At 47.5% G+C, this 60948-nt stretch overlaps 2 protein-coding genes across 2 annotated transcripts in view; one reads left to right on the forward strand and one right to left on the reverse strand.

The window, feature by feature from the left end:
* Nucleotides 1–6745, forward strand: part of LOC144130254 (scoloptoxin SSD43-like) — a 17418-nt gene extending 10673 nt beyond the window's left edge. Inside the window, exons 5-6 of the mRNA XM_077664218.1 lie at nucleotides 706–796; nucleotides 6017–6745. Coding sequence (XP_077520344.1) covers nucleotides 706–796; nucleotides 6017–6310 — 385 coding nt within the window. The 3' untranslated portion in view covers nucleotides 6311–6745. The remainder of the gene's footprint in view (nucleotides 1–705; nucleotides 797–6016) is intronic.
* A 12290-nt stretch (nucleotides 6746–19035) lies between these two features.
* LOC144129674 (scoloptoxin SSD43-like) lies at nucleotides 19036–59036 on the reverse strand. The gene is made up of 6 exons (XM_077663779.1): nucleotides 58767–59036; nucleotides 55262–55355; nucleotides 45850–46031; nucleotides 43192–43301; nucleotides 29933–30026; nucleotides 19036–19305 (listed from the first exon to the last, which is right to left on the reverse strand). Exons 1-6 carry the CDS (start codon nucleotides 59028–59030, stop codon nucleotides 19036–19038), a joined length of 1014 nt encoding a protein of 337 aa, XP_077519905.1. The 5' UTR covers nucleotides 59031–59036.
* Nucleotides 59037–60948: the final 1912 nt, after the last annotated feature.

Genomic DNA, 60948 nt, shown 5'->3' on the forward strand with positions numbered 1-60948 from the left:
AGACCAATCAAACAGCAGGATTAGATCATGAGAGATTAATGTACCGCACTAGAATAAGCGAATGCATTACGCCGTCAATCCTGGTTGTTAACAGCGACTTACCCATATCCCTGAAAAGGGTGGTACCTTACTAAGTCGTTCTGCCGGTACTTTACTATTGGGTCGATAGCACGGCTAAACAAGGTTGCAGCCAATCACCGCACTACAAACGTTAGATAGTGATGGGTGCAACTTAACCAAGTGCATAAAAGCAGCATGATCTAGGGAACAAACGTGAGAAGAGGATGTTACGTACTGCTGAACTTGAGAAGAAGAAATGAATACGGAATTGATATGTACTCTTCAGAGAAGACCATCGGCAGTATGTTGAGTATGCAACAAGCGGATTTTGAGAAGAGAAATCTAGTCTGGTACGGCATGAGCTCGGAAACAGTCGTGGGAAATAAAAAGGTAGAAAGTCCGGCCGTATCTTGCATACGGCAAGGCTAATTCGAGGTTAATATGTCGGGCCTTAGTGGTCTCTAAATACAGGTTTGATACTGAAATTTTTTAATCCTCTGCTGATGCAGAGAATGTGGGCGGAGTTTTGAACACTGCTTTTCTGTGAGCTAGCACGAATGATGTCGGCGCTACCCATCCCCGTCAGTGGTAGTGAAAGCTGCATGCGCACTCATACACGTACTCAATGGTCTGTGACCTCTGCAGGGGACGCGTGGAAGGCCAGCCGGTTTACGAGAAGGGCGAGCCCTGCACAAAGTGCGAAGATAGACTGTGCAACGAGGCGACCCAACTGTGCGTAAGTTTGAACTACTTATTGACTGATTTTACTCTGGACACATTCGTTGCAGATCCTTTTTTTGCCACACCTTGTGGATTCCTCGAAATAGTTTTGGGGACCAATGCAATAGATGTAATGTACCTTCTTTGCCAAAAGCAACCAGGCTGTCCGGTTTGCTTCTTATTTGTATAGTGGAAGACTTATCGCATCCATTAAGCTGTAAATCACTTTGAGGTAAGGAGCACCCCTTTCCTCACCTTGCAATACCGATTGGCTTTTAGGAAAGCAGTAGGGGCTCCACTAGATGAGGGTGAAGCAACCATGCAGCCTGGTTACTTTTGGCAAAGACTGTACATAATAATAAATTCCAGGCGTAGCAAAAAAAGTGGTAGGGTTTTAACGTAGATAAACAGAGTGTTATATTGATCTCATTCACTGCAATAGACGCACCACAGAAATGAAAGGAACACACAAGACGAAACAAAGGCGCTATTCACCGCTGACTTATTGAAGTAAATATCAAAGCATATATATGTTCGCTGACCTGCGCAGGCGCCGCATTACAAGGCATCTTGAAAACGATCCCCACGGAAGTTAACAGATGGGCTGGGGAAAAAAAAAAAACTTCTCTATCGTAGAGAGGAAGAGAAATGTCACTGGCACAATCTTGTCCTGCTCTTCTGATAAAAGAAGCCTCCGATGTTTCGCGAGCACTTTTTTCTACTACTATTTACATTTCGTATGCAACAGAAACGCGGTGTACAATCGGTGCAAGCAATGCAATGATCTATAAGGTGTGTTCGTTTATTATTCGCAGGATGTTTTGCGTGCTCTCTGAGTCAGTCATTAACACACCGACCCGTCGGTCCGATATACGATTTACAACAGGACAGGGGGACCTCGGGGCACAATTGATAAAATGCTTTCAAGCTTCCTACGCCATTCTTTCCTATTATCGCAAGATGCGACGGTTCCGCTGAGCAAGTTTCTGGGGGGCTGAAAAATACAGTCGGAATGGTAATTAGAGTAGCCACCTCCTTCAAGTTGCGGAAGAACTTGTGCGTGTATGGCAGCACTTCCGGCCTATGCTATGTTTTTACAAGGGATCCTTTGATATAGAGCTGCACACAACCTAGGAGAGCCGGTTAGACCTCGTGAAGCATTGCTTTCGCACTAATCATTTACTACCGGGCACAAATTTCTCGAGGACACTTGAGCGGCGACCGAAGCTAGCAGCTCTGTTTTTAGCGGGTTGTTCGAGGCCGCACCTTTGGAGGTCCAAGCCGAACATACTTGCTTTTATCGTGTGATAACGAAATGGAGGGTTATCGTGTTATAACCTCCTTCCTCCTGTCCCTCACGGCGTTGTTGAGGTGTGCGCCGATATGTGAGACAGATACTGCGCCATTTCCTTACCTCAAAGCCGATTTTCGTTGTACAGGGACGCTTATAAAGCTTAGAACTCTTGGAACGACCGCTGCAGCCGTGATGGAATCGTGACGGCGACGGGCGCCATTCTCTGGAGGCTAAGTGCAATATAGTGTTACGTTTCGGTATCCTGCTTTAGGGCACTAGTTGTCGATTTTGGCAAAGCGGCTTTCCGGTGCACATCTTTCGAGAAGTACGATAAATCAAAACTTGGGCTACATTTTAAGCGCATGGGTGGAGAGGGCGGTTAACACTACAACGGCTACGTGAGGCACCGAATAATTTTTGTTCCTAGCCTTGAACTTTTGTTTTACGATTCAATTGAGAGAAATTTAGTCCATCTGCAATGCCAATTGCGATGAGCATACCACGTTGGACTCTGCGTCCTCCACCCACTCTTGTTTGTGTTTATTCATGTTGCCGTTTTTTTAATGCGCAAGCATTGTATGGTTATGTTTGCGGTTTCGGGTCATCACGACGACGTTCGAACGAATTGAGTTATAAGAGAAAGAATGGTTGCATTAGTGTGAGCACGAAAAAAATCTCGCAGGGGAAATCATAAGGTGCATGCGTGAAAATTAGTGAACTAATTAGATCCAAAAATCTCTAAAAATAGGGGCGGGGGGCGGAGCAAAAGCGCGCCAATTTTGAAAACACCGGAAGTGGGCAGAGCTAAAGCGTGGTGCCAAGTTTGAAAACTCAAAATGGGAAATGTTGGAACTAGATTAAATTAGGCAAAGAAGAGCAAAGAGGGGCAAAGAAGGGCAAAGAGGGGCAAGAAAGCGTCAATGCTTACGCATTCCTCCAATGCGAATGCCGCCGTGATCTCATATTTTTTTAAGTATCCAACATCTAGCAGTGATTTCATTGTTTCATGTCAATTTAGCTTCTGCCCTGTCCGAACGGCATGCTTTCTTTTATTCTATCTGGCGAACGCAGTAAATAATATTTCACAAAAAGGAAAGCTTGTTAGCAGATTCTGCATCATTTTCATGCAGATAAATTTGTCACCCGCAATAATGTCATTTCTTTCTGAATTCATAGCGTCATTTAAGCCTTCCAAACAGATCTTATGCTATGACCCTACTGTCACTTATTTTCAGTGCTACGGTTATGAAACTTTGACGCATAACGGCAAAAATTTATCCGCTGGCATTGATCTTTGGAATACTAACCAGTTCGCTTTCTCGATGCCGGAATATACTATTAAGGTTGCAAGATTCCTGCTTTGAATGCCGAGAACGAGCGGAGCAAAGAATGGTTAAGCACCACCACCGAGATTCAAATAGCAAAAGTAGTATTTAAACGTATACCAGGGCGCGCAATTAAAAGCACGCAATCTCATTAGTTTTGGGGTGCCATAGATTAGCACTGCGTGTTCGAACATGGAAGGGAGATGTTAGAATATCTCGAAATAAACTGTTTCTGTGCTCTTATTATACACATAGAAAAAGCAGCACTAAGGTCGTTAACGAGGTACTGCGGGTTATGTTACATTTTGGACTACAGTCTTGGATGTTTTTGAACCAAAATCAGCGTTTAAAAACTGCGGTACTAGCTGGGAAGTGAAGCTGGAATTTGGGATACTGGACCGTTGGAGAACAGAATTTTGTTTTGCGGTTACATCTTGCCATGAGCCAAGTTGAAGGAAGGTTTTTCACTCGCGGGAATCCGAAAGCCGCAACATCCGGGCTTTGAAGATGACACAAATGGCTGCAGAAATGGCGTTTCATCAGCGTGCCTGTGGTCTTCCGGCAATAGTAGGGTTTAGATGCGCATCAACTCTTGAGATTTTCGTCTATAGGGTCTTCAAGAAGCTGTCTCATTTGACAGTTGCAATACAATTTATGAATTTCATGGTTATTCCGATAATTTCGTAATTCTCACCAGGATTTCTTCTGCCAAAATTGTTAGTAGGAAACGCGGACGGTCTTAGCTACACTGCGCGGGATGTCCAGTGCGCTTTAAACATTGCAAGTCCTTGTATTTTATTTTGTGACTCGTCTGAGAAAACACAAGAGAGTCGCATATAGCTGCAGTACAGGACTGCTTGTGTCTTCTCGAAATTATTCACTATAAGTCACACAGTCAATGCTAGAAATTACCGGCTTTGTTACTTAGTTTTCTTGCTCTGCAAGCGTTCCAATGCGCAATTTAAAAGGACATGTTAAAGTCGCAGAGTGCAGTGTGCACGCTTCTGCGCGATAACATTCACACAGCCTTTGACAAAGCGAACAGACCCATGCAAACAACTGCAACAGGCTGTCGACGTTCGTTAGGTTTGCATTCCTTCGTTCAGAAAAGTTCCCGCACGCCAAAATCGCGCATGCTCAGTGTGCCAGCCTCCAAACGCGCTACTGCTGACAACACTCAACCTTTTTTCTCGCTTGTATTGTTTCGCCTGCCCCTCTTGATAACCTATGTAGAAAGATAACGCATTTATTGTTTGCAGTCATATTAACGCGCAATTTTAGAGTGCCTGAGATAAAACTATGAAAGACACCTTTCTGAGCAACGGCAACTGTCTCACTGACGATTGACTACTGTGTCTTGGATATCGAGGAGTGAGGGGTGTTTTTATGTGCACCTGTACTTAAGGCACTGTTATATGGTCGCTGGCTCGTGATGATGATCACATCACTCATTTCCATTGAAGACACGGCGACGAACGTTATCTGCCCGTGTCTATTATGGAGACAAGGGCTGCTGGCGCCTGCTCAGTAGGGTTTCATTTTTGTTCTTTTTTTGCTGGAGAGGGACGTAATTAGTAGACAGTTTTGTGAACCCAAGTTCGCTGTTATCGTACTCTTGTGAACGATATCCCCAAAATGTATTGGCGAGCGAGCGCCTCAAGCACGATTCCTGCAAATCCGGTCAGCAATCGCCGATAGAACTAAAGCGAATGCAGAAGCTGGAAGAGCACGCATAGTGGATCCTTTCCTTCCGAATGGACGTGAATGGGCTGCCCGCGCAAAGTGTGCATTCCGGCTCAAAATCCTGACTGCGCATACGTCGGCGCAGCCTTTCCATTGAACGCTACACGCAGGACAGTGGACATAACTATATGTGAAAATACTTGCTTAGTCTGAAAATCGATCATGATACCCTGCTTTAATTTGTTTTCATGAAACCTACCATGTTTACGCTGCTGTTTCGAAGTCGGTGGTGCCGTCTCCCCAACTAAAATTAACATTAAAAGAAATGACTTTCAGAGCAACATGTGTGAAATGCACGAATCGAATTGTTAAAACTTTTTCAACTCTTCAACTCAGCAGGCCACACTTCATGGGTAGTCAACTCGTTCTCTGCGCCACGGCAATGATCATGTGCAGCGCGAGAAAAGTACGTGTACATGAATCCTTGATTGTAAATCCTATCCCCGAATGTACACTACTTTAGACTCCATCTTCGCGTAAAGAACACCAGAAGTTTCCGATTAAAAAGTGCATTATTCTCATTTTCTGGAACGTGCCTCTTCTGGGCGTCTTGAAAGATTGACGAGTTTTTAAATGTGGTGTGCCCTCTATGCTGTTCTATCTCGCCAATGTCCCTTGGCGAAATGTGTTCCGAATAAGACGTCTGGCGTCGGCCAGTGTGCTACGTTAGAGTCCCTATAGGATAAGCGTTGTTAGACGTACGGGTCTGCCGAGATTGCTTTTCATAAGGGAACAAAGATACTGACGGAGTAAAACTCCTGCGATAATTCTATTCTTTGCGGCGATGTCTCTTCGTTGTCCCCAGAGAACAACGAGGAATTACGAAGAGACATGGAATATATATGCCAACCTTTCCTCCGCCTCGACATTGCAGAGAAACAAGTTCGACGAGACTAAGGAGCGGAAATTGGGTGGTGGCGAGAGCAGCGGGCTGCTGGGCATTGTGGGCATCGCTGCCGCCGTCATCGCCGTCTTAGTGGCCATGGCGGGCGTGTGTTGTATGCGGAGTGCACGCCGGGGCGCCTCCGAAGCAGCCGAAGGAGCCCCATTTGCCGGAGGCGCCGGAGACGAAGGAGCCGCCGCCCAGGTTGGCTCCAAGGAGATGCAAAAGATGGAAGGCAACGAAGGAATTGGGAGCCAGGAGGGGATCACCAAGAGCACCGGATGATGCGCTGCTGTGCCCCGCTGTGGGGCTGGTCTTGCACGCTGCGGGCGCTTCTCTACTCGTGGTGGCAGCGCGCGAGTGAATTCGCGCTGATGACGATATAGATATATAAAAAATGGTTGAATGCGCCCTATTTCCTGTGATATTTAAACCCATCCCTTGAACTACAGAAAATGCAGTGGTCCAGGGGACCCTGAAGTGTACTGTAAAGGCATGGCACTGTAGCGCGTGTAGATGCAAACTGCAAAGCACTTGCGTGGAGTGTTTGTCGGTAACTGTTTAGTTGGCACGTCATTAGGGGCAGATCGCAGCGTGCAGTGTAGCGTTTGGTTGAAGACTGAAATATGCGATTGCAGCGACATCCTTCAAATTTATATCTAGTACAAATTTTCAGTCATAGCGGAGCAACAGCTTGGCAGTGAGATGTTGGACGTAGTAAGTGAGCACGACCGTTATTCAATACCAAACATATTGATATAGAAGCGAAGTAAGTGTGCGAAAGCCGCTACCGTTCCCGGAGTCATATCGCTCACGCAGCTATGCTTTAACGCTGTTCTTTGTAATTACATGAATTGCTGCATGTTGTAAAACATGGCGGATGGTTCTTTTCTTTGCCCTGAGATGTTCAAGTTCCTACTTCCTGAGTTTAGGCATTTGATGAAAGCGTCTTTGCTGAGCAGTTTTACCTTGTGTGTAGAGAGTGCTGCCGGCCGTCACTAATTCAATAAGTTATGTGCCATGGCTCTGTTTTTGTTTTCAAAGAAGACACGCACACCAGCTATTTCTAATCTTGAGATTTTCTAGTGCGGGGTTCTGTTAACTAGAGGACACGAGAGCAGGTGATTGCATCGGTTGGTACGAAGCAACTTGTGACGTGCATAAAAGGAGTTTTCTTGTAGAATTAACAGATAGATGCTACGGTTATGGCCCCTCTCTCAGCGCATGTGATGGACATGTTGAAAATGCAAAGCTGCAAATAAGCCAGCCTTTGAGGAGAGATTATTCAAGCGACCTAAATCAACGCTCAGTGAGATTTCAATTACCGCTGTGTCTTAATTTAGTTTAAAGAATTCTCGTTTTTACTCTCACTTAGTTTCTCTTTGTTGTATGCGCAATTTGTGCACTTTGCGGCCGTATTTTTTGTAGTTTTCTCGTGTTTTCTAGGTAATTTTTTATTCATGTTTATTTGAAAACTTTGCATGTATAAGAGTGGCGATCCGAATAAACCGTTCCCAGCGCCATGTTGCATCATCTCCATTCTTTCTATGTCGCCGTCACGCAGTTTCGCTGTCAAAAATGCTCTCACAAAGGGGCGATCAGGATAATTCACCCAGCAAAATGACGCACAGCAGTGGTGGCCTGGAATTCTCTGCAGCCGCTCAGACACTCCGTCCCGTTTTTGGTTGCCGGAACACGATCATCATCTTCATTAGGCTGACCACCTGTAAACAGGCGGTAAATAGCGTTGGCGAGATCCTGTCTCTTTGCCTCACGCCCTTTCTTATCGAAATTTTATTGCTGCCTTTATGGAGGACTATGGTAGCTTTGCAGTTCCTATATATATTTTCCAGTATTTTTACATAAGGTGGTTCTACAGCCCTGATTCCGCAATGCCTGTATGACTGCTGAGGTTTCCACCGAGTCGAATGCTTTCTCGCATTTCTCTATCACCTGATTGATATTGTGAATATGATGTATTGTGGAATATCCTTTATGAAAGTCTGTCTGATCATTTGGCTGATTAAAGTACCTTGTAGGCAACGAACAGTAAGCTGATCGGTCTTTAATTTTTCAAGTTCTTGGCATCTTATTTCTTATGAATTAGGATAGCGTTTTCGTTCTTCCAAGCTTCTGTTACGGCCGCGGTCATAAGGAATTGCGTATACAGGGTGGCTAGTTTTTCTAGCACAATTTCACCTCCGTCGTTCAATAGATCGGCTGTTACCTGATCCTCACCAGCTGCTTTTCCCCTTTTGCATTGCTCAGGATCCTAAAACTATCCTAGGCACTAAAGTGACTGGAATGCTGGAAACACCATGGGGAAAAAAATCATTTGGGAGCTGGCATTAAGGAAGAGATGCCGACCAAGCGGAAAACCCCTGGCCGGGAGAAGAAGTTGACATTAAGCCTTCGTCCCGCGCCAAATCACTGTAGAACAGAAGCAAGCAGGCACAGACAAGGAGGAGAAATTGAGCAATATAGCGCAACACCGCCAGGTGCTTAGCCTATACCCCACAGCCCTCCGTCGTCTCGAGATGGCTAAAAGTGAACACTTCACTTTCTCCCCATCGCAGTCATGGTCCTCTTCCTTTAACACCATATGCCTGTGCCCGTAGTGTCTTCTTTCCTGTGTGTGTTGTCTTGGCGCAAAATTCTTTATATTATGTAAGATCACCAACTAGCCCAGATGTTAACTCTTCTAAAGCTATAAAGCACCGTAGCCCAGAAAGTTAACCACAACGGCGTTACAGTTGAAATATTCGGAACGCAGTTCCAGTAATAATATGAAGGGCACTGTTCCAGCTAAAATATTGAAAATGCTGTTACACTTACTCTAGGAATATGCGGATCACAGTGCCAGCTATACAGGTGGAAGCTGTTGCAAAAAACGTTCCAGCTACTAATTGGAACCGTAGGTGGAACCAGACTAATAGTCTTCGGACACGTGGTATCACAGTAGCAGCACCACTCTTGTGACCAGCGTTGCGATCGTTTTGATAGCTGAGTTTGCCACAAAGTCTATAGGCCTTAGACTTCATTACTGGTGGTTAGTCGAGGGCAGGCACCAGCTCCGCGACTTTATTGTCAGTTGTTTTTTTTAAGCGAAATTTATTGCCCCAGGGCATCGATGATGGGTGAAGGTGTGATGAATGATGTAGTAAGGATTAAATGAATGGAAAAAGGTAAGCTGATTTGATGAAGTCCAGTAGAGAACGATGGTACGGTTCCTGAGTCCAGGCAATGTATGAAGCCGGGTTGCTTGTTGAAGTACCTGCTATCATCAGGTGCCGGATCCTTGTAGGCTTGAGAGCTGGACAGTCCCACAGTAAGTGATGAATGTCGGCCTCAATGTCCTCGTGTTTACATATCGGACACCCTGGCCGAGGAAACAATTCTCGGTACTGCGGCCACTTCCGAGTGATGGCTGGTGTGAGGGCAACCCCGACCCGGATCCTCCTAAGCGCAACCTCCTCTGCACGGGTAAGACCGCGGAGGAGGGTTACCGCACACGGAGGGATGAGAGCACGTGTGCGGCACTGGAGGAGTTCCTTTCTTGATGAAAGGAGGGTAAAATTTTCCAAATGAAGGAGCCGAGGCGATGATGAGTTTGTATTCGCAAGGCGGGTCGCTAAATCTGCCTGGCTTTGATAGGTCAGCAGATCCTGTGGGACCCACTCAATACGTACTGGCTGCGGGATGCGAGCCGCGAGCCGGTGGATGTCCTGACATATTTTTGGACAGCGGCTAACACGTCGTAGCGACCGGACAACTTGAAGGGCGTCAGTGAGGATGACAATGCGGGCCGCAGGGAGCATAGTTATGTCGTCCACGGAGCAGAGTGCTTCTTGAACTGCAACGAGCTCAGCACAAAAGGACGAAGGGGGTTCCGTAAGCTGAAACCAAGAGGTTTGATTCAGGGCAGGTCTGCAGGTGCAGTAGATAGCTGTTGTTGCTTTGCAGTCTTGTATGCTTGCGTCTACGTAGACAACAATGGATCCTTCAGGCAGGGAAGCATCTTGTTCCTGAAATTTCTGGCGAAGCAACGATGCCGAATGAGCAGACGTTGGCCGGCGATTATCTGTTGGCTTGTCGCTGAGCTGTACAAACTTCCATGGGGGAAGAACTGGCGTTGGCGGCTGAAGAATGGAGTGTGACGTTGCATAAGTCCTCAGTGCATGCGTGGAGTGCGATAGACTGGCCTTAAGGCTGCGCGCTTCACAGCGCTGCTGCACGGACCCCAACACCTCTCTCTATAATTAATAAATGTTTTTACCACCACCACCACCAGCTCCTCAATGGTATTGAGCTGTGCATTCTCTTGTAAAGCTATGACCGGTGTGATGCGTGTAAGGCACGTAATGGTCCTCATAGCCTCTCGGTTCACGGCTTCAAGGCGATCCCATTGAGCTCTTGTAAGATGTTGAAACTGGGCTTGATAAACAATACGTGGCTGCAGAACTGCCCTCACCAAATGCCTTGCAACGAACGAGCCTGCGCCATCAGTTTTAGGGGCAATTCTTCTAATCAAACCCATAATCTGAATAGCTTGCCTTTTTGCCTTAGAAAGCCATGCAGTCGCTGATTCTGATTGGTGAATCATTAAGCCAAGAATTTTTACACTCCGACTTTCCTGTAGTGGGATGCCTGATAGACAATGACAGTTGTCAGTTGTTAGCCGATTGAAAGTAGCAGCTCAGCGACAGCTTCCGCCGAGTTAAGCAAGCTACGAAATATTGCGCCAGCAGTTCGCAATATTTTTTTTTGTGTGTGCAGATTAGTGGTTGATTTGGCAGGAACAATGTGGTTTACAGGAGGGTGTTAGCCCGCCGCACTAGTTTGTGTTAGTACCTTTTTGGCGAAGTAGTACAGCGCGCAAAGGTTGTACAGCAGCTTATTTCAACGCCTACCACGGAACATAACGCATTTAACCTGATGGCAAGAGGGGCGAGTTGGGGATACATACTTAAAGGAAAATAGCGCAAAAGACGAGGACAAGTGAAGAAAACAACAGGAGTAACGCTAGCTCACAACTGAAGGTTTACTCACAGGAAATAAGGAATATAAACAGCGCAGCCGAACATGATAACAAAGCAAACAAACGTGTAGCTATGTCGAATCGAGGAAACGAACTTCACTGTCATGCAGGCAAACCGACGGGCTGCTAGCTAACGCATAATCTAGTTTCTTTCTTTATATAGAAAGCCTCCATAATCAACCTAGTTAATTGCGTTGGGTGATTGTACAAAGCATCACTGTGATGAAAAGTAGGGATGCAAGATTTGCAGTCTCTAACATGGTCAACTAGATTCGTAGGTTTATTAGCCTCCAATGTATTATCATGCTCAGTTAGGCGCGTGTTAATACAACGACCCGTCTGGCCAATGTAAACTTGTCCGCAAGAAAAAGGAATTTTATAAACAACTCCTTCAGAGCATGAAACATACTTAGTTTTATGTTTAATTCCACAGGTACTTTGGGATTCATTTTGTTTTTAAGCCTGTCTTCCCCCCTTAGCACATAACCTTTTAAGTCTTTTAGGAGCTGAAAAGACAACCCCTATTTTATACCTGTTCGCCACTTTTTTCAGGTTATGCGAAAGGCGGTGTACATACGGGAGAACTGCAACCTTAATCCTTTCCTTCTCTCTGTCTGACCCAGGCACAGCAGCCGAAGTCTTAAGTTTTTTGGCTATCTTCCTGCAGCCCAACAAGATGGCATCATTCGGGTAACCTGCTTCTCCTAATCTATTGGCCTGTTCGTTGAAGCTCTGATTAATCAAATGGTCACAAGATTTGGACAACGCAGAAAACAACGATGAGACAACAATTCCTGTGTTTTAGAATGATGTGAGTTGTAGTTCAACAACGGCTTGCCGGCATTCGGCAAGTATTCCCAGAAGGCGGAACATATATATATATATATATATATATATATATATATATATATATATATATATATATATATATATATATATATATATATATATATATATATATATAATATATATATATATATATATATATATATATATATATATATATATATATATATATATATATATATATATATATATATATATATATATATATATATATAGGCTCGAAGACACTAAGGTACAGCAATGAAAAGCTAAACAAGGCTTGCTCAATCGCAGGTTCAGAGAGTGAGTGCTCACTGCGAACACTTTAACTCCGAAGAAAAGGGAAAAAAGGAACGCAAAAAGAGAAAACCCAAGTGACAAACATGCGTTGTACTAATGTGCAAGATAAGAAAACTTAAGTGAGCGATTATTCATAATTACTTCTTATTGTTTTTTTCTATTTTTCAGTCTCTCGATCTTGTCACCTATAAGTGTGTTAACATTTTTGAAATGTTTAGCTGAATGGGAAGGATGTGTGTCGCTGCCATGACCGCAGGTTGTGAAGTTATGCTATAGCGCATTATTCCAGTAATTGTTGTCTCGCAACGCAGTCTATTATATGGCCTAAGAATAAGCCTTGGTCTCTGCTAAGGATTAGGAGCGCTAGGAGTAAAACGGGCAGCCGGTGTTCCGAGACTTGTAATTTTCCTAAAGGTTCCATACGGCCAATGCGTTGCACTTCAAGGTGCGGAAGAAGTTGCACGCCCCAAGAGGCCTTAAAGGATCATCTGAAAAACGTTGTTTTTCCATGCTGCTGCTGCTACATTGACACGCAATGAAAAGGGCAGGGAAATAACTGCAGCCATGCATATCAAGCCAAAAAAGTGTGCTGGTTACCAAGTGTACGGTGGTGTAGGACAACACACCACACCACCACTTTGTAACCAGCACAAATTCTTGGCATATATATGGCTGCTGTTATTTTCCTGCCCTTTTCATTGCGTCTAAATGTAGCAGCAGCCTTGTACGCGTGAATTGGTTTGTAAATGACGTGCTGAAGTCTGCAATAAGGAAAAAAAAAGGTGGTGTGGTGTAGTGGTTAGCGCAGCGAGTTAGGAATCATAGGGGTGGCTTGTTCGAATCCGCATTTTAGTAAAATGCTGTGCTTTTATTATTTTGGCTCTTATTTTGCAGTACTCGTCCCAGTATTTGCTCCAGGATTTGTAACGTCGGCAGTTTCCTTAAGTGTACACTTACCTCCTGAGAAACCTCTTTATCCATGATCAGTGCTAGTAGTCCCCATGGCTTCAGAAACAAAATAAACTGAAAATTGGTTGTGAGGTTGGCCCGTGGTCTTACCAGTGCAGAGGATGTTGTGCTTCGGAGGATCCGGGTCGGGGTTGCCCTAACAACTTCCGCCACTCAGACGTGGCCTAAGTTTCGGCACTTATATCCCCGCCCAGGGTGTCCTGTATGCAGCTCGCAAGATACTGCGGCTGATATTTACCACTTGTTGTGGGTTTGCCCAGCGCTGAAACCAACCAGAATTTGCCACCTGGCAGCACCGGATTTCTAGCCATACAACCCGTCCTCATATATTGCTTGGACGCAGGGTCCACGTCACCGCTACCTCGTTGGCTTCATTAAATCAACCCACCTCTCCTCCTTCATTTAACACCCAAGCACTTTTGTTTCTCTTGGTACCTTCCCAACGCCCCTTGTGACCTTAGGCAATGAATAATGTTATAAAAAAAGGAAAAAGGTACCGTAGTGGTTCCTGCAATAATTTCGATCAACCGAGATCTTTAACGTGCAGTGACATCGCAGAGCATAACGGCTCCTTTGCGTTACGTTTCCACAGAATCGCGGCCTCCTCGGCCGCGTTCGAACCCGGCAACTCCGGTTCAGTAGCCGAGCTCGCTAACCACTACGACGCATATTTTCTGAAATGCATAGATGGCAGAAATAATTAAAATCAAAAATACAAAACTGCGGTGATGAAATACGGGAAATTTAGGAACTACTTTGAAACTCTTTGGCCGCTGGATGCAGGCAGGTAATGCTCAGAAAGCAAAACATTTTACTTTAGGATCAAAGCACCTTTATGGTTTTACATCTCTTGTAAAAATTTGAACGCGGGAGCCCAGTGAGGACTTCCTGACTGTTCATTTCACTTCGGCCGCAGAATTGATGCAATAAAGAAAGTTGGCGGTGGTTTAGCTCAGGCTAAACCGGGAGTGACGCGATAGCTACAGCTGGGCGAGTCGAACTTGCTCAGTCGAATTGCACAGTCAGTATTTCGCCGCTCCGTTTCGCTGGGCGTTCCTTCATCTTCGTCCCACTTGACAAGGCGCATGCGCACAGCTGTGGCAGCTTGGTTTCGCCGGCGCGCCGCGCCGCGCTAGCTGTAGCTGCTCCGCACCACGTGGCTGGTCACGTGACGAACCACGTGATCAGCCACGGCGCCGCGCCGCCGGCAGCTGCTCCGTACCACGTGACCATCCACGTGACAGCGTGGTGGCGCAGCCACAGGCACAGGGTGGCGGCGCCGACGCGCTGAAGGCTCGAAAGGCTACCGTAATGTAGCTATCGCTACAAAAACGCCGTTTTTAAAGCAACGCACATCATTAACACGTTGGCTCAGACGAGCTTATACGAAGCATAATGCATGAGATCGCTGAACGCCAAATTAACTTTTCGTAGTCGTAAAACGCTTCACTACGGTCGCTTAGTTTCCCCTTTCCTTCCAAGTGACTGGACTTCTGGGCCGTGTTCAGCAAGCTGTCCATTTTAAAATGGCGATTTCTCGTGCGTCTGGTCCTCTGTCATTGGCCACTCAGATGTGCCCGCGGCTTTCAAGCGACCCGGCCATTCAGTCGTTTGCGACCGGACCTCACCAGTGGATGGCATTGACTGAGGTATGCAGCCACTGTTGAGGTCCATCGCAACGCTGTGTCAGCAGCAGGTGACTAGACCTGCTTACTGGCTGCCAGCCGATATGCAGCCAACGGTGAGGTCCGTATGCTTTCTAACAAATGACCGAGTCGCTTTCCACAGACGCCTCAAAGCCGCGCGTATATCTGAGTGGCCAATGACAGAGGACTAGACGGTCGAAAAATGGCCTTTTTAAAATGCACAGCTTGTAGAATATGGCGCCTGGTCTGGTCTGCACTTCGCTTTAACCAGACTTAATACAAACTGCAAGAGGCACTACATGCAGAAAAATACGTAGTCACACGTCGTCTGCGTATTCTACTGTGAGTGAGCGTGGAGAGATGGACGTCCCCCTCGAACAGCGTGTAAACATAAAATTCTTTGTGAATCTTGGCAAGACAGCCACACAGACGTATGAGCTCCTTCGTGAGGCTTCCGGGAACGAGACATTTTTCGAGTGGCACAAGAGGTTCGTTTCGGGGAGAACGTCGGTGGAAGAAGCCACAAGGCAGGGGCGCCCTTAAACTCACGGAATGAAAACAACGTGGCTTGGATCCAAAAAATCGTAAAGCAAGAACGCACCATTACAGCCCGCATGCTATCAGATGCTCTCGACATTAGTACGAAAACATGCCATTTAATTTTCCGTGAGAAATTGGGGAAACGAAAGCTGAATGCCAGACTTGTGCAGCACTCCCTCACACAGGACCAGAAGGACACGCGGGCATCAGTGAGCGCTGATTTGGTCTCCGAGGAAGAGAAGGATGCTGCATTCGTCGACAGCATTGTTGCTGAAGACGAAACATGGCGTTTTCATTACGATTCTGAAACAAAGAGGCAGAGCGTCGAATGGCGGTCCACAAGCTCTCCGGCGTCGAGAAAAGGTCGGTGACAGAAGACCAAAACAAAGACGATGCTGACAGTTTTTTTCGATGCCAGCGGTGTCATACACAACGAGTTCGTCCCAAAAGGGCAGATGGTGGATCAGGAGTTTTATATCCGCGTGCTCCAACACATGCGTGATGCACTGCGACGCTGTCGCCCTGAATTTCGGGCATCTGAACTGTGGGGCCTTCTACACGATAATGCAAGGCCGCACACTGCTCTCAGAGTGAAAAAATTTCTCGCCAAGCACAGCATTAATGTACTTCCCCATCCGCCATACTAGCCTGCAGGCTAGTATGGCGGATGGGGAAGTACATTAATGCTGTGCTTGGCGAGAAATTTTTTCACTCTGCAGGCTAGTATGGCGGATGGGGAAGTACATTAATGCTGTGCTTGGCGAGAAATTTTTTCACTCTGAGAGCAGTGTGCGGCCTTGCATTATCGGGTAGAAGACCCCGTGTAGATGACCTCTCCCCATGTGATTTTTTTTCTATTTCCCCGTGTGAAGAGAGCCCTAAAAGATCGCCGGATATGGGGAGCGTGGAGGCCATTCAAAGCGCCACAACAAAGGAGCTGACAGTCCTGCCAAAAGAAGCGTTTTCCAACTGTTTCCGAGACCTCAACAAGCATTGGAAGCTGTGTATAGACTGCAAGGGAGACTATTTCGAAGGGGAGCGGCAAAAATGGTTTCAATGTTAAACGCATTTTTTTAATGGACTCAAGTCTCGGAACTTTACGGACAAAGGTTGTAGTTAGTGCATTCTGCAGGACGTGTCACCTGCAAAGGTTGCACAAATGCCACGAGCACAAGATAGGGTACGAGTCATGCGTTCACACTTTCTGCTCCAATATATTTCTTCTACTGCGGGCCATTATTCATGGTGCACTCATCCCGCGCCCTTCCTAAAAACGTTGCTAGTATTAGCACAAGATATTGCCACCCGTCGATGGCGCTCACCACTGCGGGAATGCTCATCTTGTCATGCAAACATTAGTTGCCGCAACGCCGCCCTTCATTATTGCTGTCATAAAGACGCGAAACGAGGAAAATCGGAAAAGATGTGTCTGCGTGACCAATTTTAATTGCTCTTGAGGGTAACTATATGCTTTTGGGAGCCATAAATGGAAAAGTTGTACAACATATCACAAGAAGAGGATTAAAAGCGCCATGAGAGGGGTGATGCCAGTGCACATTAAAGATTCCCAGGTAATCGAAATTATTCCAAAGCTGCCTAGTACGGCGCCTCTTTCCCTTCTCTCGCTTCCTATTTTATCCGTTTCCTTACGGCGGTACTCAGGTGTCCACCGAGATGAAAGGCAGATACTGCGCAGTTTACTTTTCCCTAACGTCAATTTTCAATTTAGAATTTCCCTTCCTTACCGCACAGCTTTTTTCCTTCGTCTTGCTATTCGCCTTGCTTACGCCGACTACGACGACAACGCGCAAGTCAGAAACGGGAGCCTAAGAGTCTGTTTTCGGTTGTAGAGATATAGCGCCAATCGCATAAAGGCACTATGTCGCCATAATCGCCCAGCATGCTTTATAGATTGCGCCCATTCAAATTTCTTACCCCAGTCTGATTTTCCAGCACCGCTGACGAGCACAGTTGTGTCCTCATGAAGCTGTCACTGCTGTTAGGTTAGTCTTCAAATATAGGCATATATGACAACAATTAGTAAAGTTTTTATTTTGGCATTCCGTTCAGCATCGCTCAGTCCAATAGAAACATTGCATTTGTATAAGCATTTCGGTCAAGTCTGCATTGCGTATAGCTCGAATGCGCTTCTCTACAAAGAAGTACACGGAATGCGCAATCTTTCTGGCGCGAAACGGAAGCATAATTGTGACTACAATGAAAAACTGGATATGAACCCATGTAAAAAATTAGCCACGAAGAATGTGCGCCCCGCGAAATGATTCTGCGCTGCTTTACGTCATAATAAATGTAAAGGCTTGAGCACTAAGAATATGAGAGCAGGGATTGACCATTGAGGACAACTTTCTTCTTTCAGCAGGATTTGTATGTTCGCGATAGTGAACTGCAGGAAATGGGCAGGCAATTACAAGCTACGAATCTGGAAATATTTAATACGATGACATCAGGTCCGACGGAGTACTTAGTGGCCGCTCTTTACCTGGGCGTAAACGCAGGGGAAGAACAGAGTGACACTACACCGTGCCTACAAGCAAGATACCGACAATCAGACTATCTGCAACGCCATATTTGAGATTAACGTCTTTGAAGACTGCAAATAATCAAGCCGCTAAGGTTTATGGTTTCCTAAAGGCCATTGGGTGTGAAAGGGGATCTACACAATGCGGTAAAGTGAGGAACTATACGGCTACTGAATAGCGTATTATGCACCTTTAATCTCAATATTGAATTTCTATGCGTTTTGATTAAATATGTTATACACGTTGGTTAGTGTACGGCAAACAGCGTGTATGATGTCTAAGCTATGGTTACCAGCCATGAAATTAGTCTTCTTTCCTCCATTTTTGGCAAGACAACATTCTGCTCCCCATCAGACGAAGACGGGATGCGCCGGCTACAGAACAGCATCGCTGGCCTCGTTGGGGGCTGCAAGGAGCATGCGACAAATTGTCGAAGATCTTTTCCCGGTGCTCCAGGCTTTATATAGACAGTCGTTCATAGACGTACAAGAGTACAATTCTTTGCAAGTGTTCTTTCGACTGTGCAGTTTTCTTTCCAACCACTGCACTTGCCAGCCCTGTCTACCTTAAAAGCTTTATATTTAACGTTTCGCGTCGTACACATTCCGTAGCTTTGCAAACTATATCGTCACCTGTAAAGGAATCCTAAAATCGCGGAGAAATCAAACGTCGACTGTGCCAAACGCTGCTCGTCAACGGCATAGAACGTGGGCATGGGTTCAAGAACGAAACATAACCACTTGAGCCCAGTCTAGCAACTCTAGTCTTAAACAATGAAGAGTGAGAACACAGTTTGCCCCTAGAAGATAAGTTCAGTTTTCTCCATCACAGGAATTCACAATCTAGTGATGAATAGAGTTATACGGACAGATGGGAGAGATAGATAGTCCACTGGTATTTTCGATTTCTCACTACTTATCGGTTATTCTCCCTAACTGCACTCAGTGCTTGCGCTTTGCTGCTTACCCCATGCATTAACAGCGCGTAATGCTGCGAAGCATGTATGGGCTTAAGTTGTTGCACCAACAAATCTGCGCACGGCCGTTAGTACTCATCTCTATTTTCCTTTGTACACATCACTCTCGTGGTCAGCGCGAAGCTCGTCGCATGCTGCCACCACGAGCAGAGGGAGCAGCGAGGCTCAGCACATCATCATTCGGCCTTAACAATCCCCTCCTGACTTCCCGCCCCCTCGGCGCCTTCCGGCTTGGGGCCGTCATGGCCGGCTCCTTCGTCTCCGGCGCCTCCACCCGGCGCGACGGCTCCGGCTCCTGGGGCACCACCGGCGCCCCGCCCACGGCACATGCAGAACACGCCCACCAAAGCCACAAGGACGGCGACAACTGCAGCGCCGATGCCTAAGGCGGCCATCCCGGAGCCGCCTTCCGCTTGCGTTTCCGCAGTGTCATCGCCCTCGCCTTTCTGCAATGTGGAGGCGGAGGAAGCGTTAGTACACCATTGGAAGTTCATGTGTCTACCACGCGTGACGAATATCCGAAGAGGTTATAAACCTTCTGTCACCTAACTCGGAATATCATGCCTATTAAGACACAAGTTACAGGGTAGTTCTACTGTGGTTATGTCTTTCTTTTTCAGTAAAAAGAATCAACCTGGAATAACTCGCCCTGTCCACGCTTAACCTATACGGACTCGTCGGATGCTTTTGGTTAGCGAAACACAGTGGCCGACACCCGGCGGTTCGCTCGTACTGGATTATACAAGGGAGATTTGCAGAGGAAAGTACCATGCGAGAGGGTACCGCTTTGAACTCTTTACAAGGAGTTAGGCGAGGCCTGTTGGAATAATTCAGCATCGAGTGTGGTAGAGACGCATTATTGCAGCCTCCGTCACGCAAAAGTTTCTGGAGTTAAAAGAGACGCTAACAATAAGGAGCTGAAGTTGACCTGTATTGATGGCTGCCATGTTCGCATACTACTCTATCCGAGAGCGGAGCTTTGATAAGGTAAAAAGCAAAAACAAAAAAACGGAATACAGGTCATATACTAGCCGATTACGCAAATCAAATGCATCCATTGGCACCGATTCCTGGGCGCAGACCCTGGAAGCTACGGTGCAGCAGCATTCGGTTTAAATAAGGGTGTTACGTCTCGCCTACCTACGACGCGCGGTATAGCCGGCGCGGATGCAACGGACGCCGCGGCTTCGTTCATCGCGGCCGCAACGCCTCCCGCCAAGCGCGTCCAGGCATGTTTCAGTGCCACGTGTCGTCGTGCGTGCGTGTGTGTGTGTGTGCATGTTTTACCCACGCTTGTCAAAGCGCGGCAGCCGGGGAGAGGAGCTCCTCAACTGGGAGGCGAGGAGGTCTGACCGGCGCCGGCCTGGCGGACGCGCCCGTCACGCCTGAACATGTTCAAGCGTCGCCGTATCGGATGACTCTTCCCAAGCCGTTCCCTCTTGCCCTCGACTCCGTGGGTATAAAGCGAGCTGCCCCGGACGCCAACGAGAGACTTCGATTTCTTCCTGCGAGTAACGTGGTCGCCCTGACCGGCTGCTCTTTTGCGATGCCAGAATAAACAAGTTGTTCTGTTGCCAGTCGACTCATCCTTTGCCGGGACCTTCGGATGTTTCCAGCTTTGCCCCAGGCCGCCAGGCCAACGCTACCCTTGGGGCTTGCAACCCACATGCAACAACTGGTTGCCAGCGGTGAGATCCCGACAACGGAGGCCAGCAGCGAAGATATGCGGTCAACTGTATGCTGAGCAGCACAACGACCATCCGGGAGCAGTGCAACGAGCCCTGTGTGATGACTGGTTGCCTGCAGCGGAACGACTGCGCTGAATTCGTGGCTGCGAGGTTTGGTGAGTGCGGGACTTTCTTCTTCTGAGTTTTGCCAGGCTTTTGTTAGTGTCAGAAACAGAGCTGGTAATTGTGGTTGTCGTTGCTGCCGGGTTAGTTTGCGGCAAGACAATAGTAGGCAGTAGAGAAAGCAGCATTCGGAGCAGCCATGGATTTGAAGTCGTTGCGCAAACCGAAATTGCTGGAGCTTGCAAGAAAGTTGGGTCTTGATGTCTCAGACAAACTCAGAAAACCAGAACTGCTAAGGGCGATTCTTGAGTTGGAGGCTGAGGATGACGAGCTGTCGGAATGCCTTGAGACCATTGAGGAGAGGGAACAAAAAGAGAAAGAGGAGCGCGAACGTGAAGAACAAAAAGAGAAAGACGAGCGCGAACGTAAAGAACAAAAAGAGAAAGAGGAGCGAGAACGTAAAGAACAAAAAGAGAAAGAGAAAGAAGAGCGCGACCGTCAACACGCTTTGGAAATGAAGCGTCTCGAGGTAGAGATGGAACGCGCTCGTAATGGAAGTCAGGCACACGGTGCAGGAGAACGGGTATCGTTCAAAATGACTGACCTGATGCGGCCGTTTAAGCTTGGAGAGGACATTGGTTTGTTCCTGGTTAACTTTGAGCGAACGTGCGAGAAGCAGGGGTTCTCTCGGGAAACGTGGCCACAGCGCTTGCTCACTTTGTTACCCGGCGAGGCGGCCGACGTAGTCGCTCGCTTGAAGAGAGAGGAGGCAGAGGATTTCGACCAAGTGAAATCGAGTCTGCTAAAAAAGTACAGGCTGTCAGCGGAGGCGTTCCGTCGGAAGTTTCGGGAAAATGAAAAAGGCAGAAATGAGTCATATACAGAGTTTGCCTACAGGCTTATGTCAAACATGCAGGAGTGGCTCAAAGAAGAGAAAGCGTTTGGTGACCACGAGAAAATTCTGCAGTGTTTCGGGCTGGAACAGTTTTATAGTCGGTTACCTGAGAACGTGCGGTACTGGGTCTTGGATAGGCCAGACGTTAGTACAGTGGCTAAAGCCGCCGAGCTAGCCGAGGAGTTTGTGACGCGTCGGGCTCGCGGAGCTAAGGACGGTCAAAAGGGTGAATTTGGCTCCAAGTCTGAGAGGCCGAAGTTCACACCCATGAGAGCAAGGGGGGACACACGTAGTGCGGATGCGAGTGAAAGCAGTCCGACCGAACGTAAGGAGACGGCGGCAGCCGAAGCCGAACGCAGAAAGCGGTTCGAGAGGAGGCAAGCGCGCGTGTGTTATACGTGCCAGAAGCCGGGTCACTTTTCGGCGCAGTGTCCAGAAACAAAAAGAGAAGTCGTGTGTTTGTCATTATGTAGCACTGACGAGAACATGAAGCTTCTCGAGCCTTACATGCGAGACTTCCTCGTGAACGGGAAAGAGTGCCGAGTGCTTCGTGATTCCGCAGCTACAATGGATGTAGTTCACCCCTCTTACGTAGAACCCGATATGTTCACGGGCGAGTGCGCATGGATCAAGCAAGCCGTGGAAGCTCACAGCGTGTGTCTGCCCGTAGCAAAAGTGCTTATTGAAGGACCTTTCGGAGCACTTGAGACGGAGGCCGTAGTGTCATCTATGCTGCCCCCCCAGTACCCGTACCTATTTTCGAACAGGTCCGATCACCTCCTGCGCGAGAAGGGGCTTTTGTTTGGTGAGGCTAGCGTTCAGGCCTTAACCAGACCGAGAGTTCGGGAGCTCGCTGCAAAGGCGGTAGTTGCGGGGCCGACGTTGTCGAACAAGGAGAAAGGGTCGGAGGCGCAACAAGCTGGTATTCAGAGCACGTCCGAACTGAATAAATTTGAGCCTGTAGCGTTGAAGGCACCAGGTACTGGAGAGGAAATGCCCGACACGGGAAAGTTAGAAGTGCTTCCGGTCGAGCTTCCGGGACTAGGCTCAGTGACGAACAGGGAAGACACTGATCAGGTCATTAGTGACTTAATCATTAAAGCACCGCTGTCAGCTGAGCAGAGAACCGAACTACACCAACTCTTACAAGAGTTTCAAGGTCAGTTCTCTGAGAGGCCTGGTAGGACTTCTGTCCTTACTCATGATATAGAACTTACCTCGCCAGAGCCAGTACGATCCAAGGCGTACCGGGTGTCACCCCGCCAGCGCGATATTATGGAGGCTGAGGTAAAGAAAATGCTACAGCTCGGTGTTATTGAGGCGGGTGAGAGTGATTATACCTCCCCCTTGATTTTAGTTGAGGTACCGGGCAAGGAACCTCGTCCTTGCGTCGACTACCGCTGGCTTAATTCTATCACTAAGGATCAAATTTATCCGATCCCTAACATCGAGGAGCGCCTTGAGAAAGTTAGTAGCGCTCAGTTTATTTCCACCCTAGATCTTGTCAGGGGTTATTGGCAGGTTCCACTTACAGAGGAGGCTAGTAGGTATGCGGCGTTCATTTCACCAATGGGAACATTCCGTCCTAAAGTTTTGAGTTTTGGTTTGAAGAACGCGCCATACTGCTTTTCAAGCCTCATGGACAAAGTGTTGCGGGGACAGGAAGAATTTGCTTTACCGTATTTAGACGACGTAGCGATATTCTCCGCATCCTGGTCTGAGCATATGGCACACTTGCGGGCAGTGCTAACCCGCCTGCGCGAAGCGGGCTTGACAGTCAAGGCTCCCAAGTGCCAATTAGCACAGGCCGAGGTTGTCTACCTCGGTCACGTGATTGGACAGGGTCGTCGCCGCCCCTCTGAAATAAAGGTGGCCGCTGTGCGAGACTTTCGCAACCGCGCACGAAGACCGATATTCGGTCGTTCTTGGGTGTCGCCGGCTACTATCAGAGGTACATCCCCAGGTACTCCGATATCGCGGCTCCCCTGACGGATGCTCTAAGAAAAACAGAGCCCCAAACAGTCGTCTGGAGCGAGACAAAGGAGAGAGCTTTTAGCGCCCTAAAGAGCGCCCTAACAAGCCAGCCTGTGCTACGATCGCCAGACTATACCAAAGGGTTCGTTGTTCAGTGCGATGCTAGTGAGCGAGGCATGGGCGTTGTACTGTGCCAAAGGGACAATGGAGAAGTGGAACACCCCGTCCTGTATGCTAGTCGTAAGCTGACCTGTCGTGAGCAGGCGTACAGCGCCACCGAGAAAGAGTGTGCGTGTCTCGTGTGGGCCGTTCAGAAATTGTCATGCTACCTAGCCGGCTCGAGGTTTATCATTGAGACGGATCACTGCCCTCTCCAATGGCTGCAGAACATCTCTCCCAAAAATGGCCGCCTCCTGCGCTGGAGCCTCGCTTTGCATCAATATTCCTTTGAGGTGCGTTACAAAAAGGGGAGTCTCAACGGTAACGCCGATGGCTTAAGTCGAAGCCCCTAACGTAGGAATCCGCCTCAAAGTTGTTGGTTACTGATGTTTTCTTCCTGAGGCAGGATTTTTAACATATTGCTTTTGTTTAGTGTTTCAAAGTGATTATGTGCTTTCTAGTGCAATTTTCCAATTTGTGGACGCGTTCTGAGTGCTGCTTGACTACTGTAAGGAACTAGGCAGTAGTATAAAAGGGGAAAGAGCCTGGCAGAGCTTAGTGAGGGTTGTCTCGTGCGTTTCGGCGTAGTTCTAACGCTTGCTGGGAACGAGCACAAAAATGGCAACTCTCCCGAAGTGACTTTACAGTGTCCTATGTGATCCTGAACCCGAGAACGAGGCCTTCTCTGTGCGCTGCGCTCAAGCAACGTCGAGGGACGATCGGTTTCGATTACGAGCATCATCGAGCGACATCCCTCTGGACAGCGGATGCAGTCCCCTGACCGTCGGGATCTCCTTCTCCCGGCGGGGCGGTCTGTTACGTCTCGCCTACCTACGACGCGCGGTATAGCCGGCGCGGATGCAACGGACGCCGCGGCTTCGTTCATCGCGGCCGCAACGCCTCCCGCCAAGCGCGTCCAGGCATGTTTCAGTGCCACGTGTCGTCGTGCGTGCGTGTGTGTGTGTGTGCATGTTTTGCCCACGCTTGTCAAAGCGCGGCAGCCGGGGAGAGGAGCTCCTCAACTGGGAGGCGAGGAGGTCTGACCGGCGCCGGCCTGGCGGACGCGCCCGTCACGCCTGAACATGTTCAAGCGTCGCCGTATCGGATGACTCTTCCCAAGCCGTTCCCTCTTGCCCTCGACTCCGTGGGTATAAAGCGAGCTGCCCCGGACGCCAACGAGAGACTTCGATTTCTTCCTGCGAGTAACGTGGTCGCCCTGACCGGCTGCTCTTTTGCGATGCCAGAATAAACAAGTTGTTCTGTTGCCAGTCGAGTCATCCTTTGCCGGGACCTTCGGATGTTTCCAGCTTTGCCCCAGGCCGCCAGGCCAACGCTACCCTTGGGGCTTGCAACCCAAATGCAACAAGGGGCAGCCAGTTCTTTTCAGCAAGGACTCCACAAATTTCAGTCGACGGACGGGAAGAACTTAAACCCAATTGTCTCAGCGGTATATGCGTTTACTGCGGCTAGAAAAACGTCAGCATAGCCAGAGGGGCCGGTGTTCGCATTTTTGCGCGACTGCGTTTACAGCTAGTTCAGTCGAAAAGCCATCAGCGTTGTGCGCACCGCGCGCCCGAAATATCCCGGAGCTTCGTAAAAATCCACGCGCACTCAATCAATAAAAGACCAAGGTCTGAGCCGGGAATCAAACCAGGGTCTTCGGCTTTCGAGGTGGGGGAGCTTCAACTTCGCCACAATGGCTCGACGTCTGAACATGAACTAAGGCGCGTCTTTTGAATGCGCGGGTTTCTTAAAAACGTATCTTCGACATGTGAACTGAGGCGTACATGAGTAATCATGAGCATGTAAATTACAGATGTCGGAATTAAGCGAGTACCATGCGTTTCTGGTAAATTTCCTCCATGCTTGGCGTGAAGTTGTAGCGCCATTGTGTCGCCCCCACTGAACCACCCCCCTTCGCCATGCACGGCGCTGGCCCGGCAGATGGCGCGCACGTAGGCGATGTTTCGGCGTTGTAGCACTGTCGTTAGTTTCTGAACAAGTGTGATGGAACCCCAGCCGTCTGAGGGCAAGAGTGGAGCAGCATCTGCGTTGTTTTCGGAGGCCTCCTAGAGGAGGAGGAAAAACTTGACTAGGCCAAAGGGTGTTTACGACACGTAGGTCCTTGGGCCCCCGCACGACCCCACTGCACTCAGACGTTCATGATGGTCCATGCCTCTTAGACACTCCGAGTGATCTGCCCAACGGGCAAGGCGATGGCGTTGCGTCGACTCCCTGGCACAGCTGCAAAACGCTGCCGCGTTCCACTTTTACAGGCGAAACTTAAGCGCCCTACCAGTTTTACTCATAACAATAATTAAATGGAGTTGTGCACAATGTTAAAGGTTTCAAATTCACTCGTGGCAAACGAGAGACGGTGCATCGAGCTCCGGATCGACTTCGACTACCACGGCCACGGATCTCTAAATTTGCACTCATATCTCGGAGCACATGAGTGCTTTATGTATGCCTCCTTCATAGAAATGCGGCCACAGTTAATCCGGATGCCTGTCGAGCTCGGTAGTTCGACGCCACCGTCGCTGCGGCGGCGCAGGAATCGAGTTTTCTACGAGATGACTGCAACTACTGTTTCGCCTCCTGTGGTGTAAAGTTTTTCAATTTTTGGTGCAGTACATAGATGCTGCTCTAAAGTGACAAGCACTCTAAATAATTTTTGTGTTTTTGTTTTTGAGGAGGCAACACCAACGACGCCGAAACAGTAGCCTGAAAATCATGGTTTACGTGACCGCAGACTGGAGCTGTGCTGTGTTGTGTTGTGACCATGCAAGGTGTTTCACATCGTTGTTTCAGTTGGTGGTTCACCTTCGGCTAAGAATATCGCTCTAAACAGTGAGGCACGTATTAGCAACGGAAATGGGTTTACGAAGCTCACCGTTAAACAACATAGAAGGCCGACAGCGCTTGCGCCACAAACCTTTCGTAACACAAATGACGAATGCAGGTGAAGTACCACCACAAGTATGAAAGATATGTCCGCGAAACCATATATCTCGCAGTTGATGTAATGCGCACAGATATTAGGAGGAGATACTTTATAAAGCTAGAACGCTGACTTAAATGTTCATATTTAGACCCTTGTATTAGAGTGTTGCCACACGCACTACTCGCCAGTCTTATATGGCAGCCTTCTCACAATATATGGTCATCACTCTAAATATATAAGCTCGTGTGATATATTTCCTCGTGTGTAATAGTTGTTTGTCATGGCCGGTAAAAAAGAAATAACAAATATAGGCCACAACAGGCATCATATTTTGAGGTACTGAGCGTTTCATTATGATGAAGTTATACTATTTACCTGAACGAATTTAAAGGTGAATTCGACCTTCCTAAAAGGCATCTCCAGTGGTTCATAGAACATTTTCAGTTGACAGTCGTGTCACATTTCTTAGATTCTTTTATCTTTGCCACAGTAAACCAGCGTTTTAAAAAAAAAATTGAAGTGGAACTATTTTAAAATAGCGAAAGCAGAAAGCCGAACCAGTCCGTGGCCAGGGACGATACCCCATGTGACGCAGCGATGGCGTCACAAGCATTAGTAGAAAGCACTGCTACGGCGCATTGAATGCCTTAAGTATAGCGTTTGAAAACAACGAGTCCTTTCACAAAATGCCTGACACGAGCTAGTGAAGGTCTCAAATTTTTTTAGTGAAGCATAAGGCTGTTATTGAAGTGTGCCGAATATATGTGACGTCGAAATTGCTTTCTTGCCCGTACGTATCATACCTGAGACCACGGATATGACGCTTTAAAATCGATATGCGCCGGAATGAATATGTCGTATCACTTTTGGTGGAAGAAATCAGGAGCGATGGAAAGTTCCATTAGAAAATAGCGAACTCGAAATATCGTTAATGATGTCAGTATTTCACATAAACATAGACATACCGGGTGTTTCAGCGAAACATAGCAGTAAATTTAGAACTAGTTTTGGACGGCTTAAGATGGCTTTAGTGGTGTTTAATAAAAGTGTTGGCGAGGATCCTTAATGAGACGAACCCCGTTAACTTCCTAGGTCCGTCACGCTGTTCACTCATATTGCATCGCCAACTCACCCACCATGCCATCTATTTTTATCCATTCGCCACATTTTAAATTTTTAGGTAAAAGAATTATCTAATCACCAATCGAAAACCGCATCCTCCTAAGTGCAAACACATACCCTCTTCTGCATCCCTGAGCTATAGGGGTGCGCGCATTAGAGTCCTTGCCCACCACCACATAAGTCTTTCTTTCGTTTCCAAGCTGTCTCGACAGCTTAGCTTCCGTTTTTTCAACCCGATGTGCCTCCCTGTCGAATTTACAGCGATTAACGAGCGCTTCAGGGTACAGCAGGTAAATATAAAAATGGGGAAGCTAGTAAAAAGGACACGGTAGCTGCTGAGCCGCTTCTGGGGTTGGAAGCCTAATGTTTAAAGCACATTTGTCATCTAAACCTAAACTTATCCATGTCAGTTTTCTGTAGCACTTAAACTAAACTACTATGTGGCACAAGCACCTAAAGAGGCAAAAAAAATACATGGCGCACTGTAAGTACATCAAGTGCCCAATAACACGCTGCTAATATAAGGTGGTATCTTTTGTTTTAAATTTCGCGTCGACAGGAAAACTACCTTCGAAGTGAATTGCCACAGTACAGGTCTATAGGGCGGTAAATATTGTGCGTTCACAACATTTTTCAGAACAATCACATTGTGTGGAGGTAAAGCCGTTTTTTTAAGAATTATCCTAATTGAGAAAATATTTGTCACCTTCATCTTTCTAAGTAAAGAATTTTATTCGTCGGAGTTAGTGTGCACGTTTAGACTGGTAACTTGAGTTGAAATCGAATTCCTTTAGATTATCAATCGGGGAACTCAGAATTACACGGGTTTTTCGAGATAGTAATCTGCCTCAAAACTTTCACATAAATGCGAGTAGTTTTGCATGCACAACTGTGGATACTGGCACAAGACTTCTCGCTGGCCTGAGGCATCTGTTGTTCATAGCGTGTCGTCTGCCAGAAGTGCAGAGCATCAGGGAAAGCTGATGTATTTCACCAATATTCTTCCGGCCCGCGTCACAGCTGCGTCACACCAAGGATGAGATTGGCACTGCCCGTCAAAGTTTTGCAAACGCCATTATTCTGGTTGAATTGGGAATTGGGAGTCACATATCTTGGAACACGATAGTGCTGATAGGATTCTACCAAACGGAATAGCATAGCTGTGCGCCTTTTATGCTCCCACTGTAAATATAGACGATAAGTTTAGGGACTAAAATTTTATTTTATTGATAATATTCGATTAGAAAATTGACGATGGCAATCACAAAATTTGTACCCGCCTAGTCCAATAATTTGTGTGTCAGAAAGAGCTTTATCATGCTACTGATTTGTATTTTTTACATCTTGTAGCAACCCCAATTTGATCAAATGGGACAGTTATGATCACATCCTTAATTTAATGTCACAAACTCGCGCAGTCTTCTCGTCCAAGGCAGAAGATTAGCCGGGAAAAACCGCAGTGGTTAAGTGTGATAATCAACTAAAACTATCGTTCTGGTCACATAGTCGCCAAAAAAGCTAGACATGTTTCGGCTGCATCGAAAAGCAGCTGCCACGAAAACTATTAGATTGCGCGACCTGGGTAATCTGGTCAATGAGCCGCTGCGGAAAAAGTGATACCTTAATGAACTTATACGTCTCAACCCGTCTCGTTCTCGGTGGGCTCGAAAAATGATTGGTTGGAAGGCGGGGTAACTGTGTCACCTCTCTGTGAACACCTCAACGACGCCGTGAGGGAACGAAGAAAAGAGGGAGTGTAAGAGGAAAGAGAGAGGTGCCATAGTCAAGAGCTTTGGAATAATTTTGACCGCCTGGGGATCTTTAACGTGTACTGTGCGCTGACACCGCGCAACGCACGGGTGCGTCTGGGGTTTCGCCTCTATCGAAACGCGGCCGCCGCAGCGAGGTTCAATCCCGGGTACTCCGGCTCAGTAGCCCCCGAGGTGGATGGAACGAAAAAGGAAGTGAAATAAGGTCGAGCTGAGGAGGCCGGTTGCGGGAGAATTTCGGATTAATGTTTATCCCCTGAAATTCTTGTACTTGCAGTCTAGAAAAGCTGAAGCAATGGTGGTGTCTGGAAAAGGGGCGACAGAGAGAGAATGGCTATAGTGGTGGCTGCTAACGAAACCGCACCACCCTCCATGGCCGGCTTTGAAAGCCGGTCGTTCGAAATCTTGTGGGATACTTACGCAAAGTTGGGTGGCTTCATCGCATTTTCTGCCGTCTGCGCACTTTGTGCAGGGGTCGCCTTTCATGTAAACCGGTTGATCCTTATCCCGACCCCTGCAAAAAACACAGACCATTACGGGTGAAGCATGAGTACTCGCGGGGGGGGGGGGGGGGATAACTAGTCACCGACATTTGTGCCAGCCCGTGTAAATATAAGGCTTATAAACTCGGAGACCCACCTCCATAACTTCTATTCTCGGCATCGACAAAGCACTCAAAATTTTCAGTAGAAGGACCTCAAGTCGGAGCCGCTAAGGCCTCTCCTACTGCCTTCGATTTACGCTTGATTTACGCCACAACTTCGGCCAGAGTCTGCGCCCCATCAGATTACCTCTTTTTTCTCCTACATTTGCTTTTTCACCTTCAATTCAGTACCGGTTGTGCGTTCTGCACTGCAAACATCACGCCCATATCCCCCCCCCCCCCCCCCCCCCCTTGTCAAGCTGACCAAGAATATCCTTCAATCGTATTTTCTTCCTTGTCCACACTGTGTTCTCTAAGGTGAAGTTGCACTTCTCATTTTCTATAGGCCAAAGTTTTGGCCCAATAAGAAAGCGCCTGCAAGACAGATAGTTTAGATGCCGTCGTGGTCAGCTCAATATTCTGCTTATTCATCGGGAACTTTTATTTTTCTTTTTTTTATGAGCCCTTTGTAACATATGCCATGCCATCCATGTGCTGTCTTTAGTACTGATGAGGTCAACTTCCTAACTATTGCAACTTCCTTATTACACTAAGAGACTGAGGCTTTCTCTACAAAGTAATTATATTGCTGTGCATTTAGCCGTAGTACGTTAAGCCTACCGTGAATGGTGTCCTGGTAATGTCCTCAATGATTTAGTCATGGCTTTAGTTGTTCATACCAGGAAATTACCGTCGGCACGAGGGACGAGAGGAACGACAAGCGATGACCTCTAGAAGAATCTAGAATAATGGTAAAAGTCAAGCATTGCAGGGGCGGCAGAAGGTTGGGTGGACTGATGGGATTAAGAAGGTTGCGGGGATATAAGGTTGCGGCGGCTGGCACTGGGCCAGGTTAATTGGAAAGATATTGGAGAAGCCTTTGTCCTGCAGTGGGCATAGTCGGGCTATGATGATGGAGATAACTACGGTCGTCAAAGGTACGAAGTGACGATTTTTCAAAACGCATTACATGACAGCCATAGACCGGGCTTTTATATACTGGTTAGGTGTTGCGTACCACATATTAGAGATCAATGTTGTCTCTTTCGATGGCTAAAGTTTTAACTAGTAGTAACTTCATAAGCCGGGCCGGCGCAACGCTATGCTATTTCATACGATTATTCGTTTCGGGCGAATATTAGCAGTCGGCGCGATATCCATCAAAATATTCGATTGGGCTCTATGACTATGCGATTCGTACTCGACTCGATTTTTAGCTACACTATTAGTATTCGATTCGGCTTAGAAAAAGCACTATTCGCATTCCCGTACTGCTGGTGATACGTGTTTCGAGAAGATGCATGCGGCGATGTAACATTTATTCCCGTTCCCATTAAACATATAGGTTTATATGATCGATACAAAAGCCCAATATACGTAGCAATATATGCAGCAGATGAACACTCTTTTTATAAGCAAAGTGCAGTATTGTTTGATATAAATTTTAATCGTGAGGTAAGTGAAATATTGTAAGGTACAGTTAAGAAAATATTGAAGGTAACGGTTCTTTATTGCGATGCGGAGCAGAATCTTCCTTCTAAACTTTGTCCATCGTTCGCATCGTGTAAAGACTGCCAAGAAAATCAACGGAGAACGTTTCCGACAATCGCAGAAACGTCATTAGCAAAAACCAACAGCCTACCGAGTAGAGAACTGCACATATATTGATTGTTATCGTGATATTTCACAATATATGGAATATCGGCGTTCATGAACTTTTTCGGGTTGAAAATGCACTTGTCCAGAATTTCTGGCTATGGGTTCTTGGGAAATTTAGAAAAGGTGCAGCAGGTTAGTGGTGGAAAAGAAAGAAGGTGAAGGAAAGGAGTTGAGTTTATTACATCGGAAGCTTTACTGGCCGCGAACTTGCGATTTCGCCGCGGCAGTGCTGCGAGGAACCACATGACGTCACAACGCGCCCCTCGCCGCGGAGCCGAACAGGCCTGGCCGGACCGGCGGTGGCTGGCACACTCGGCGCGAAATAGATACATGCTCCAAGTTTCCACCAGCGCGGTCAGAGTGCGCCGAAGCCGCCGAACGCGTCGGCGGTCAAGTGCAGTTGGAGTATAGAGGGTCTCGCTTTGGCCGACGTGACGTCGCCGGGAAGCGCGCGCATGCGCGTTACGCCAGAGTATAAACGCGCCTCAACAGAGCCTGCGCTTAACCGCTAACCAACGTATTCAGGTGGCGGCATCTATGGTAGCCACTGAAACCCCCGCACACTCACTGAATAAAAAAAAAAACCCCGGCGCTGATGCTCGCTATCGAACCAGGGCTTTTGGCGCTTGAGGCGGAGACGCTACCAGTCCGCCGCGACGGCTCAAGGTTTAGCCACGAATAAAGGCGCATGTAGTGAATGCACTCTTCCGATGCAGAAGTCTCCGCGCTTTCGCTACGTATATCCTGGCCTAACAGAGCTAGGCCATCAGCAATTTTCAGAAATGTCTTATTCAAGCTGTGTTGTGTTGAACAGAAAGAGGAAGATGGTTGCAACAGGATCACTTAATGAATTGTAAAAAAGAAATAGATTCAGAATAAGGTAACCTTGCGACAATCTTGGAGGAGCGAATTCCGGGTAAAAGTTTTCCCACGGATGGAAAAACTGCCAATGTCACACCAATACTTGCAGGTTGTGATAACGATAGATGTGCAGATAGAATAGCGTGAGCGAAGTTCGTGCGAAAAACTTCCCTAATTTCGAAATCAATTTTCGGCTGTAAACATTGGCGAAGTGATAGCGGAACAAAGAGTTTTCGTAGCAGCAAGTATATAAAGCAGTTCGTATGTTTATTTTTTGCACGGAAGGCGGCGACGTCGTTCCAGTAAGCACCACATGCGCACGTATCAATCGTTGCATGACAAATTAATCCTTCATCCTGGTCATAATTCTGGCCAATATAGGTTGAATAGAACTCCGACCTATAGGAGATGGAAAACAACTGCGTCCAGTTTTACTTTGCAAGTAAAATAATTCAACTGGATGAATTTCACTGGCTATCTTGATATTTGATCGGCTGCAAAAGATGATTTTATAGCTTTCTATAGCTGAAAGTAAAAATCATGACGGACAGGACGTCAGTGGAACCACGCAGACACCCAAGACACGCTGGAGGAATAAAATTCCTAACATAAAGGAAATGACGCAGTAACTGTCTCACATTACTACGGCGGACACCTGAGATATGTGAGACAGTTAGTGCGCCATTTCCGTTTAATAATAATAATAGTTGGTTTTGGGGGAAAGGAAATGGCGCAGTATCTGTCTCATATATCGTTGGACACCTGAACCGCGCCGTAAGGGAAGGGATAAGGGAGGGAGTGAAAGAAGAAAGGAAGAAAGAGGTGCCGTAGTGGAGGGCTCCGGAATAATTTCGACCATTTCCTTTTCTCAAAACCAATTTTCAATGGCCTTGCGGTTAGAGCGTCAGAAGAAAATAATGAAGTGCACTTTTTGATTAATTAGCGGTTTTGGAAGCCAGGAAACGGTGTAGTTAGGGTATCACTTCTGGGTGGTGGTGGTGGAGAAAACGTTTATTGGCTATACAAGAGACAGGAGGTATGCTTGGATATGCCCGCAAGGAACCGGTCCTTATAAACACTAGGCGGAGGTCTCTAGTTTGGGACTGCAACGGCGGTGGCCAGGGCGGCCACCGCCCTGACCTCTGGCCACACTTGACCTCTCGGCGAAATCGGCTTTACCTATAGCGTAGTGAAGCTTTCGCTTCATGACTGGCCGGACTTCAGTTAACCTAAAGGTATGACTCGATAGTGTTAAAGGGCTCCTCTGACCGCTTGGTGGTCTCCAGACGCATCGTCTCGCAGGCATCGACACAATTATTGCCATCACATATGCCTTTATATCAGAACATCCCCATATTTTTTGTAACGGTCATTAATGACCCTGAATAAGTAGACATCCTGTAACGAAATTCTCCTATTATGTGCTGTGAGTTGCTCGCTTAGGGGCACCATTTATCACACTGAAGGAATGTTCCTTATGGGAAAGGCCACGTGCCCGGCCACGTGCGGGGCTCCTGACCAATAGAAAGCCGGTTCCGATGCCGCTTGCCCACGTTGCGACTCGGGTAACATGGTCGGTCCGGAGCGGGAATGAGCAGGATAGAAGACTAGATGAGAAGGAAGGCAAGGAAAACTTAACTGATTACATTTTGTACAACTACAGCAACTGAGTGCTTCTCAGTAAAAGAGTCTCGATGAGAGGTAGCTACTCGGCCGTACTCGGTGGAGGCCGGGTCTGCCGAGGAAAGCGGTTCCTGAAACATTCACTGTGGTACTCTTCACGCACTCTCTCATTAGGGAACACGCCCCTTGCACGTGTTGAGTTTGTGAGTCGGATGTCATGGCGCTTCCACAGTTACCAGGGGGCCGCACGTGTTCCTCATCACTGCACGGCCCGGATTACACACAAGGCCACGCAGGGCAGGGAAATCGCTCGCCGGCAGCTTCCCCTTTGAAGACAGAGGCCGCTGTAAAAAGCTACCTAGGTGGGCTCGGTAGATGTGTGAAAGCACAGGCTACTAATCCGTTCCTTTTCCCAATGCAGGCACTTTCCGTCACCGTAGAGCTCGTCATTGCCGCTTTGCTGGCTGCTTCCCCTGGATGTTCATCACCGATGATGAACGCTGCACCTATCTTGTGATAACATCGTCACCGGTACTAGATTTGCCTGCGCTGCCGTCGGAGTATCGCCTCCCAGACATTGAATGGCTACCATCATCGACATCGTCATCAACGACTTCGCCGGCTATAAAACGGCCGCATCTGTCGCCACCCTTCTGTGAGCTCGGTAGCTGTGTGAAAGCACAGTCTACTAATCCGTGCCTCTTCGCAATGCAGGTTGATAGTAAGTTTTCTCTTCATGATAAGAAAATCAGCAATTACTTAATAATACAGCTGCGAACACGCAGTGCTGCGCCAGTGTTGTTGAATGCTCACGCACGATCCGTATGATTCAACTCCTGTCGGGTGATGTGGACACCAATCCTGGGCCCGACAGCTCTGGAACCATAATTTCCGAACTGCAGAAATTAACAGCTCGCCAAACTGCCCTAATCTCTGACTTGCAGGACATTAAGACACAGCTCAGAACAAGTGATTCAACTCTGACCGATTTAAACAAGCGCATGATTGCTCAGGAATCTCACGCTTTCTGCAATTAATTCTGAAATAGCCTTAAAACTTTAATTACCCAACTAAGCCAACAGATCGCGAAAGCGCGTGTAGACCGCGCTCAGTGAAAAACCGCTCTCGCCGTATTAACCAAATATTTTACAATATTCCCGACACTAATCCTTCTGAAAGTTGTGCGGATTCAGAGGAAACGGTCATTAGCCAGTGCTCTACGTATCTAGATTTAACAATTCTTGCTAATAAAATCGGGCGCGCTAACCGCCTTGGGTACCACTTGAAATATCGCATCCGGCCAATCATCGTAAAATGCACGTCGTTCAAAACTAAAGAAAGCATCCTCTATATAGCTAAAAAGAAAAGACTACAGCACTGGCGAAGAATTTTCTCCTCTTATTCATCATGTTCGCAAGCCGCTTATTGCCCATGAGCGTTCAAAAACAGATAAATTAACCTTGGATTTCAAAACGCTGCACACTGGTGCAAAACGTTACATCTTCGACGAGACATCGCAAACCGTAAAAAAAGTGCAGTAGCAATCATATCGCCAAAAAATATCGGCAAAGCGTTTGAAACATCCACCGCAACTCGCTTTTTCGTCGTCAGCGATCGTCACGAATGTTCGCAGTTTTATTTCAGAGGGACATCGTTTCCAATCCCGTCTCATCGTCTTCCAGTAACTTACAAAGCTTGACTGCAACGTAGCTCAACACTGACATATCTGACAGCGAAGTCCTAGCTGACTTGCCAAATTTTTTCCTGTTTATCGCAGTGACCACAAAGATAGTAGGGAAGGAGGCGTACTTATTGCAATTAGGCAAGAACGGTCATGCCTGGCCATTAACCTTTCATCAGACATCGAAATATTGTGGGTCCTATTCCACTTTTTATAGCAGTCAGTTGTCGTTGTCGTTTGCTATAAACCGCTTAATAACAGTCCAAATTTTCCGCACAAATTTAATGCGTTCAATGAAATCAAAACTAAGCTTTCTAAAACCGGCATTTTCGTCTTCGGTGACTTCAATTTTCCTAGCATTAATATGCAGAACCTTATCGCGACAAGTAGCAATGAAGCTAATGATTTTCTTGATGTGTGCCTTAATTTTAATCTGGTATAAGTAATACCCGAGCCAACGCGTGTAACAGAAGACTTAGTTAATACCCTTGATCTAATATTAACCAATCATCAGAAATGTGTTCATGACATCACGTATCATCCAGGCATTAGCGATCACAAAATAATACATGTATGCCTCACAATTAAACCGTTGCCCCGCACTACCATTACACAAACCATTTGATTATGTGATCAGGAAAACTATGCTGCTATTAATAACCAACTTTGCGCTGCCCTAGCCCTTTTTGAACCCAACTTTAATCAAAGAACGATTCATGAAAACTGGTAATATTCAAAAGGACCATTTAGGTATTGGTAAATAAATTTATTCCAAATGTAATCATACGAAACAGCCCGCGAAACCCATGGTTGAACAACTGTCAAAAACATCTGGAAAACAAAATGAAATGCCTCATCCGCTCAGCGAAATTGCATCCCAGTGAGAACGCTCAGAATAAATACTACGCGACAGAAAAAGCATTAAAAAAAAAAAAAACTCGTGAGACCAAGCGTACTTTTTCAACCTGACTTGCCTAAAATGCTGTCAACTAACGCCTGTAAATTCTTGCAAGTCATCAACACACCACGCGTGTAATATTTCTCTTGCCGATGCATAAGGTGCACCCATGCCACGTACAGACTGCACCAGTCTATTTAATGGGGCCTTTTCATCTATGCTTACGAAAGAAGCTAATACGCCACTGCCTTGAGAATCGATATCTATCCTGGAACTTATGCCTCCGCTAATATTCTCTTCAATAGGAATCTCAGCATTAATAGAAAAAAATGAAGCTGTCATCCTCCGCCGGCACCGGCAATATCTACACTAAAATAAGAAAAAAAACACCAAATATACATGTGCGTCTTTTTTGTCGTTGTTCACAGTCACTCCTCACTGGCCTAACTGCCCAACGATTGGAAACATGGGAAGCTCGTTCCAGTCTTCAAATCAGGTGACAAAAATTCACCCCTAAATTTATAGTCCGATTTCTCGAACCAGCACACCATGCAAAATCATGGAGCACGTCAGTTATACACCACATATCATGACGTCCCTTGACTCTAAAAGCTTTTTTCGCCCGGTACACCATGGATATCGCAGGGGCTACTCCTGCGAGACCCGACAGGCAACTTTATTACATGATCTGCATATCAACTTTGATTATAATCAACAGACCGATGTCATACTTTTATATTTCGCTCAAGCTTTCGATAAAGTACCCCATAAACGCTTACTGACAAAGCTTTGCAGATTAAATTGGCAACCTTACATGATGAAATGGATTGAAGCCTTCCTAACTAATAGCTCCTAATTTATTTCTGCTAACAATAAGAACTCCCTTCCAGTAACGTCAGGTGTTTATCAGGAGTACTCGGCCTGCTAATTTTCCTGATATACCTTAATTTGAAATCACAAGTTACCTCTAATGTGCTCATGTTTGCTGTTTACTGTGATATTTATCGTGCAGTTGCAAGACCCGCTAACCAGCCATTTCTTCAGAGTGATCTTAATGTTGTCCAGAACTAATGTAACCAATGGCCAAAGGAACTTAACCCTCATAAGTGCAAGCTTTCATCTGTTCACCGCTGTCGTAATCCTCTTATTCATTCCTATGTAATCTCTTATGTGTCCATAGAACGAGTTCAGCCCTACAAGTATTTAGGCGTAACAGTTTATATTGATCTTTCCCGGAGTTTGCACGCCACGAACACAGTATCATCAGCTAATAGAACGTTACGATTCTTAAAACATCACCTACATCACGCCCCTCAACATGTTAAATTACTAGACTATAAGTCTTTCGTCAGGTCAAAGTTGAAATAAGCATCACTTGTTTGGAATCTTCGCCAAGCTTATCTCACTAATTCTCTTGAGTCCATTCAAAATCGCGCGTCCAGGTTCATTCACGCATCCTGCTCTTATGACATTAACCTTTCCGCCTTGAATACGGCATTCGGTTCCCCGTTCTTATCGCTCCGTCGTCGCAGTTCCAGCTTATCATTATTTCATAAAATCTTCAATAGTCCCATGCGCACCGCAACTTATATTCTTACTCCCCCAGCACGCACGTCACTCCGCACCAGTCATCATTTTCATGCGGCCCGTCCACTCTCGTGCACTGGCACCTTTGCCACTTCCTTTATTCTCCGCATAGCTGTAGACTAGAACGGCCTTCCAAGCGAAGTCGGCACCATCACCTGCTCATCCAAGTTCAATGAAAATGTAAGAAAATATGTACAATCGTAAAATTGCTTTCTTTATTAGTTCCCACGCTTTATGTAATACCCCACTAATGGGGCCTTTAAGGAAATATAATGAAACGACGGCTGGACCTCGCTGACTCAACGGCAGCGCTAACTCAACGGACTTAACTGACTCAACGGCAACGCTTCACCGAAACTGCTTTTTTACGTCACTACCTTCTCGACTAATTAGATTTTTCCAACCACGAAGACTCTGGGTTTTCCACCGAACAGGAGCTTTGACGCCATCGCGTTCAATGTGTTCGGCTTGTGGCGTTAAATGTTTCCCTATTGCGCATTAGGTTGATCTCGATGCAGCTTGCTATTGCACATAGTCTTCGGAGAACCCATTGCAGTGGGCTCCAGATTACCTTGGTGGTAGTGGATTTATTAAAAATAATAGTACAAAGGGAAGAAAAGATTTTTGCTAGCCCTGGCATCTGCCATCAATACTGAAGCACCTGAGCTGGGGCAGCGGAAATAAAGGATAGCAGGCAGAATGGAGAAATGAAATGAAAGAGGTGAGGGGACAGGAAGAGAGGATAGGGGGAGAAGTAATATGTACAAACTATTTACACAGTAAGAAATGTGTCCAGGTTGTGCGCCTGATTAGTTCACTTTAGAGGAATTTAATCACACACGCGCACAGCACTGTGTTGGTTACAACTGAAGTGGGGCGTCCAGTTATTAATCGTTCAAGGTAGAACTCGCGGAGCGTTCGGTCACTGCGTGTAACTACCTGACAGAGAACACACGGGACGTCAAGCCCGTGTGTTCGAGGTATGCACAGAGGCTCACCAAAGTTCGCTCACGAGTGCGCGCACTGCCCTGCGGCCACAATAGCGTCTTGATGGAGTCTGGTAGTATGCCCTGCGCACTATAGGCCGCGAGCATATCGCGACGAGCATCGGCAAACGCGGTACAGATTATACACTACGTTTATTGTGGGCGCATGATGCAGACCACACATACAATTTACAACGGCAGCTGTTAACGACCAATTTCCTGAGAAGTCATGGCGTCGTACGCACGAAGTGCGACGAGAGCAGAGGAAACTAGCGCGTGATGGCATAAAAAATCGTGAGGAGGTGAAGAAGAAGGCGTAAAATATTTCTTATAAAAAAATTGTACGCCCAGTATGTCTCGTTACTTGGCGGACTCCTCAACCGCACTTTGTGAGAGGTAGGTTGTGGTAGTGGTGAAAAACCTTCTTAATGTGAAGTTGAAAAATTGACTTTCGGGGAAAGGAATTTGCGCAGTATCTGTCTCCAATATCGGCGGGCACCTGAAGCGCGCCGTAAGGGAAGGAATAAAGGTGGTAGTGAAAGAAGAAAGGAAGAAAGAGGTGTCGTAGTGGAGGGCTCCGGAATAATTTCGACCACCTGGGAATCTTTAACATGACCTGACATCCCACAGCACTACGAGCGCCTTAGCGTTTCGCCTCCGTCGAAATGCAGCCGCCGCGGTCGGGTTCGAACCCGGGAACTCCGGATAAGTAGCCGAGCGTCCTAACCACTCAGGCACTCCTGCGGTTCAACGTGAAGCTACTTGGTTTTTGTGGAAAGGAAACGACTCAGTATCTGTCTCATATATCGGCGGACACCTGAACCGCGCCATAAGGGAAGGGATAAAGGAGAGAGTGAAAGAAGAAAGGAAGAAAGAGGTGCCGTACTGGAGGGCTCCGGAATAATTTCGACCACCTGGGGATCTTTAACGTGCCCTGAAATCGAATATCACATGGGCGCCTTTGCGTTTCGCCTCCATCGACACGCTGCAGCCGCGGTCGGCTTCGATCTCGGGTACTCGGGGTGAGTAGCCGAGCGCTCTTACCATTGAGCCACCGCGGCGGGTGTTCAGAAAGAGAGTTTGGGAGTCAGGTGCTGCCCCGCCACGGTGGCTCAGTGGTTAGGGCGCTCGACTACTGATCCGGAGTTCCCGGGTTCGAACCCGACCACGGCGGCTGCGTTTTTATGGAGGAAAAACGCTAAGGCGCCCGTGTGCTGTGCGATGTCAGTGCACGTTAAAGATCCCCAGGTGGTCGAAATTATTCCGGAGCCCTCCACTACGGTACCTATTCTTCCTTTCTTCTTTCACTCCCTCCTTTATCCCTTCCCCTACGGCGCGGTTCAGGTGTCCAACGATATATGAGACAGATACTGCGCCATTTTCCTTTCCCCCAAAACCAATTATTATTATTATTAGTCAGGTGCTGTGCGATGTCAGTGCACGTTAAAGATCCCCATGTGGTCGAAATTATTCCGGAGCCCTCCACTATGGCACCTCTCCCTTTCTTCTTTCACTGCCTCCTTTATCCCTTCCCTTACGGCGCGGTTCAGGTGTCCGCCGATATTTGAGACATACTGCGCCATTTTATTTCTCCCAAAACGAATTATTATTATAGTCAGAAGACTCCGCTACATGTATTGGTATTTTTTGTCTGGGAGGAAGGATGGTGGGAGGAAGAGGTGCGGTAATATATGGGTCCGGAATCGGCAGTTTTTCTTAGGAACGGAGTGGCACAGTATTTCTCTCCACTTAGACGGACACTCGAACCGCGCTGTAAAGGAAGGGAGGAAGGTGGGAGTGAAAGAAAAAAAGGTGGGCGTATTGGAGGCCACGGAACGATTTCGACCACATTGGAATACCTGCGCTGACATCGCGCGCCAAGCGGGCGAATTTGCGTTCTGCTTCCATCGAAACGCGCCCGATGCTGTCGGGTTCAAACACGGGTACTCCAGCTCAGTAGCCGACTGCCGGAGCCACTGATCCGACGGGGCGGGTCAAAATAGTATGCAGGACGATGAAGGGCGGAGGAGAAAGGATGAAAGCGGCGATGGCAGAGGCGAGCGCAACCCCGGTTATAGACGAGACGAGAGCGCGTGGTTACTTAGTAGTTCACCTCGAAGCGGAAGCTATGCGCGCGGAATAACAGCTTCCAAACTTGTCAGGTTCGCACATTTCGATGGAGGAGACTTCAAGGCGCCTGTGCACTGTGTGATGTCAACACGTTAAAGTGTAGTGGCTGATATTGGTAAAGGAGGGCATGTAGTGCTAGTTGGTTGGTCATTCCCTCCTTCCTCCCTTCCTACACAGTGTGGTGGAGGTTCCCAACGAGAAGTCTCCTGTAACTATCATTTTTCGAAGCGAATTTTATTACGAAAGCGTCAAGGACACGCCGCGGTGACTTAGTGGTTCGGGCGCTGGGTTACTAAGCAAGAGTTCCCGGGTTCGAACTCGACCGCAGCGGCCACGCATCGAAGGAGGTGTAACGCTAAAGGCACCCGTGGGCTGTGCGATGTCGAGGCGCACTAAGGATTTCGAGATGGTCGAAATTGTTCCGGAGCCTTCTGCTACTGCGTTTTTTTTACTACCACCTTCCTCCCTTCCCTTACGGCGCGGATCGTATGCTTACCGAGATCTGAGGCAGTTACTGCTACCGTCCCTTTCCTAAAAGAAATTTTTAACGAATTTTGCAACCCGCCGCGATAGCTCAGTGGTTAGAGCACTCGGCTATTGATCCGGAGTTCCCGGGCTCGAACCCGACCGCGGCGGCTGCGTTTTTATGGAGGCAGAATGCTAAGGCGTCCGTGTGCTGTGGGATGTCAGTGCACATTAAAGATCCCCAGCTGGTCGCAATTATTCCGGAGCCCTCCATTACGGCACCTCTTTCTTCCTTTCTTTTTTCACTCCCTCCTTTATCCCTTCCTTTACGACGCGGTCAGGTGTCCGCCAAAATATGAGGCAGATACTGCGCCATTTCCTTTCCCCCAAAACCAATTATTAGTAAAACGAATTTTTCAAATTACAGGAGGAATGCGTTCTGACTCGCTAATGCGCTTGTGCGGCGAGATACCGCAGGTTCTAAGATCCAAATGGAAGGACATGCCACCGGCATGGTAGGTAAACGATTACTGCCGAAGATTCAGAACTGCGTGCCACCGAAGTTGTCGGTGGAACTCGCCTTACAAGAGATGACTATTTTGTGAGATTGTGCATTTCGCCTCATGCGAAGTGAGGCCTCTGCGATGAGAATCCCATCACGCCGGGCCGAGTGAATTTTAACCCAGCGTAGGAGCCTTCAACCTGAAGCAGCTGAGGCGGCGATGAATATCGGGCTATAAGCTTTGGAGATTTTAAAGTAGGCAAGGTGAATTGGCAAAGAATTCTAAAGAAGTAGTCACAAGCGAGAGGACTGTAGAGGAAAGAAAAATTACATCACTCGGAGACAGAAGAATGTAACGGAGCTAATTTAAGGAAATCAGGGCGGATACCTGTCTCGCTCTAGTCTTGTAGGCGATTTGTGCCAGCGCTCCAATGTAAACAGGCAGTTAATTCTGCGGAGTCTTTCTAAGTTAGTGTTATGCAGCCCGCCCGGCTTCCGCAATGAGCAAAGAAAAAAAGAGAACTAAGCGTGCTCGGATAACTTCAAGAGTCCGCCTATCCCTCTTTAATATCACAGCATTAGTAACATTTCAGCTTAGTGTGTATTTATAGGCATGTATTGTTCCTCTACCGTTCAAAACTCACCCGGGGTGGTAGTCGCACACCAGGAGTTCCTTCTCGCCGTCGGCGGGTTGTGCGATGCTCTTGAACTTTATATAGGCGCAGCCAACGCGAAGAGTCTTTGCCCAGATGAGCTGCAATAATGAGGTGCAGCGACAATAGGTGCGCTACAGGGGACCACTGGTGATGAATTGAGAGAGGCGAAAAATAAGTACGGAGCGACACTATGCCTCGATTGCGAAACTGCATGGAATTCGTGAATTCGCGCGGCCTTATGTACAGAGGTGAGTACAAATGTGGAATAACGCTCTATGGGAGTGAAAAGGGAGTAAGCTGTCCTCTAGCGCACTTCACTTTAGGGGCACATTTCGATCACTAAATACAGGGCAATTGAAGTTACGACTTTAAAGATTTTTCAAAGAAATACAAAGTACTGAAAAGTTGTTGCACATGGGATACGCGGCCAGGCGGACGCAAACTGCAATGGTAACTGCCATCATAATATCTCTAATGGACTAACTGCAATTATTAAGTTTTATTCACTGCAGTTCGCATGTATGTTGGTATTGAAAAATTAGATATAGTGGCATTTGATGAATAGTTTAGTAGTAGAATTTTAGTAATGCGACTGTATCCTGAGACCTGTGCGTCTAAATTTTCAGCCCAATCCGTATAATTACGCATTCTAGTCCGTGGAACCCAGCATGACACAGACGCACCGCAGGGCCACAAGGAGACCTCCATGGCCATGGCATGCCGTATTGCATCTTTCCACAGGCACACTGCGAGTGCTTGAGCGAGCACTTCCCTCTAGACTCCCTTCACATGTATTGCCACTTCGCCGAACTGTCAAGAAGTCTCAACTGACATCTAGCAAACTTGATTGTGCGTTTTCGTGAAAACTAGCTTCTATGGCCGGATATGAAGCCCAATCTTTAACTAAAGAGCAACACAGGCGACAGCGTCACGATGAAATGCTATTTATTTCCGTCAACATGCCTCCAGAAGGAGTCAATTGAACAGCAAAATTGGTAGCTTGTCCACGCCGTGATGTATTTCATGGAGCAGCGTGAACAAGCAGTATATGCACTCCCGCTGTTTAGGTGTACGAGAAAATCTTAAAATCCAGAGAGTGGGACCGTATATTACGCACTGGATGATGAACTTCTGATTAAAGAGTACCGAAAAACAGAACAGAAAATTTTCTGTTGCATTTCTGTTGTGTTGTTCCGTTGCACAACACATTTTTCTGTACCATTTTGGGACATGACAACGGAATTTTTTTTTATACTAAAAGGATGTTCTGTACTATGGAGCAGTCACCTTTCGTAACGACAGAGCCAGTTCTGCCGCTACAACAGAAAACTTCACAATACTACAGAAAAATCTGTCGTAACGACAGGGCGATGAAAGTTTATGTTGTATTTTGGGACATGCTCTGCCGTAACTTTTTAGTAGAGAGCAATTAAGCAAACTTTGCGATTAAGTTAACCTCATCTGCGTCAACAAAGCGGCTGTTCAATGGACTAGGGCTATCATTCTTCAAAAGGGGAAAAATATCTTACTCCCATTTTGAAGCTCAGTTGCAGTGAAAAAAAAAAAGTTTTGTGGGAACTGTGAACAATGCTCAACTTTTGATGCGTTGCAACTAAAAAGTAATTTGAAATCAGTTTATATTAGTTCTTTGAAGTAATTGTTATGTAATGCCATTAGTTTTTGAGAGCAATAATTTTTAATGTAATTACTTACTTTCGCAATATTTCTAAGAAAGTATTGAAGAAGCGTAGCTTGTTGGGCCAGTTGGTGCATGGTATGGTATGGAAAACCAGCGAAAAGGACGCATTCACAAGGAGGAGAAGTACACAGGACAACGCTAGTTAGTAGTTAGTAGTGTAGATTAATTACTTTTCAAAAATAAATTTTTGCTATGTACGATACCAAAATTTCGAAATTTTTGACCCTCGCAGTCAAGTAGCGCCATCAGACCCCACGACCACGATTCTTGTTTGAACCCTTGGCGCTGCGGCGCACGCGCTGAAACTCCCCCAGACTGACAATCTTTTGCCTTGGCAATGTCGTTACTGTAGGTAGAAATAAAGAAAATCTTTCGCAATAGTATTGCTTCGCTTGACGATATTTGAAGTAATACTTGCAGCAACACACGAGAACTTTTTATACCCTTCTGACCTGACTAGGTAGCGTAAGGACGCCCGGTAGACGAAACAGTGACTGATAATGGGAGTTCAAAATGTAACCTTTAAAATTCAATCCCGCTTTAGAAAAACTCCGCACTGGCTGAGAGGTATCGCACCCGGCTTGCGACCCTAAGGACAGTGGTTCGATTCACGACGACAACGTTTGTCGTTTCAGCGAAAGCTCCTCATTTCTTCGTCCACACTTCGCAATGGGGCTTGAATGATGTCTCGCCCCTCTCGGCAGATGAGACTGCACTGAGGTCAAGGCTCTCTCGACCAATGAGCCCTTTTCATGTCAAGGACTACGCTGCCGGCGTTTCTGGAGGACGGAACCCTAACACTATTGCATGAATACGCACAATAAATTTGGTATTCATCCCTTCTAACGTCGCAGGTAACAATCCCTTTGCTTTGATGCGTATAACTGTTCTTGAACCCGGTCTCAAAGAAAACAAGTGGTTTGTCGAAAGCAGACCTCATCTCTTACCTGCGCGAACCTCTTGGCATCCGCGTCAGCCGGGTCGGCGTACTTCTCCAAGCCAGCGACGTCAAACGAATCCTTCGCTTTTATCCAATTCTCTATCACCGCGATCCCTACCGGTGAGGCTTGGGCACCTGTGACGGCAGCAGATCCAGTGTTCTGGGCGATCTTTCCTTCGGGGTCTCCCTCTGCACAGTTTGCAATAAGACGCGAGTAAACAACAGAAAACCGTTTTAAAACTAAGCGCAAGCATCACATTTAAAAAGGCAACTACCGGAAAAAAGTGTTCGGTTAGCCTCATAGTGTGCTAGGATTCCAGCGTGTACTCAGGCAGGGCGCACCATTCTTCGCCACCAGCGACTCAGGCCTCATTCCTTTATGGATCACTGTTCCCTGATTGAATGAACTGCCCATGAACAACTGGGGACGAAGATTGTTGATAGTTTGACTTAATAACTAAATGAACTAGTGTCCGCTTGCTGGAATGTAAACTATCGTAGGCACTAGTTCATCAATGGAAAATAACGGAATCGTAATCCACTCGCAACATAGGAACTGCGCGTAGCTATGTTCAGCGGTGCTGTTAAAGCACCTCCTACCTCTGCCGAAAAATAGGTCCTGGTTTGATTTACCGGGCTGAGCACAGCTTGCATCCGGGCTTCATGACGGTGCGGGTGGACACCTTTGCAGAGTTCACGCAAATGCCCCGTCTCAACCACCGGGCTTAAAACCCTTCTTTACCAACTCCCAACAGATCATGTGGAGACACCTACAGACCCACTCTCTCTCATCCCCCTCCCCCCAGCTATAACCTACTAACGTGGCACCTCCACTATACTTTCCCTATGAGAGGAAATAATGGGCACAATATTGCCTCACTATCCGCGGCGGCCACATTTCGCAGGAGGCGGAACGAGAAATGCCCATATGCGCTGTGTGACGTCAGATTATTAAACCTTCAGCGCCATCACATAGCACATGGCGCATTTTGCACTTCATCTCTTTCGAAACGCGGCCGCCGCGGATAATGAGCAATAATGTGCCCATTATTTTTCTTAATTTATTTACATCGATCAAGTGACCAGTACAATCACGTGCCTTGCTTAAGCTTCGTCGTCTTCAGGTTGGGCCAGTAGGTCAAAAACATGGGCATGACCACTGGAGGTTCAGGACCAATATTGAGATTTAAGCCACGGTGCGAAAATTGAGAAAAATTGTTTTTTGGGGGGAAAGGAATTGGCGCAGCATCAGTCTCACATCTCGGCCGACACCTGAATAGCGCCGTAAGGGAAGGGCTAAAGGAGGGACTGAGAGAAGAAAGAAAGGAAGAGGTGCCGTAGTGGAGGGCTCCGGAATAATTTCCACCACCTGGGGATCTTTAACGTTGAAAACTAAACATTTTGACAGATTTGCCTGTCTGGTTGGGTTTGAAGACATAATAAACTGCACATCTCCAACCAAAATTTTAACTTAACCCAGTGTCACCGGCTGTCACGCACTTACAAGGTCACAACGTGCAATGATCCTATATATAATTGGTTTTTTGGGGGGGATGGAAAACGCGCATTATCTGTCTCATATATCGTTGGACACCTGAACCGCGCCGTAAGGGAAGGGCAAAGGAGGGAGTGAAAGAAGAAAGGAAGAGAGAGGTGCCGTAGTGGAGGGCTCCGGAATAATTTCGACCACCTGGGGATCTTTAACGTGCACTGACATCGCACAGCACACGGGCGCCTTAGCGTTTTTCCTCCATAAAAACGCAGCCACCGCGGTCGGGTTCGAACCCGGGAACTCCGGATCAGTAGTCGAGCGCCCTAACCACTGAGCCACCGCGGCGGGGCTGCAATGATCCTCCGCACGCGCATTGGCTGCGTGTGGGCCGGGGAACGACGGGTGCGTCACGGAACCGCGACGAGTGATGTGTGTGACGAATGTGGTGCAGTGGAAACACTAGAATACCTGCTCCTTCGCTGTGCCGCATTCGCCGATGCTCGTCGCGATATGCTCGCGGCCTATAGGGCGCAAGGCATACTACCAGACTCCATCAAGTCGCTATTGTGGGCGCAGGGCAGTGCGCGCACTCGTGAGCGAACTTTGGTGAGCCTCTGTGCATTCCTCGAACACACGGGCTTGAAGTCCCGTCTGTTCTCCGTCAGGTAGTTACACGCAGTGACCGAACGCTCCGCGAGTTCTACCTTAAACGATTAATAACTGGACGCCCCACTCCAGTTGTAACCATCACAGTGCTGTGCGCGTGTGTGATTTAATTCCTCTAAAATGAACTAATCAGGCGCACAACCTGGACACATTTTTTACTGTGTAAATAGATTGTACATATTACTTCTCCCCCTATCCTCTCTTCCTGTCCCCTCACCTCTTTCATTTCATTTCTCCATTCTTCCTGCTATCCTTTATTTCCGCTGCCCCAGCTCAGGTGCTTCAGTATCGATGGCAGATGCCGGGGCTAGCAAAAATCTTTCCCTTCCTTTTTACTATTATTTTTAATAAAACCACTACCACTACCACCAACCCAACGTTTCGAAGCCGACTCGGCTCCTTCATCTGGGGTGACTGAGGTCAGTAGCTAGCGTATTTTAAGTATGGAAGGGGGGGGGGGGGGGGTGAAAAGAACGACAGCTGTGTCGCTTAAGGCGCGGGGGAGGGGGAGGGGGTTTAGGCTGTTAGTCACGCTGGCGCACTGCAGGGAAGTGCTGAATGGCGACTTTTTGTCGTTGCGTTGAAGAGCGAAGTCCCTGGGCATATACTGGGGGCAGGTTTCCTTTTGTGCGGTTGATATTGTTCGAGGTGGTTTGAATATGCCAGGATTCCAGAAGGAGCCTCTTGTGGTAATTTGTTTCGGTTTCGAGGATGCACGTTTCTTCAAAGTTGATTTTATGGTCGGAGTCCTCGGAATGTTCGGGTACTGGATTGCGCTCTCTTTAACGTGCACTAACATTGCACAGCACACGGGCGCCTTTGTGTTTCGGCTCCATCGAAACGCGGCCGCCGCGGTTGCGTTCGAACCCGGATACTCCGGATCAGTAGTCGAGCGCTCTAAACACTGAGTCATCGTGACGGGTGGTCTACAGCTTCAGTTCCGCGTTTCTATTACAACGTTGTGAATGCCAACGCGTGCAGCGCGCACCTGCCACTCCCGCCATGCCACGTAGGTTAAAACGCGACTGAGGTGTCCATTGTCCTAGGAGGTCAATGATGCGCCTTCCATTTGCTTTCGAAGAAAAGTGAATATTTGTTTTGAAAATTGGTTTTGAGGAAAAAGAATGATTATTCTGCACTTGTACATAGTTTATATTACCCCTACTTCTATCCTTTCTGACTATCGCTCCTCCCTTTTTTTCCATCTCCCTGGCCTTTTATGCCACTAGCCGCCGCTCGGGTTCTTCAGGCTCCGATGGCAGATGCCGCGGCTAACAACATTTTTCCCTTCCAGTGTTATTTTATTAATAAAGAGTCACTAACAACCACAGGAAAGGAAATGGCGCCATAAGTAACATATAGAGATTGACACCCGAACCGCGCCGTAAGGAAGGAATAAACGTTGTTGGGCTGAAGATCGTTCAGGATCATTATCCGGCCTAGTCGCCGACTTCTTAACGTAGGGAAGCTTTTCACTTCAAAACTAAAGGGCCATGCAATGGGAACAACGAGATTGATGAATTGCATAGCCAACAAACACCATCGCATGAAACAAGTCGAACGGAAGCCACAGTCTACGTGCGCCTAACCCAGGCAGTCCGACTGCTGCTCGACAGCCTGATCAGAACTACCCACAAAGCGGCCCTTGGAGTATCTAGCAACACAGGCGCCGTAAAACTACCGCAACTGGGCACTGATAATTTTCTACATGAGCTGATATAGGCCCACCGCACAGACGAATGCGAGCGATGGTCCGAAACACACGGGCAGATACAACCTCCACCTCCTCACATCGCACACGAGACTACTCTCTGCGAGGCTATTCTGATCATATAGAGTAAGCTGAAGAATCCCCCAGTTTCCCAAAACAAGAACGCTAAGTACCACAAGGAAAAGAAAGGGGATAAGGATGAGCCAGAGCCCTCCAGAAACAATACGGTCAGCTGGAGGATGTGGGCTTTGTCGACGCAGCCGAATATATCCATAGAACCGCATTTATAATTGTTGTGGCACGCTGCCAAGGGGCACTGTTAGCCTAAGGCGCTATCCGTACCGCCATGTCGGAAGTGGCTGAGGCGGCGGCCAGTGCCTTGGACATATTCTCTCCATCTAGCTGGTACTCCTCAGTGACTCAAAATGCTTGATCGGCAACTTCACCACATGTAGGGGATCGCGTGCCGCAATCTATTCCATCGAAAACTACCCCTCTTCAACAATCAAGGAACGCCAACCACATAGAGCTGCTAGGGTACTCGCACAGCTCTCGTCCTGCCTGAAAACGTGGCAGCCCACATTATCGCGCGAGGAGTAACGGACCAGACAGCTGGGCATCTACCCCTCCTCATACTAGGCCAGTACGCCACCTTTGGGCACCTACCAGCGAATCATGCCTTATGGTTAGCGGCCTAGAAATGACTTATAATGCACCAAATATCCACCGGTAAATAAAACCCAAAGCAAAAATCGAGGAGTCATATGGAGAACAAAACAGCGCTTGTCAGTGTTGTTGCATTCTGACTGTATTTTGTCCGGCTTCGCTGTTCCACCGGTAAGTATCCAAACAAATCCCCTGCCCAACTCCGCCCTATATGCAGTCACCCTTATTAAAAGAAACATGCCGTCATAAATCCCGAGATCGTAACCCGCGACATTGAGGTGGTCCTAATAAAAGTTATCATCGGAAGGAAGGTCCAGAGGAGCATATTTCTTCTTAACATATATAGCGCACCGAGACAAAAGAGGGTCAAATTCCATGTAGGCAGAACGCTAAGACGCCCGTGTGCAGTGCGATGTCTGTCTGTCTGTTACTGCCAGGAAGAAAGAAAGGAAGGAAAGTGCACAGGCCTGCTCACTGGCTCAAGCCGAGCCACAATAGCTACCACGTGCAGATAGAAGGAGAGTTGAAAGAGGGGATAGAAAGACAGGATAGTAAAGACGCGCTAAAACAAGGCCGATCCCGGAGGCAGTACAATACCGGGCCAACCGGTGGCGGGAGTGAAGCATCCTGCTGTGCGATATCAGTGCACATTAAAGATCTCCAGGTGGTCGAAATTATTCCGGAGCCCTCCACTACGGACACCTCTTTCTTCCTTTGTTTTCTGACTCCCTCCTTTATCCCTTCCCTTACGGCGCGGTTCAGGTGTCCAACAATATATGAGAAAGATACTGCGCCATTTCCTTCCCCAAAAACCAATTATTATTGTTATATTCCCCAAAGCCCCCAAGGCAGCCGGTAAAAAACCAATAGTAATAGCGGGAGACAAACGCTGCCCATCAAGAGTGAGGCCACACGAGACAAGATTCCAAATGCAGACAATTATGGGAAGACATACAAACGCTAGGACTAATACTGCACACTGACCCTAATGCACCCCCATGGAAAGGGCAACAGCGTACTCAAAGACCCCTCCCTCGGTCTAACCGTCAGCAGAAACACGGGAATAACGAACTAGAAAACCACAGAACAAGACCTAGGAAGCGATCACGATATCTTAGAGTTTACGCTAGGTAAAGGTATCAAATTCAAAGAAACTAAACAGCTCAAGATTAAAGAGTGAAACGAATTCAGACAGATCAGAGAAAACGAGTCTATTGGCAACATCACTGACATAGATGAGTGGTCTGAAAAACTAAGGAACCACGCGGACAATGCATCCACCATCCTAAATGACGAGGATGCAGCGCCATAGACAGTAAACTGTTAAAAATTTTGAAAGAAAAGGGGACCTGGTAAAGAGCTTGACACAATAAGGAAATGAAAACGCATGTAAGGAGATTAAATGAACAAAACTGCTGCAGTAGATGTGACGATATGGAAAAAGGCATGAGCCTATCCATGACGTCGAGAATCCTCAGGTACCTACTACATCCCGAAAATTCGAAAACGCAAGCAAGCATAAATTAAATTAAAGCTAGATATGATTTCGAAGGGACGGATAATCAGGTAATCGAAAAATTAAGACATACGTAGGCAGAGGAGAAGCCGTAATACCACCAAAATACACGGGCAAACCCAACATAGATCTAGATGACGACATCGCGTAAACCGAGGTGCGAGCAGAGGTAATCGGCCTATAAACGAAATTTGCTAGGGGACCCGATGGGATCACAAACATGATCCTCAAAAGCCTTGTCATATCATCATTTTCGGCGTCCACAGAACACATGAACATGGTATGGGATACCGGGAGCCTTCCGCAAGCGTGGAATAAGGCAAACGTAGTCCTTATACCTAAACCAGGCAAACCACCCAAATTAGATAACTTAAGACCCATCTCGTTAACCTCGTGCGTGGGAAAACTTATGGAACACGTAGTACCGACGAGACTAACCAAACACATGGAAAAAGAGGACCTCTGGCCACACAAAATGGTAGCTTTTAGACCAGGCCTCTGCACACAAGATGTTATGCTCCGACTTAAACAAGACATCTTCGATCAAAGCACCAAAAACAAAATACCAAACTAGGCAGAGACCTAACCAAACCCTTTGATAACGTAAAACACGACTCAGTACTCGTAGGACTTCAAGAAATCATAATAGGCGAGGAAACAGAACTACATCAAAGAATTTCTATCAAATAGAGAGAAAAATCATATAATTACATGGTATTGAATCCCCCACAACCAAACTAGGGAGCAACGGCACCACACAGGGCCCCGTTTTATCCCCGTTTCTGTTCAGCATATCATTGAGGGCCCTCCCTCTTCTATTAAATCGAATTCAAGACACTAAAGTTCAGAATGCACGCTTATGACATAAGTCTTTGGATCAATAAGGGCAGTGACGCGGAGATAGAATAGAAGTTGCAAACTGCCGCAGACGTGGTGGTTAAATACGCGGCAGACAGAGGTCTGCTTTCCGGAAAAATTGAAATTTTTCATCTACAACCAGAGAAAAAGAAAGACGTAGACATAGAAATTATGGTAGAAAACACTCACGTCCAGACGGTAGACGAAATAAGATTACTAGAGGAGGAGGAAGAGGAAATTTAATGGAACAAGAGAGGTAAGAATCCTGGGTGTGTTCATTCAAGTCAATGGACAAAGCACAAACACCATTATGACATCAGGAAGCTACGCGGCACAAGTCACGGGCATATTCAGAAACCTCGCTCAGAGGCCGCGGCCTCAAAGAGCAGAGCCTTTTAAAGATGGCCCAAGCTTACATCATTAGTCGCATTTGCTACGACACACATTGAGAACATGGAGCGCCATAAATCGACGTCATAATTAAGAAATGCGTGAAGCGAGCACTAAGACTCCCCATACCTACTTTAACAGAAAAGCTGTAAGGAATGGGAATCTACAATAGATGTCAGGAACTAACTGAGGCGGTAAGAATTGCGCAGCTAGAAAGACTGAGCTAGACAAAAACGTGGAGAACCATCCTCGGGTGGATAGGCCTCCAACCATACAGAGGCCGACACGAAAACACAGACATTCCCCTAGACAGGAGGAAGTATTAATTTATCCCACGTCTACCGAGAAACATGCACCCGATACACAACAAAGAACGCAGACAACAGAGCAAAAACAATCGCCAAAAATACGGAAAACACGGCAGCCGAGGAAGTAGCTTATGTCGACGCGCTAGGCCGAAAACATGGAGACAGTATCAGCACTGGTAGGTGGAGACGGTACACCAAAAATTACGGCCTCATGACGCACCCGAGACAGAATTACGGCCGCAGAAGTTGCAATAGCCTTCGCTTGCGTCGACACCCGAGCATACATAATAATTAGTGACAGCAAAACATAATAATAATAATAATAATAATAATAATAATAATAATAATAATAATAATAATAATAATAATAATAATAATAATAATAATAATAATAATAATAATAATAATAATAATAATATAATAATAATAATAATAATAATAATATTAATAATAATAATAATAATAATAATAATTGGTTTTTGGGTAAAGGAAATGACACACTATCTGTCTCATATATCGTTGGACACCTGAACCGCGCCGTAAGGGAAAGAATAAAGGAGGGGGTGAAATAAAGAAAAAGAGATCCAGTAGTGGAGGGCTCCGGAATAATTTGGACCACCTGGGGATTTTTAAACGTGCACTGGCATCGCACTGCACACGGGCGCCTTAGCGTTTTGCCTCCATAAAAACGTAGCCGCCGCGGTCGGGTTCGAACCCGGGAACTCCGGATCAGTAGCCGAGAGCGCTAACCACTGAGCTACCGCGGCGGGTTCAGCAAAACAGCCATTTCGAAAACAGCCATTTCGAATTTTGCGAAAGGTCGAATTTCGGAGAAAACCAGACGCACATCCTCTCAACGAACCTATTGGCCGAAAAATATCCATCATATGGATACCCGCGCACGAATCTGTCCCTGGCAACGAGGCTGCACACGCGTTCTCTCGAGATCTCTACTACCGAGAGGCTGATGAACAGCCCGGATGCAAGGGTATGAAATATTGAATCATTATATGCCATGAACTTACCGAACACTATAAATTACATAGAAGGATATTTCCACCTCCAGATCGGTCTCTACAATTATGAGGCGCGCATTTAGAGGCGGTTACAAGCTGTAAATTACATCTGCCCAGTCTGGGTTTACCTGACAAAGACCGGGGATGAAAGATTCAAAATGTAAAATTGCGGTGAAATGGGCACTCTTCATAACATAATTTGGGAATGCGCCTTTTTCTCAGGCGCCGGCTTGAACATCAACAGTAGAGAAGCCAGGGAAGTTTCGGTGCGGAGCGAGGACCCCGCCATCCAGCAGCAAGCCACACGCCTGGCGGCTGAGGCCTTGAAGAAGAAATGCATTTTCAATTGTTTTTAGTCTGCAGAGCATTCCCTACCCGCGTCCCAGGTCTGCATGCCGGGACCGGGGATTTCGGGGCTCCTTCTCGGTGGACAGTAAAAGTTTCATCCATTCATGCAACCATATAAATGGCAGCGCGCGTCTCCTCTAAGAAAGGCGGCCTCAGAGTCGATTTAGAACGTGGTCTATAAGCATTCCTCAAACACCCCGCGTCCGAGGAGCCGAAGCTCCGTAATCCCGAGCAGTCGGAGGCCCGTCCCTTAGCGCGGACCAGGAATTCCAACAGGGGGCCAGCGTGACAGCCATAGAGGCCGTATGCGCGCAAGGGCTCCTGACCACCTGAATGGACCATCAAGCCGCCGCTATTTTTCTCTTTTACATCAATACACGTTTTTCCTTTTCCTCCTCCGGCCTACAGCAACGACGTGGACCGAAGTTCAGCCATGAGCAAAACTCACCCGCTGCTTTTAGATCTTCATCCTTTCCTTCCCGGGTGAGGTCGCAGAATTCCGCGGTTTTGTAGGCTTTCTTGGCCAAGTTTTCGTCCCAGACCTGCAAAGATATAGCAGCGCAGGTAGGGCACAATGATGAGCCAAGGTATGATGCGGCAGCTGCTACCCTGGCAGAGAATGGGATCTACCTCAGATTGATGGCTGCTGCTGCGTCCTTCTCTGCGTACGCACCACCTTAGACCACCCCGTGGCTTATTCGTCTTTTAATTCTTGTGTTGGGGAACTCGCGGAAGTGCAGAAAATCCCAGCGATCACAACACTTTCAAGAGGAACGCGACAGCGTATTGCAGCGCTGGCAGGGTATTATGTACGCATCAATACACTAACACTTCACGAAGCCAAAGACCACAACACCGTCACTAGATCGGCTATTATTCAGTTCGAGCCAACGAAACTTCGTAGCGTCTTATGGTCGTGCTCGCCTTGCAGTCTGAAGGGCATGGATTCGACTCTCCGTGTATCCAGAAGATTTTTTATTTCTTGGATTTCCTGTTACTGCGCCGACAAAGACAACAACGCCGACACCGGCTTTTCTGTGGCACGAGCTCTTTACGATTTCGCGTTAATGGTGTGTCATCAAGCGGCCGCAGTACGCACGCAGCAAGCTCAGAATCGCAATTTGAGTCAAACGCACTCATGTCGTTCGTCTATGTGTACCCCGAACTCGCTGACCTCAATGTTTTGCAAGTTTTCCTGGCTAAACTCGTAGCAAAATTCTGAGCAAGCGTTTGTCGTACAGAATCCTGGTTGGTATCATACGATTTTTCGTTGCTTATGCACAGCTTGCATGTGACGTCGCTACCGCCCTCATAAAGCGCTGCCGGCCACGGTGCCGAACGATTCGCCCGTCCCCGCCCGTCCTCCCTGTGATTCCAGACCGATCCTGGGAAGCTTTGGATTATTTTCTTATCCTTTCCGGCGTGATGCCTACTCCAAAGATGATTGAGCCATTCAGTGCAGGTTACTACTCTGAAATTATTTGATCGGCCCGCATATGCTGAGCTGATGAAGTGAAAATTTGCCACGATATGGGTCCATAAACGCTGTGACCGGGAGTCGACACGATGATGGGCATTGATATGTTCTCTGAAGTGACCCACGGGTATATTGTGTACTCTTCCAGCTCTGTGAAGTGGGAAGAAATGAAATCATTGGAGGCACACAAGGATTTCTCCACAAGGTGGGTGAGAAGCCTGTCTGCTATGCGCCTACGAGACGAAAAGCTCGGCCTGGGCACGCCGCTTTCTCTGCCGTCGTCGCTCGCTCCGATCTGAACCGGTTTGCCTAGTGCTGTAGCCTATAGATGTAGCCACGTGGGACCCACTCTGGGTTTGTGTTGTCAAAATAATCGGATGGCGGCAATCAAAACTGAAACGTTGACTTCAGGGTGTAGTCCTTGCTTCCCACGTTTTCGCAAACATTTAGTTCACAGCACAAGCCTCTTGTTACAAATTGCGCTCCGCACACAAGTAAACTAGGGTTGTTAGGGTGCAAATCATCGCTCTTAATCCAAGCAAGCCACAGCCCAGCGTCGATTCGTACTGACAGTATTGGAGCGCTCGCACTTGCAGCTTACTAATCGGCTTCTTTCGCCCGGAGCTGTCACTACGCTTGCAGTAGACAAGGGTGGCACACAAAACCGTATTGAAGCTACGGATGGACGAGAACCAACACGATGAGACTTAACAGAGGCGGCGGGAAGCTGGAGGCGGTATGGCGGTGGTTCGACAGCATGGCCGGTTGGCATCGCACGGCCATCGGATGTGACGTGGGAGAAAGCTAATATAGCTTACATCTGCTAGTTCAGTTGGAGGCGGTATAATAATATTAATTGGTTTCTGGATGAAAGGAAATGGCGCAGTATCTGTCTCATATATCGTTTCACACCTGAACCGCACCGTAAAGGAAGGGATAAAGGAGGGAGTGAAAAGAAAGTAAGAAAGAGGTGCCGTAATGGAGGGCTTCAAAATAATTTCGACCACCTAGGTATTTTTAACTTGCACTGACATCGCACAGCACACGGGCGCCTTAGCGTTTTGCCTCCATAAAAACGCAGCCGCAGCGGCCGGGTTCGAACCCGAGAACTCCGGATCAGTAGTCGAGCGCCCTAACCATGCACTCAGCCACCGCGACGGATAGGCTGTATACGGCAGCGATTCAAATCGAGGACAGATGCACCTTCAGTTGTATGCCTTCCCAGACCTCTTCCCATAAGGCGCGGTTGAGGTGGCCACCTAGATGTGAGACAGTAACGGCGGCATTTCTCGTCCTCAAAAAGCAATTTTCATAACAAAATTTGACGCAACCGTTTGTCGTACACCGTTGCGGTTGGCGTCATACAATTTCTCGTTGCATGTAACACACGCTTCTTCGTCATCTTGGAGGCTAGCTCCCGAAAAATTCTCGAACCAAGTGTCCGGGTGTTTCATTCAGATAATAATAATAATTGGTTTTTGGTGGAAAGGAAATGGCGCAGTATCTGTCTCATATATCGTTGGACACCTGAACCGCGCCGTAAGGGAAGGGATAAAGGAGGGAGTGAAAGAAGAGAACCTTTGTCTATTCAGCGCTTGTGGACTCAAAGTTCAGAGGTGCGTCTTCGTTTCAACAACCTGCGACGAGGTCGGACGCACACGATGACGCACTAATGATTTCTCCTTCACAGCACACAAACAGTCTTAAATGCTTAATGAACATTTTACGCGACGGCCGCTGCTGTCCGGCGGCGCGGATGCGATCTTAGCATCACCGTGGTCAAGCCAGTGACCGCTTCTGACTCCATCTGCATGGAGGGTAAAGCTCCGAGTGGCAGTTCGAACTCTGTCAGCCACGGGCATGGTATAGGAAAAATAACGTGGACAAAAAGCACAGCGGTATGCCTTCAGAGATGTTTAAATCGGTTGGAATGGAATATTTTCGACTTTCAAGCATTAAGCCAGAGAAACACCACAGTAATGGTACGTGAAATGAAAATTGGTTTTAGGGGAAAGGAAATGGCGCAGTATCTGTTTCCCATACCGGCGGACACTTGGACCGCGCCGTAAGGAAAGGGACCAAGGAGGGACTGTGAGAAGAAATGAAGTAGTTCTGTAGTGGAGGGCTCTGGAATTATTTCGGCCCACTGGGGATCTTTATCGGGCGCTGACATCGCACAGCATACAGGCGCCTTTGCGTTTCGCCTCCATCAAAACGCGGCCGCCGCGGTTGGGTTCGAACCCGGGTAATCCGGCTCAGTAGCCGAGCACCCTAAACATTCAGCCACCACAGTGGGTAATAATGACACGTGCTTAGCGGTTATCAAGTACCTGTTCTCATCACATGAACTTAAGAGACTACGCTTTCCACTACAAAGTCGGGAATAATAAGCGGAGAGGAATCAGCTATCGTCCTACATGCTTAAGCAGCATCGCTGCGGACTCTATGAATGCATGCAACCAGCTTGTTAACGCACCAGCCTGTTCATGTCGGCCGCCTTGGGATATTTCTCCACTTTGCCGGTGGCGATGTCCGATCGGAAATCGTTGTGCTTTTTAAGGAGCGCTACCGATTCCTCTGGTGTTAATACGGATTTCTTCATTTGACAGTCCGGGTTTGGGGCCCTTCGCAACAGGATAGCCAGGAAGTTCTTGAAGGCCGGTAGGTCAACCGCCGCTGCTGGTTCTCCGTTATTCGCCGCCGCCAGCAAGGCAAGGAGGAGAGCCCAGGTCGCCGCCATAATCGCCATAGCTATTCTTCTTCTTCTCGAACATCTCGCGCTTTGCACGCCTCGCACTATCCGCGGAGTTCTCTTCCTCTTCTTTGCCATTCGTTTGGGGGACGCGTGACGAAATCTATTTGGGCAATGGAATGAGAGGGGGGTCCGAACAACTCAAAACAACTCAAAATTGCAAACCGGGACAGGTTCCGCAATCTCCATACCAATGCTCCCCCCCTTCCGCATCAAACATCTAGCACAGTGGATTGCAGAACTCTCTAAGGATGTGAACACGGCCACGTCCGATATACCGAGAACTCGGGATTGGGAGGTGAACAATAGCACACTACCGCACATGTGGGAGGCCCACTGCAGCCTGCAAGAACGCGGCCTTAATAAACAAACACAGCCGCTCCCTGAAGCGGAGAATCTCTGCCCTGATAAAAGAAATGGAGGCACACTCAGCCCATCTAAGCCGCCAGCAGTGGGGACAGGTGTGCGAGCCCCTAGCCAAAAACTTGGGATAAATAAAGGACACGTGGAAATTCCTGCGCTGCCTACTAGATCCCGATCAGTATAAGACCACCTAACATCGTTGTGTAGCCCGTAACATCAATAACCTAGACATGGACGACGCCACTCTGATCCAGAACCTCAAAGCCACGTACCTCACGACAATAGTTTAGAAGTCTCTTCAACCCTACTTGATAGCGGAAAACACCGAACTAGACGAGGATATCACTAAGTGGGAACACCGAGCTGCCATGCTCCGACTTCGCACCTAGTCTGCACCCGGAGCCGATGAAATTACAAAAATCTAAGGGAGTTTGATGACAACTCTATGCAAGATATAACGAACCTCTTCAAGAAGCACTGGAATGAAGGCACACTCCCTGAAGAGTGGACCCAGGCCCAAGTTACCTTCATCCCTAAACCCGGCAAACTGCTAAACCCATATCAAATCCTTGTCCAATCTCGTTCACCTCTTGTCTCAGCAAGCGTTTAGAACACGTTATCTTTAAGAGGTTAAACACTACCATGCAAACCAACAACCTATTTTCCCACATGATGCTAGGTTTTCGAAGGCATCGCTCCACAAAGGACATAATGCTTCGGATGTCGGAAGACATCTTGGAAGGCCCAGGACGCCATGCTCCAGCTCACACAGGATATGTTTGACCCTCTCATACCAGTCCACACAAAGGCTGTCCTCGCCTTGGATCTCTCCAACGCGTTTGATAGCCAAGACCATAAAGCGATCATGGCGGCGCTCTCCCCCTTGAACATAGGTGAACATATGTACACCTATATTCAAGCATTCCTTACTAACCGCACGGCCGAAATTCACTTCTGTCCCCACACATCCCATCCACACACACCTAGTGGGGTTGGCACATCCCCAGGTATCTGTCCTCTTCCCTCCCCTCTTCAATCTCACACTCATCCCCTGTTGCAAATGGGTTGCAAGCCCCAAGGGTAGCGTTGGCCTGGCGGCCTGGGGCAAAGCTGGAAACATCCGAAGGTCCCGGCAAAGGATGAGTCGACTGGCAACAGAACAACTTGTTTATTCTGGCATCGCAAAAGAGCAGCCGGTCAGGGCGACCACGTTACTCGAAGGAAGAAATCGAAGTCTCTTTGGCGTCCGGGGCAGCTGCTTTTTATACCCTCGGAGTCGAGGGCAAGAAGGAACGGCTGGGGATGAGTCGCACGAGACGGCGACGCACGGACATGTTGAGACGTGAAGTGACGCGTCCGCCGGGCCGGCGCCGGTCAGACCTCCTCGCCTCCCAGTTGGGGAGCTCCTCTCCCCGGCTGCCGCGCTTTGACAAGCGTGGGCACCAACATGCACACACACACACGCACACACGACGACACGTGGCATTGAAACCTGCCTGGACGCGCTTGGCGGGAGGCGTTACGGCAGCACTGAACGGGCCCA

This window comes from Amblyomma americanum, chromosome 4 (assembly GCF_052857255.1).
Source record: "Amblyomma americanum isolate KBUSLIRL-KWMA chromosome 4, ASM5285725v1, whole genome shotgun sequence".
NCBI classification, from domain to species: Eukaryota; Metazoa; Arthropoda; class Arachnida; order Ixodida; family Ixodidae; genus Amblyomma; species Amblyomma americanum.

What these genes read in the sequence shown, in the direction of transcription:
- LOC144129674 (XM_077663779.1), bottom strand. Translation starts at nt 59,030, where the DNA reads ATGGCGGCGACCTGGGCTCTCCTCCTTGCCTTGCTGGCGGCGGCGAAT. An exon ending in CGGCCGACATGAACAGGCTG is followed by an intron (nt 55,356 to 58,766) that starts GTGCGTTAACAA and finishes ATATCTTTGCAG; the next exon opens with GTCTGGGACGAAAACTTGGC. An exon ending in ATGAAGCCACCCAACTTTGC is followed by an intron (nt 19,306 to 29,932) that starts GTAAGTATCCCA and finishes TCCACATTGCAG; the next exon opens with AAAGGCGAGGGCGATGACAC.